We start from the raw sequence: 71249 nt of genomic DNA on the forward strand, positions 1-71249 counted from the left end.
TAAGTGAAAAAAAGAAAAGAAAAAGACAGCAGCCACAGCGCTGTAAACAACAGTAGACTGGTGGGTAATAAGCGAATGAATAATACAGAAAACAGAGATTGGAGACGGGAAACTGTTCTTGAAGTACAGAGAGAGAGAGAGAGAGAGCTAGCTGTGCATGGAGTGTGATTTTAATAGTCGTGGAAGCAAAACAGCAAAATTCATGACGACATTGATCAAATGTGAAGCGCAGTTTGCTGCTTCTTTTGCTGCTGGCTCAGTGAATTTTGGCTGGAGAGACAAAACCTGCAGCTCAGAATCAGCGCAAAAAGACGTAATCACAGCGCGGACCGGACGCATCAGGATCACTGAGCTCCGACAGCGTGTCCGTCTGCGGGCCGTCGGGTGAGAAAGCCGAGAAAGACAAAGTTGATTCTGATGCGTCGGGTCCGTTCTGTGTTTACGTCTTTGTGTGGAGTCCGTGTACCTGCTCTCATCTGCTGTTAGGTTGTTGTTGAAATGGTTTTGTGAGCTTTAATCTGAGAATCTGGCGTTTCTGGCAAAACACAGTTATATTTAAAAGTCGAGTCAGGATCTAATGAGTTGATATGGCTTTATTCAAGCTACTCACCGCCCACTTCCACCTGCACTTTCAACTGGACCACGGCCAATCAGAGAGGTCCCGCCCCTTACTATCTCTGATTGGTTTAGTCCACGATAGGGGCAAAATGTGTGTCTGTTGACCACAGGGAAGGTTACAGATTTTTTTTTTTTTTTTTTTTTTTTTTTTTTTGCTACCTGAACATTTGGTCGCACAGGTGCAACCAAATTTTTTTTTTTAGTCGCACCACTGAAAAATTTGGTCGCATTTGCGACCAAATTGGTCGCACTCTAGAGCCCTGCTAAGTAATTAATTACTTTTGAAAATAAGTAATCAGTAAAGTAACGGGATTACTTTTTTGGGGAAGTAATCAGTAATTAGTTACTGATTACTTTTTTCAAGTAACTTGACCAACACTGCTTATGCACTGCAGCAGTGCAGCACGTGACAATTAAAAGCTACAATTAACGCTGTTAATGGTGACTCACTCATTGTACTTGAATCCATCTATTTTCTTACCTTGTTAAGGTGACCTCGCGCTGTCTTGTCCTCACTGTCTTCTTGGGACTGCTGTCCATCCTCCTGCACTTCTCCATGGAGCCACTGCATCCCTAGCAGCTAACATTTCGGTTAAATTCACACATTTATTCTGCATTTATTTTCAGTTTTTTTTTCCTGTCATGGCTCTAAACTTCTTCAACAAGCTGCATGAGAGCAGAGCGAAGGTAGGGGAGGGGCCGTTGGCGTTAAGTGATTTGATTAGGTAATAGTGTCAGCGATGAAAATGAACATTTTTTTTGTGTAATCAATCTCTATCCGGCTTTAACTGTGGATCCCAGTTTCTGTGGTCAGCTTTTCTTCTGAGTAAATCTTCCTTGTTAAGTTGCTCCTTTTACCGTAATTAACCTGAGTGACCTTTGCACATGCCCATCGACAAGACATTTCTTTCACCCCGGACCAAAACTGTTTCCGCCCGGTTTCGAACCGGGGACCTTTCGCGTGTGAGGCGAACGTGATAACCACTACACTACGGAAACCATGTCGTGATGGCTTTCATCCCTGACCATTAGAAGACTCAGAAGTGCGAGAGTCGCTGTGTGCGATATTTTACAGTTATGAAGTGCATCTCTGAAGAAACAACGCACACAGTTTGAGTGGCACAGACCGTCTGATAAACTGGCACGGTAAGCTGCAGTTAAGTTTGACTGAATCCCCTCTGAACACAAACACATTACACTGAAATTGGCATAATTTAAATAAAATAATATCGCTGCATTCATGTGTTTGCAGGTTCAGCTGATGTTCATTATTTGTCTGTGAAGGTTCTCAGTCATCCAGGTCATCGTAGTCAAAGGAGCTTGCAAAGAAAAGCGTCTGGACTTCTTTAAGTTGCTTGAAGACGTTCATTAAGATGTTCATTATTATTGTGTCCAGTTTCTGCTGACGAAAATTCAGCAGAAACTGTTTTTTCTGTGGAGTGACTGTTACATATGTAGTATATAACACATATACAGTACATATTTTGATTGTGATTACGTAACTCATAGTACTTGCACGTCACATCTTGATGCATGCTCAGTGGTCCAGGTAAGTAAATCCCCAAAAGTTGATTCTGTTCATCTGGACGTAGCGTTTTCAGTGGGAGATACGTTTCGTCACTCATCAACGTTATTTCTTCAGTCTCAGCAGGTTTCCAAAATCTTATAAACAGTATATTTGCATAATGAGTGAAACTAGCACCACTGAAGGAACAATGGGCTGGGAGGTCAGTGCCTTGATCATTAATATGCAAATTCTCATGACCATTGATCAGTGGTCAGTCATTATGCAAAAGTACTGTTTATAAGATCGGGGAAAGATAAGAATGAAGAAGTCACTTGGATGAGTGAGGAAACGTGTCTACAAATGATACGCTACGTCCAGATGAACAGAATGAAATTTTGGGGACATTTTCACATAAGACTTTTGTATGTATTGGTATAACAATGAATATACTGAAATGTAATATAAATGTGTTTCCGCCCGGTTTCGAACCAGGGACCTTTCGCGTGTGAGGCGAACGTGATAACCACTACACTACGGAAACTACTCGAGCGATGTCAAAGGGTCCTTTCTCCAAAAACTGAACTATAGCTAGATCACTGAACTCAAAGACATCCTACAACGACAAGGACGAATGAGCGAAAGTAGTTTTCAGTAGTGATGGCCCGCTTGAAGCTGAAGCTCCGGTGCGTGTGTCAAAAAAATCAACACACTGCTTCAGAAGCACTGTATCGAAGCTTGATTCGTTTGGCCAGAGTCACGTGATCGGTGACGTCCGAAGCTTCATTTAGAACCTAACTGCTTCGGTATCTGATTCAATGGTTTATAAGGAAGCGAATCATTCACGGGATTTGTGGAGTGTTTTGATGGTGACAGATAGCGAACCACTGATCATTCCACTGAGAGATTTGGAGCCAGCGAGGAATAGAGGAGGTTCTGTTGTGTGGGAGAATTTTGAGTTGATTTTTGTCAATCGGGTGGGTTTTACAGCTTTGTGTTCTGGCCGTTTACTTTTGTTTTGTGCGTGTTTATTATATCTGAAAATGGGAAAAAGATAAAATGTCAAAAATCTGCCTCCATAATATAAATATCATTAAATAACTTTAGAAAAACTCCCACTTGACTCTTTACATGTAATGTTGTAAAAATATATATTTTATTGTTTAATTAATCTGAAAATGTTAGTCTGCCAAATGTGCAGCAATTGAATTTATTTATTCTCTTTAGCTGATAGTTTGTGGGGCCCAGGTAGACTGTAAAACTGCATCTCTACCAGTTTCTCTGCACTCCAGCCTCCTCTGGGCCATGTGAAGGGATTTTCCTTAAGGCAGGATAAATGATCTCCACCAAAAGGAACAGGTTCGGCCATCGCACATTAGAACAAATTCTCTTTTTAAATAAAAATGAAAAAGGGTTACCTTAAATGCATCATGTTTTTAATTTGCAATTTCATAAGCATTTTTCCTTTCCATTTCACAATCAATTCTACCCACAGGTCAAAAATATGTCTGGGAAAATTTCCCTAATATAATATTATTTATAAATACACCTGTCTAGCGATTAATTGCATAAGTACATGGAGGCAGGACCTCAGGGCAGAAGCATACTCCATAATGTGTTGTACATTATTATATGTATATATTATATTGTGGCGTGTTGGGGGAGCGGCTAGTTCTCTCCCATCATGCCTTGGGACGTGTGCTGCTGTTTGGATGTTCTTGTTTTGTTGTTTATGGTTACACTACTTTTAACTGTTATCCTGAATGTTGTGTTTGTACTGTGGTTCAAAGGCACTTACAGTTGTTGTTTTATAGAATGAATGAAACCATGGGTGAGTTCTGTTATGCTGTTGATGACCCTCGAAGCACAGTGTAGCATCAGTGTGTGTTGTAATAAAGAGCTCCCCCTACCAGCTTGGGGTTGAATAACAATCTCTCTCTGTGAGCTTCTTTGTAAAGTTTCATCTGCATGCCACAATATGTAACGTGGTATTTTTCAATTATTGTATTCACTAACATCAAGAAGTCACAAGCAAAGGAAGACCACACCATGGTGCATGTTTAAACAAGGACACCTACCCGCTTCAGGACACCTACACCAGGAGATGCCGGACTAGAGCAGCGCAGATACTGAAGGACCCGTCCCATCCTGGCAACAAACTGTTCCAACTTCTGCAATCTGGTAGAAGGTTCCGCATCTTCCGGGAAAGGACAGAGAGACTCAAGAGGAGCTTCTATCCCCAAGCCATCCGTGCCCTAAACACACACACCCGCCCTCTCACATCATCTATAATTGACTGAGTCAGGACTCTTCCAGACACTAAACCAAGGCACAATGTACATTTCAATTCCTTTAATTTTAAATATGTTTATATTGTCTATCCTGTAAAATAGTCAGATGTCTATTCATATTAATGTACAGAATTCACCTGCTTGCTGCTACTGCTGCACATTCACCCAATGTATAGTGGGTGAATATATATATATATAAAAACACCCAGCACGCCCCTGCGGGCGGTTTATCCTTCAAGCTCGGATCCTCTACCAGAGGCCTGGGAGCTTGAGGGTCCTGCGCAGTATCTTAGCTGTTCCCAGGACTGCGCTCTTCTGGACAGAGATCTCCAATGTTGTTCCTGGGATCTGCTGGAGCCACTCGCCTAGCTTGGGAGTCACCGCACCTAGTGCTCCGATTACCACGGGGACCACCGTTACCTTCACCCTCCACATCCTCTCGAGCTCTTCTCTGAGCCCTTGGTATTTCTCCAGCTTCTCGTGTTCCTTCTTCCTGATATTGCTGTCATTCGGAACCGCTACATCGATCACTACGGCCATCTTCTTCTGTTTGTCTACCACCACTATGTCCGGTTGGTTAGCCACCACCATTTTGTCCGTCTGTATCTGGAAGTCCCACAGGATCTTAGCTCGGTCATTCTCCACCACCCTTGGGGGCATCTCCCATTTTGACCTCGGGACTTCCAGGTTATACTCGGCACAGATGTTCCTGTACACTATGCCGGCCACTTGGTTATGGCGTTCCATGTATGCCTTGCCTGCTAGCATCTTGCACCCTGCTGTTATGTGCTGGATTGTCTCTGGGGCATCTTTACACAGCCTGCACCTGGGGTCTTGCCTGGTGTGATAGACCCCAGCCTCTATGGATCTTGTGCTCAGAGCTTGTTCTTGTGCTGCCATGATTAGTGCCTCTGTGCTGTCTTTCAGTCCAGCTTTGTCCAGCCACTGGTAGGATTTCTGGATATCAGCCACCTCCTCTATCTGCCGGTGGTACATACCGTGCAGGGGCCTGTCCTTCCATGATGGTTCCTCGTCTCCCTCCTCTTTCTTGGGTTTCTGCTGCCTGAGGTATTCACTGAGCACTCGGTCAGTTGGGGCCATCTTCCTAATGTATTCTTGGATGTTCGTTGTCTCATCCTGGACTGTGGTGCTGACACTCACCAGTCCCCGGCCCCCTTCCTTCCGCTTAGCGTACAGCCTCAGGGTGCTGGATTTGGGGTGAAACCCTCCATGCATGGTAAGGAGCTTTCTTGTCTTTATGTCAGTGGCTTCTATCTCCTCCTTTGGCCAGCCTATTACCCCAGCAGGGTACCTGATCACGGGCAGGGCGTACGTGTTGATGGCCCGGATCTTGTTCTTACCATTCAGCTGACTCCTCAGGACTTGCCTGACCCTCTGCAGGTACTTGGTGGTTGCAGCTTTTCTAGCGGCCTCTTCATGGTTCCCATTCGCCTGTGGGATCCCCAGGTACTTGTAACTGTCCTCTATGTCTGCAATGTTGCCTTCTGGTAGTTCAATCCCCTCAGTTCTGACTACCTTCCCTCTCTTTGTTACCATCCGACTACACTTCTCCAGTCCGAACGACATTCCAATGTCATTGCTGTATAGCCTGGTAGTGTGGATCAGTGAATCGATGTCTCGTTCACTCTTGGCATACAGCTTGATGTCATCCATGTACAGGAGGTGGCTGACAACTGCTCCGTTCTGTAGTCGGTATCCGTAGCCAGTCTTGTTAATGATCTCACTGAGGGGGTTCAGGCCTATGCAGAACAGCAGTGGGGACAGAGCATCTCCTTGGTAGATCCCGCACTTGATGGTGACTTGTGCTATGGGCTTGGAGTTGGCCTCTAGTGTTGTACGCCACATCCCCATTGAGTTCCTGATGAAGGCTCTTAGGGTCCCATTGATCTTGTACAATTCTAGGCATTCCAGTATCCAGCTGTGGGGCATTGAGTCATAGGCCTTCTTGTAATCAATCCAGGCAGTGCACAGGTTGGTCAGTCTGGTCTTGCAGTCTCGGCTGATTGTTCTGTCTACCAGTAGCTGGTGTTTTGCGCCTCTGGTATTCTTGCCAATTCCTTTCTGTGTCCCGCTCATGTATTGACCCATGTGCCTGTTCATCTTAGCCGATATGATGCCTGACAGGAGCTTCCATGTAGTACTGAGGCAGGTTATTGGTCGGTAGTTGGAGGGGACCGGTCCCTTCTTGGGGTCCTTGGGGATCAGGACCGTCCGGCCTTCAGTTAGCCATTCCGGGTGTCTCTCGTTAACTAGCAGCTGGTTCATTTGTGCTGCCAGACGCTCGTGGAGTGCAGTCAGCTTCTTCAGCCAGTAGGCGTGAACCATGTCGGGCCCTGGTGCTGTCCAACTCTTCATACTGGAGACCCTTTCTTGGATATCTGCCACTGTGATGGTTACTGGACCCTGTTCAGGGAGGTCGCTGTGGTCAGCCCTCAGATCCTCTAGCCACTGAGCATTGCCGTTATGGGTTGCATCCTTCTCCCATATGCTCTTCCAGTATTGCTCCGTCTCCAGCCTTGGTGGTGCTGTTCTCTTATTGTTCCCTTGCCACTGAGAGTACACCTTTGCTGGTTCTGTGGAGAACAGCTGGTTTATTCTCCTGCCTTCTATCTCTCTGGTGTACCTCCTCAAGCGGCTGGCCAAGGCTGTGAGTCTTTGCTTGGCAGTTTCCAAGGCCTCAGGTATGGACAGCTTGCTGTATTTCTTAGGCACCTTATTTGTCGCACCTTTCTGCAACTCCGTTAGTTGGCTAACCTCCCTCCGTGCTACTTTGATCTTGCCCTCTAGCCTCCTTCTCCATGGAGGGTACTGCCCCTTGTCGCTGTTCAACTTGTAGCCAAGCATCTCACTGATCACTGTTGCCGTATTGTAGATCAGCTTGTTAGTGTCGGTAATCGTGGTTGTAGGTATTGCCCGTAGTGCTGCGTTAACATCATCTAGCAGACCTTCTGAGGGAACTTCACGTAATCTTGGTAACCGGCTACGCGGGATCCAGGTTTCAAGCTTGGCCATGATCCTATTTTTCAGGTCAGTTCCTCTCGCACTCAACGATCCTTCTCCTATCGCACTTGGGGCTATGTACCCAATCTCGGGTGGGGGTGATGATATCTCCCCCCTGACCTGGCGTCCTGACTCCTCCTTGCCGTAGCATTTGTGTTGTACCTCGTCAATCTCTAGCTGTGAGAGCAGTCCCTTCTTTCGAATGTTGGAACACTGAGCTACTAGTTGTTTCGCCGTCATTGTGGATGTTGGGTATCGAAGAATCCATAGGTCCCTCATCCTATTCATGTAGCCCCTTCCGCCGGGGTTACTTGCATAGTAGCATTCCAACAACGCCCTGTTTTCGTCTCTTGCCCACCGATGCCTTCTTGTTCCAGTAGCCCACTTTTCGTCAGGGTGCCCTGGTTCCTCAACACCTGACGCGGACCTTGTTGATCCGGGCGACGTCCGAGCCGGCATGCCTTCATATTTATCTGTCTCGCTCATGTCTGCGGTAGGCTTGCTTAGCATAGGGGGTCTAGCCTTAGGACCCTTACTGGATACAGACGCCCCAGGCAGGAATCGAACTTGCGATCCTCTGTTCCAAAGGCGTGTAGTCTAACCACTACGATATATATATATATATATATATCACATGTCGTGTCAGGCTACATTTCATTGTGTGTTATACTTGTATAACTATGCATGTGACAAATAAAGAACCTTGAACCTTGAGAGTTTACTGGTCAAAACTATTTATTAAACAAATAAAACACATTTTTTTAACCACCAAAAAATACACGTTCAAAGCAACACAACAGCGGCCCAATATCAGACAAAACTCCACTCTGTAGAGTAGGCAATCGTAATGAAGCAGTTGGTTTTATTTTGTGGATTCAAGCTGCTCTTTGTATTTTTGGCCACCAGATGTCACCAAACAGGACTGTGTTGAAAAGCTTCGAGTAATGAACCGTTTTTCAATACAAGCTTCAGTGCTTCAGAAAGCTTCATTTGGCCATCACTAGTTTTCAGCATTGTCTTCTATTGTTATTCTATATGTAACAAGTGTCACCTGGCAGTTTGTTGCTCTCTGCCAGGTGATTGGCTGAAGAGCTGTGAAAAGGTGCCTTCCTCCTGCTGCAGAGTCGGGGCGGTCTGCCTCCCCCCACCGTAGGGAAAAGGGTAACACCACCTGGGTCTGGGTGCAGTTCCCCCCTCCAGGGGCAAGGGCACCTAGACCCGGTTTGTAGAGTACGCTTGGGGAGTGTGATCGTGTGTACAACGTCTCTTTATGTCTGTCTCCACGTTGGGTGAGTGTGGAGTAAGTGCATATGAGAGCATGAGGGTGGGAATGGATGTTTGTATCTGTGTGTGCCTGTATGTCTGTGTCTATATGTCAGGTTGGGTGTCAGGCGCCACCTCTCTGGGAACATCTCAGGCCCTCCAAGGTATGGAGGCCTATCTCCCCCTACCACCACTTCCCCTGCCAGTGGCGGTCCCCCTCGGACATCGGTGCGTTGGTGGCTCTTTGTGTCCGGGGGTGGGCGTCCAGGTACACACCGGCTCACTCCTTGGCGGCCGCTTATCGGGGCCTGGAGCCTGGGGCTCGCTCGGGCCACTTCGGAGGTGGGGTGCCCCCGGCCTCTCGGCCTGGGGCTCGGTCACTCAGGCGCGGCTGGCTGCCGGCGGAGCTCACGGGCGCGTCACTGCAACTCCCCCTGGCTTCTGCTCCGCGGCTGCTGGGTGAGCCCTCATCTGGGACTCTCCTCAGCTCTTTCTGGGACAGTGGCGCAGCTGCCCCTCTGTTGGTCTTCCTTGGTCTCTTGTGTTCTGGGGGCCTCTGGATGTCTGGAGTTTTGATCTCCTCCATACCTGCTTCATGCCCTGAAGGACGGGGCTGTGGCCCCCCCACACCCTCTAGCAGATTATTACATGAAGGAACCTTTTAAAAAACAAAAAACAAGCGCGTCCATGCTCACAGGTGAACACACGGGTGATCACACCCACAAACTACACCCTTTTTGGCTCCTACCTCAAAGCACACTGTGTTCTGTTGATCTTATGTGCTGCACAATAATGTTTAATATTTAGTATTTACTGTCATATTCCCATATATCATTGTGATGTTGTTTATTCTATTACTCTTGTTCTCTTCTGCTTGCTTTCTTTTTTCTTTCTCAGCAGGTGATCCAGGTGATTGATATATGCATTTTTTTTCTCTGCCCGTTCTGTTGGTTTTTGTCTTTTGCCCTTCTCCCCCGTCCCTCTTCTCAGCTGTTTCTCTTTCCCTCTTTCTTTCTCCCCTTCTTTCCCCCAGTCAAGTCTGTCCCGTATTCAGTAAGTGAAAATAAAATAAACAATAAAAGGTGAATCAAATGGACCATTACGGCAAGGCTGGGATGGTCAATTTGGTAAAGTAAATCCGTTGGGCATCTTTCTTTGCCTTTAGACAATAATTCTGATGGCAAAAGAGCCAAACGGGACAGGCAAAAAAAAAAAAAAAAAGCTGTGAAAAGGTAGTGGGTGTGTGGAAAAAAAAATCAGAGGCAATTAATTCACTCAGGTGCGAGTGGGTATACTGTCGGTAAGAGACTTTTGCCATTTTTGTTTGGATCGTTTGCTATTGCATGTGCCTATTTTTAATGTGTCATTGGACTTTTTTAGTGTGATCACGAATTTTAATAGAAGAATTGATCAAGCCCTAGATCGACTGCGCGCAGGGAAACTGATCAATATTGTAGGTATATTGAGTGTTTGTTTTAGCTTCATGATTTTGAATGGTTTCCTAAAATTGATATTTTATTGGGTAATATTTTAATTGATAAAGTTGTTTGTTTTTCAGCTGTGCTGTCTCTGCTGTCCTTTTTTCGTTCTTTTGATTGATTTGTAATTTTGTTTTGGTTAGTCTGTCCAGCCGTAAAGGCGGTTATTGATTGAGAGTAAGTTGTGTAAGGGCGGACTAACCTCCCTTTTGTTTGTTTTTTTGTTTAATTGTTTGTGCCACTTCCCTTTATTTCCCAATCGCAGGCCATGCATAGCACTGATTCCCAGCTGCGCTGAGACCCGAATTGTTTCAATCAATCAAAGCTTTATTCGTCACATGCAGGTTGCCCTGCAGTGAAATGGGACCCCTACCCACCCTTACACATATGGCACAAACATTACATGGGGATACAGGTCGGAGATTGGTAGAATCAGAGGGAAAAAAACATTGAAATGTACACTACAGTGGGGAAAGTACAAGAGGAAAAAAAGAGACCCCTACTCGTGCTGTGCTTCCATGGTAGGACAGCACGAGAACAGGAAACAAAAAACTCCTCTGCACAAAAAAGCACATAAATGTCCACAGCACAACATTGTGAAGACATGACAAGCCACAGGGGTGGGTGAGGAGTAATCCGAAGCGAACACAGCAGCCCATTCCAGCGCGGCACATGTTTGCAGTGTGTGCCACGATTGCAGTGTCGCTAAGCGGGGTGTGACGGGTTGCAGTGTTGTTATTTTCGCACAGTTTGTGTGGTAAGTCTCATGGACAGCTGGGATATCAGCAGGATGTGTTGTAAGTCCTGTCTGGAAATGACTGGGAATTTGTATGTCTAACTCATGTAATAAATAAATGATCAATTTATTTCTTTGCCCCGTTTACTCATCCCTTGTCCTCGGTTACATATACATTATACATTCTCACTCAGGAGAGTGCACTTTCTTTATATCGTGACTGTAATGCCTTTTTCTAAAGCTTAATGTGTTAAACACAGTCCGGTTTCAACTAAATCATGACCCGCACCGAGCCAGCAGAGCTACAGTACTCTGACAAACGAAGAATGTGGATGAAAACAGAACTGACTCTCAAAACACCCAACCCTTCAGATAGGGCTGTGCGATATAACCAAAATCTCATGTTAATTTATGAACACAATTCCCAGAAACGTCTAATTTTAAAGATAAAAGTGTTCTGCCAGTGGAGATGCTTTAATGTATCAGATTTTTGAAATTAAAGGTCTACTTTTTTTAAAAAAATTTAATTGAACCTCTGACAATAAAAGTATCAACTGCTGTCTCTATTCAGATTTGTTTGGCCAGCCTGTTTGCCTCCTCTTTTCAGCAGCAAGCCACAGATCAAGTGTGGCAGAAGCAACATTCCCACCGTAATTTCTGTGGAAATTGTGAAGTCTAATTTATTTAGCAATCTTGCAGCTTTAGAATAAATGGATTAAAATACAAAGCACATTCTTCACTGGCAGCTCTAAACAGCCCAAGAAAGTCCACCCCAAAATGAGTGCAAGCCATATTTGGCTCAGTTAGACTATAGTTGGCCAAGCTGTGTTCTCCAGAACAAGACAAGTCTGCTGACTGTGGTCCATTGATTGATTGACACATTGTTATTGCTTGTACATTCACTTGCTCTCTCTTGCATGTCAAACGTTAGAACCTGCTAGTCTTCCTGATGGGTGGTGACAAATAAAAAGCCAGCAACTTCTCTTTGTTTCACATTCTCTTATTTCTTTGCAGGCATACGGACGCTGACCTTCTCAGTCCCTTCTTCTACTGAAATGGCTCTGAGCGGTAAAACTGCAGTAGTGACTGGAGCTGCGATGGGAATAGGAAAAGCCATAACGGAGATTCTTCTAAAAAATGGTGCCAAGGTACGTGTGGCATTGTAGGCATTGACTGAAAAGGTAGACACATCATCATTTAACAGTGTAGGAAGAGATATTTATTATATATAAGATAACTAAAGATAACTAAGCAAGTTGCCTGGATTCAGATATTTTTACACTAAGTTACAGCTCATATGATCAGCTCAGGAAAAGGGCATTGGGGATCAATATTAGTTTTCTTCATAGATAAAGATATCATCTTATTAAACTAATCTCAACTGTACGTGAAGATGCTGCAGCTTTATTGGTGGTGTACGTTTCCACAGAAAACTTACCAACACCCTTTAGTTGGAAAAAACAACTAAGAAAGTTGTTGTTGACATCATGCCAAAAGCGAGGTGAAAAGTAAAAAAGTTGATTTAGTGGTTGTCAACCTGCGAGGGTGCGGGTGGGGGGTGGTGGAGTTGTGGTGCAGTTAAATTAAACTGAATGATTTTCCCAGAGAAAACAACCAAACAAGAGTTTGTTTTTTTTATGATATCATGCTAAAAGAAAGGCTAAAAGGCTGAATGTGATTCTTTACTTCTGAGATAAAAGAGGGACATGGCCTCAATCTAGTCTTTAAATCTTTATTTGCCTCAAGCAGTTCAAACAAAACAAATACATGGATTCTCCTTCAATCAGAAAACCAGTCAGTCTGCAAGCAGTTCACTGTAGCCAACTTCCTGAAAGATGAACCTACTTATTATTACACAGGATTATATATAGAACTGTGCTTCTTTCACGTAAGTCTAAAGTCTTATGTGAAAGTAAGAATTGATTCTGTTCATCTGGACGTAGCGTATCAGTGGGAGACACGTTTCGTCACTCATCCAAGTGACTTCTTCAGTCTGATCTTTTCCCAATCCTACAAACAGTACATTTGCATAGTGAAAGATCAATTGTCATGAAAATTGGCATATTAACTTACCTCCCAGCCCATAGTTCCCCATTTCTGTACCGGCCTCGCACTGGTCTGCACAAACAACTTCTAAATATACTCAGGCATAGCGTGGCCAAATATATGTGTGCAATAAGATTCAGAGATGTAGGTGTGAAATCTAACTATGTGTACGTGCAGAATTAAACTACGAGCAACAGTAACAGTGGCCTGCATGCCCAACCCGGGCTTCATCACAGCTCACCAAGCTACAGGCAAAATCACAAAAATAAAGTAAGATTTATAAAAAATGGTCGACCTCACAAGGCAGTGTCGGAACTTACCAACACCCTTTAATTACTGCAAGTCTGTCAAAGTAGTTCATATGTTTTCAAATAGCCTAGATGGGTACCTAACAAACTGACAGCATATCTGTCCTTTCTGTCAACAGGTTGTACTTCTGGATAAGAATAAAGCCGCAGGGGAGAGTTTGGTCGAAGCCCTGAGCAAAGAGTACGAACCAGATCGAATGCTGTTCAGGGAATGCAACATACAATCAGATGAGGAGTTCAAAGGTAAAACACATGACATTGGAAATCAGATTATAAATGTTGGAGGTACAAAGGTTAGCATAATTGTAAAGCACTGTTTTCTCCTCTCTCAGCTGCCTTTCAGAAAGCCGTAGAAACCTTTGGAGGAATCGACATCTTGTGCAACAATGCCGGCATGTTCGATGAGTCTGAGTGGGAGAATATGGTCTCCACAAACCTTGTGAGAAAGAGAAAGCACAACAATTAATTATATTTCTAATACCTCAAATTTATGAATTGCTGATTCATTCAGAAAGATGTTGTTCCTTTTATTAGTTAGTCTGAAATAAACAATTGGCAACCTGAGAAAGTCCAAATTTAGTAGCCTTGGGTTACATTATTCTTCCTGTTATTCATCACAATGTTTTGTATGCAGATGACTGTTTGAAGTGTTTACAGAGAGAAAACAGATTTTCACTGTATGAACTGATGCCAAAATGACGGGGGTTTTTTTTCCTGTAGGTGGGCTCTATTAGGGGAACTTATTTGGCTCTGGAGCACATGAACAAATTGAAGGGAGGTCAAGGAGGGGTCATCATCAATGTTTCATCCTTGGCAGGTAAATACTGTAAATTCAAATTGGAGACAAATTGGAGACATACCAGACTAGGATTGTAAATGTCATTACATTAATAACACTAAACTTAAACCCTGTACAATGATTGATATAACCCATCCTACAGGTCTTGGACCTTTGCTTACAGCTCCTGTCTACTCGGCTACTAAACACGGGCTGGTCGGATTCACTCGATCCATTGCAGTAAGAGATTCTCCCATGAGATTGTTTAAGAAGATTTTAAAAAAATCTATCAAATTTCTGCAGAAATTAATTGAAACTAGAGCAAATTTAATACTAATAAAATGTTTGCCTTACTTTTTCATTTTTAACTTTATTGTTTGGCATTTCCTGCACATTGACCTCACAGTTCAGTCTGAGGCAGCGCTCGCACATAACATCAAGTGAAAAAGAAAGCGTTCACAGGACTCTGCAGTGAAAAACACCACATTATTCAACAGCTTGTAGAGCCACCGTGTGGCAGCAATAATATCCAGTAACCATCCACGTATGACTCCCATTGTTGGGGAGAAATTTTAACTCACTCTTCTTTACAACATTTTTTCAGGTTTATGGAAGTTTGCAGGTATTTGTCTATGCACTGATCTCTTTGACTGCAAGTCCTTCATTACTTTCTGTTTGGGCCATTCTGTCGTAGATTTGTTGCTTGGGAGCATTGTCCCGTTCCATGAACACATTTTAAACAAACCTGTACTGGTTCTGGACAGACAGCCTGAAATTTGACTCTGGTTTTACGTCTACACTGGCAAACAGTTTGTGGTAGTTTGTTTAATTACTTTTGTCTGAAAATGTTCCTAAACGGTTACTACAATTCTTTGGATGGTTAAATTTGTAATCCAGTGTGGAGGTGTAAGAGGCAAAATTAGAAAAATGTGCAAACATTGTGCACGTGCACGATATGTGCAGAATCTTTCAGACTTCATCTTTAAATTTGGAATCTTTGGACACTGAACTTCAAAAATGCAAATGTTGAAACAAAGAGCACTTGTTGTTTATCCTCACACTACGCTTTCTATGTAGATGAAATGTAACTTAAAAAGCCTAACTATGTGTTGTTGTTTTTTCCAATAGGCTGCCTTTGCAGCATCAGACTATGGTATACGGGTCAATGCTATTTGCCCAGGTTTTGTTCAAACAAACCTGATCTCTGAAATGAAATCTCAAACGGGCCAATTTGCCCACCTGGTAGATGCAAGACTTCAGATGCGAGAGAATCTTGGGGTGTTAACGTAAGTCTTTGTTTGTAGTAACCCCTACAACATCAACATTTTGGGGGGTTTCCCCCTCTACAACTGGATTTAAAATCATCTTAAAATGCATATTGTATCTTTTTGACGCAGTGCAACCGAGGTAGCAGAGTGCATCCTTGAGCTGGTAAAAGATGAGACCAAAAATGGAGAGGCCCTCGTGGTCGTAAAGGACTCAAAATTTTATGTGACTTTCCCAACACTGGATAAGAGCAGTGACAAACCATAAAATCATCATGTCAGTATCTGATATCATTCTTTAAGTATACTTGAAGTTAAAACACACACACGCGCACCTCAGTACATGACCTCACTCAACAAAGACCTTTTAGAAGTATACTTCCTGACTCCGTTTGAGTCATCTGTTACCAGGCAAACTCCAATGCAGCAGGCTGCTGAATGCACCCACACAGGCCTTTATTCCATCTCTAGACAACATGTATAATATGTGGTAAATTGTACTGTAAACATGTAGGCAACCTTTCAATAGCTGTACTTGGCTCCATTGATCGGCCAGACATCGCGCTGCCCGTAGCTTCAAACCATTAATTAACTTGACCTAGCTTCAACTCTTTAATTAGCAATATGTGTATAACATGATTACAGTTGCACCTGCAATGAAAGATTATGTGCTTATGCTAACACCTGAAATACAGACTTTAATGTAACATCAACAGTTTCAATAAATGTGTCAATGAAATGATAATGATAAATCATAAGTGATGCAACAATAATAATAATGATTATGAATAGTAACAGTAAAATAATATTTCATCTCTACAACTGCTTAAAGTCCTCCGATTGGCCTCCCTGTTGCTGCGGAGCCTGGGATGGTCTGCTTGCCTCCACCCCGGGGGGAAGGGTAACATCTCTTGGGTCTGGGTTCTGTTTCCCCCTCTGGGGGCGAGGGTACCTGGACCCGGGGTATAGAGTATGTTTGGGGAGTGTGATTGTGTGTACATGTCCATTTATGTCAATCCTTACGTTGGGTGAGTGCTGAGTGTTTGTATATGTGTGCATGATGGTGGGAATGCATGTTTGTGTCTGTGTGTGCCTGTTTGTCTGTGTCTGTGTGTGCCTGTTTGTCTGTGTCTGTGTGTGCCTGTTTGTCTGTGTCTATATGTCAGGTCGAGTCTTAGACTCCACCTCTCTGGGAACTCCCAGGCCCTCCAAAGTGTGGAGGCCTATCTCCCCTCACCACACTCCCTGCCGGTGACTGATGCCCTCAGGGGTCGGTGCATTGGTGGTTCTTGGTGTCCGGGGCTGGGCGCTCAGGTATGTACCAGCTCACTCCCGGTGGCTACTTGGCGGGGCCTGGCGCCTGTTGCTCGGTCAGGCCTCCTCTGGGGTGCAGGGGGCCCTCAGGGCTCCGGCCTCTTGGCCTGCGGCTTGGCTCACTCTGGCACAGCTGGCTGCTGGCAGAGCCGGCGGGCACGCCGGTGCAGCCCCCTCTAGCTTCTGCTCGGTGGCTACTGGGTGACGCCTCGTCTGGGAATCCTCAGCCCTTCCCATGAAGGTGGCACGGATGCCCCTCCGGTGGTCCTCCTTGGGCTCTCGCACTCTGGGGCCTCTGGATGTCTGGGGCCTGGATCTCCTCCATGTCTGCTTCATGCCCTGGGGGACGGGGCTATGGCTCTCTACATCCTCTTGCAGACCATTACATGTGGAAACCATTTGAATACAAGCACGCTGATCCACACAGGTGTGCACACGCATGTTCACTTTTGTAGACTTAAATTACACCTTTCTTGGCTGCTACTTCAAAGCACATTGTGTGCTGTCTGTCCTGCGTGCTGCACAACAACATTGAATATTTAGTATTTATTGCTGTTTACACTTAGCTAGATTAATGCGATGGTGTTGTGTTTAGTATGTTGCTTTGGGTTTTTTTTGCTTGTTTTCTATTCTTTCTCTCTCAACAGGTGATCCAGGAGATTTTATTTTATTTTATCCCTTTCTCACTGTCCCTCTCCCCTTCTGTTTTTCCTTTCCTTCCTCTTTCTTTCTCCCTTTCCTATCCCTCACTCATGTCTGTCCCGTCTGTAACATCTGAAAATAAAATAAAATAAATAATAAAAACAAAGGTCGATCAAATGGACCAATACGGCAATGCCACGATGATCCATTTGGCAAAATAAATCCATTGGGTATCCTTGTTGGTCTTCAGACAACAATTCTGACGGCTAAAGAACCAAATGGGACAGGCAGAAAAAAAATCCTCTACTAATACACTATTAAGTATCATGGGAAAATAATGTAAGTTATACAAACAAACAGCCAAGACTAGATTCTTTTGACTCATTTTCAATAAAATATTATCTGTCATTGTTGGGAGAACATTTTTGCGACTTCTATTCTTATATTTTAGAACACATGACATTTTTAATGTTATCTAATCATTTTCTTCTTCGGATGCTGTCATAAATCATATTTATTTTAGAACATATGACAATTTTGCATATCATTAATATAATATAATATTGTACAATTAAAACATGCATCATATTCGCTTGTTTCTTTACATGTGCTGCATTTGTATTCCGATTGACCCTTTAGTGGCGCATGCGAAGTTTCCGTAGTGTAGTGGTTATCACGTTCGCCTAACACGCGAAAGGTCCCCGGTTCGAAACCGGGCGGAAACATGTTTTTTTTTTCTTTTTCTTTCTTCTTCTTCAAACATGGCTTCACATGTACAGCGAGAATGCAGTGTATAAATATTGTAAACTTTGTTTCAGTGTTGAGATTTACAAAAACCATTGTTGTTTTTTTTTATTCTGTTTAGGTTTTAATCTGATTTTACTCTCATCACCTGCAAGTCTGATACAGTGTACAACAGTGATAGACAGCAATACATACTTCTCCAAAAATTCTCTCTTTATCTAAGTTTTAGTGACAATGGGTATTAGTACTACAAAATAAATAGTGTGTAGAAAAACATATTAAATTCCCAAGCATCCTCCTGCAATTAGACACATTTTTTTGACATAAATAAACTCACCTGCTTCTTCAGATATCAGTGGGACTGGTTCAGTGTCTGGAGTGTGAGTATGGGGAGATGGGAGTGGGACAGCTAAGCCTCATGTCAATATCTGATATCATTATTTAGGTATTTGGCAGATGCTTGGAAAAAAAAAACAGCAACAAAAAACTCAAACAAATAAAACAAACAAAAAATTCCTCAAACCATGTTTTCTTTTGGTTTTGCCTTCTTTGCCAAAAAGGTTATGTTTTTGGTATTGTGTCTCATTATTCTGTATGTAAACACTTATAGAAAGTACCCCATAAAGATTTTTAATATCATGTCACATTTTACCTCTGACCCCTCTTTCAAGGTCAAATAAGGCCAAATTTTCATAAAATGTCTTTTATCTTCAAACTGTGCTTAAAGGACTGCTACAAAAACATTACAACATCAAAACCAGTCTAACTATAACCCATGTCTGTGGCAGAAACTGACCCCAGAGTGACACTCCACCAGTGTCTGTAGTGTGGTATCATGTTCGCCTTACAAGTCTGGTTAATTAATGCAGTTCTGAATGCAAGAGGAGGTTCAGGTAGCAGGGTGCAGATAAAAAAAAGTGTCCGGAGTGTAAATAGAAACCATCCTGTAATAAAGAATCTTGATGTATTACGTTACTCAGGCATAGAGTTGGATGTCTCGAGACCCGCCTTCTCGAGACCACTTTTACGTGGTCTTGGTCTCGTCTTGGTCTCGACGGACTTTGGTCTCGGTCTTGTCTTGGTCTCGCTGTCTCGGTCTTGCTGTCTCAGATCAACATAGTGGTCAGGAGATTTGGAGTCAACAGTATCCATGACACACAGCGTAACGTTCGATAATGCATCATGCGCAAAAGCTTTAGCTCTAAGAGCCGTGCTTAGAGAGTGCTTTGTAGTGAATCAGAATAGTCGACTCCCATTGAGCGAGAGCCGGCTCCTCACTTAATTTCCTTGCGCTGCTCAGCTGTCACGCAGCGACACACAGTGGCTCAGCCATGCTCAAATCCCTCCACATTGTGGATTATAATCTTCAGTTTGATGTTGCAATTTTATCTATATATAAAGTATAACTGAAACCAGTTACATATTTCCCATTCTTTAGACAGTTGTTGGAGGTGATCGCTGTTTTGTCAGATGACTTTGGGGCCAGTCAGTACCATCATGTCAGCCCTCAAAAGCACACAAAAGTTAGTCTTTTTTGTCCCGGTCTTGGTCTCGGTCTTGGTCTCGCCTCAACTTGGTCTTGGTCTTGGTCTCGGATTAGGCGGTCTTGACTACAAGTCTACTCAGGCATTACATCTGTGGGTGTTGGTATATTGTGTGCATGATCAAGTTTGAACATGTTGCTTGAGCTCTGGGAAACCCGCACCGTTTAATCCCAGCATGAAGAAAAGGAAAAGTGTGTTTCAACTTTGACCTTTAACATGTCAGGCAAGCATGAAAACCACTACTCTATTTATGCTCCATTTAATCTTCTTGTGGCTTCTGTTCTTGAATAGAGAGATCTAGAGAGGGAGAGGAAGACAGATCTCCCAATAAAAATACATTTTTAAAAAGCAGAATGGAGTTTTGCATCACAGAAAAAAAGAAAAACATTTTTTTTCTGTCAACCAGAAATGCAATTTTCAGCTTTTTGATTTATTACTTTTGAATCGCTCAGAATCAGAATCAGAAAAGGTTTTATTGCCAAATGTTGGGCAGGTTTACAACATTAGGAAATTGCTGCGGTACTTAGTGCAAAACATACTGTAAGACAAACACTTAAATAACTCATAAAAATAAAAATTAAAAGTGCTAAGCAGATTGATATATACATGTACGCAGGTAATGATCAGTGCAAAAATGGAACAGATGCAGAGAACACAGTATAGGGTTGTGTGCTTGTGGTGGGAAGAGTCATATGGTTATTGTTCATTAGTCCAACAGCAGAGGAGAAGAAACTGTTCTTATGGCAAGAGTTTCTGGTCCGAATGGACCAAACCTCCTGCCTGAAGGGAGCAGGTAAAACAGACTGTGTCCAGGGTGAGAAGGGTCAGCTGTGATCCGAGCTGCATGCCCCAGTGTCCTGGAGGTGTACAGGTCCTGCAGAAATGGGATTCTGCAGCCAATCACCTTCTCAGCAGAACACACAACACGCTGAAGTCTCTGTTTGTCCCTCCAGCGACCACATGGTGATGGAGAAGATGTCGATGGACTTGATGATTGTAGAGTAGAATTGCATCATCGTCCGTGTTGGCTTGTTGCATTTCTTCAGCTGTCTCAGGAAGTACATCCTCTGCTGGACCTTCTTTATGACGGAGGTGATGGTGGGCTCTCACTTAAGGTACTGGGTGATGGTGGTACCCAGGAAGCGGAATGAGTCCACAGTGGTGATGAGGGTGCCAGTCAGGATGATGGGGGAGAGTGGGGCTGTGTGCTTCCTAAAGTCCACAGTAATCTCCACTGTCTTCTGGGCATTCAGCACCAGGTTGTTGTGGCTGCACCAGGACACCAGACGTTTAACCTCCCTCCTGTAGACAGACTCATCCCCGTCCGAGATGAGTCCGATAACAGTGGTGTCATCTGAAAACTTAATGACAGACTGGTGGTTGGAGGTGCAGCAGTTGGTGTACAGGGAGAAGATCAGAGGAGAAAGAACACAGACCCGGGGGGAGCCAGTGCTGATGGTCCAGGAGTCCGAGACATTCTTCCTCAGCCTCACATGCTGCTTCCTGTCTGTCAGGAAGTCAATGATCCACCGGCAGATGGGATCAGACACATTCATCTGGGAAAGTTTGTCTTGGAGATGGTCTGGAAGCATGGTTTTGAAACAAATAGGCACAAACAGGCTCCTGGCGTAGGTTCCCGGGGAGTCCAGATGCTGCAGGATGAAGTGTAGAGTCATGTTGATAGCATCATCTACAGACTTGTTGGCTCTGTATGCAAACTGCAGGGGTCCAGGAGGGGGGCCGTGAGGGTCTTGAGGTCTTGATCTCTGAAGGGGTGAACGCTCTTCCTTCAGTGGAGAAGTCAAGCTGGGCCAGTTGTATTTTGCAGAAAGGATGGAAATTACTGTGGTGAACATGCCCTTTATGAAGAAGAAGGAACACAAGGTGACACAGAAGAGTGATTGAAGGTGTACACAGGAGGATATCTTATGCAGAAGGTGCAATGTGAAAGAGATGGGTGAGAATGTATGTAGGCAGCTGTAGGATGACTTTGGAAATTGAAAAGAGGAAGAGAATAAGAGGTGGAAGAAACTGGCCTGACTTCAGTGAGGGGTTGAGACAAGTTTTTGTTAGGAGAGTTACCAGATTGATACCTTAGGTTTCCAACAATCTTGTGAAAACTCTAAGCCTTATCTTAGGGGCTAATAACTATACAACATCTTAGGAGATTTACCATTTCACGTCATGGAATACTTATGAAGACTGAAACTTTACTGTAGTTCTTTCAAGTAAACCAAATAAATATGTTTCCGCCCGGTTTCGAACCGGGGACCTTTCGCGTGTTAGGCGAACGTGATAACCACTACACTACGGAAACCAGCTTAGCTCTCGTGAAGGGATATTTTGAGAAAATGAATAACGTTTAAAGAAAATTGATCAGTTGTATGTTATATAGTCATACCCTGTCTGCTGTATTCATTTTCCATTTTTCATCTCGTCTCACACACGGACTGCGCAGATTTGCCTTAGTTATCGCTCTGTTAATACACTGCATATCATAGTAGGAGGCCATAATAATCACCTCACTATAAAAACTCTGTATAGCCTCGTAAAGTTGCACTATGCTGCAGAAAATATTATGCAACAGAAACTTCCAAAAGCATTTCCATTATCCAGTATATTGCCGCAGCAACTCTCCTTCGGTCTCCGTTGAGTGTTTGGTTAATAGTTATTTGTCTCCACCTAGTGGCTTACTCAGATTCAGCAGAAACACGTGTGACTGCGAACTGTGATGTGCTGTGATAGCCTGAGTATCTGCGTTCCCATGACGTGAGAGGGAATACAATTCGTGTTAAAGATGGGGCATCTACTGTCTGGAACTGTTGTCCAGTTTTGTAAACGTCCCTTGCCATCCACCCCCAAAGGTTCTCAATTGGATTTAGATCAGGGGAACACGTAGGGTGGTCCAAAAGAGTGATGTTATTCACTTCAAAGAAGTTCCTTGTGTACTGTAGAATTGTCCTGTTTAAAAACCCAGTCGTTACCACACAGGCGAGGGCCCTCAGTCATGAGTGATGCTCTCTGCAACATCTGGACACAGCCAGCGGCCGTTTTACGCCCCTGCACCTCTTGAGGCTCTACTGAAGGAAAAAGCACTCAGACTATATGGTGTTCAACAACGTACGTTCAAAAAGGAAAGGTTTATTTGCCTTGCCATCAGAATGTCATGACAGTGTGACTACCTGAAAGAAAATGACAATGAATCCACATTTTTGAACAGATTTGACCTTTCAAATGCATGCGATCCTAAACTTTTGATCAGCTGTCAAACAACCCGTTTCATTTTAAGCGTCATTTTCAATAAATTGCATGCTCAAAAAATGTTTAGTCTCACTTCCACTTCTTCTTGTTGCATGTTGAAGCTCTACTTCGAACCTCGTTATGATCCAACCATGGGTTTCAAATGGTCTTGAACTTTTGTTCGGGACTGTATCCCTAAATTTAGAGTCCCTAATCGCACCTCACACTCCTGCCTTTCCTTCTTTCTTACCATCTCCTAGCATACCTTCCTCCTCTCCTCTTACCTATTTTTAACCAGCAGTATAGTTTCTACAACACCCTGTTAGCCAGCAATAGTGGCTATTGTTGTTCAAGATTGCATCTTTCTTTATGATTTGCATGTCTGATTTGGCTAAGATTTTTGGATATGATTTTTTGACACAACCCTTCCTATTTATGCAAGATTGGGGGTGTGCTTGGAGTATACTGGATTGTGCTGTATTGCATGTGTTTAAAGATTAATGTTTAGTTTCTCATAGCCAGGCGTTGGGTGCTATATTAATATCGAGGATATTTTAAAAGGCTTCCATGAGGGAATTGAATTCAGTAAATCCCCACTGGGTGACCGTGGGTCAAATATGGCTTGTTACTTCAGTTAATAACGTAATGTTTATGAAAAGTGTGACTCAGGGAAACCAAATAAATATGTTTCCGCCCGGTTTCGAACCGGGGACCTTTCGCGTGTTAGGCGAACGTGATAACCACTACACTACGGAAACCACTCGTAAACGCTCCAAGAGGTCACCGGGAACAGGTCAGTATAAAAATAAAAGCTCACAGTTAAAGTATTATCTACTAAACCTGTGTATTACATAGTCATACCCTGTCTGTAGCATTCATTCTTCATCTCGTCGGCACATACGGACTGCGCAAATTGACTTTATTTCTCGCAGAGTTAATACACTACTGTATACTGCTAAAACTCATATCACCGTAAAGCTGCACGATGCTGCAGAAATTATGCAACGGAAACTTCCAAATGCAGTTTCCATTAACCAGTATATTTCTACAGCAACTCTCCTTCCGTCTCCGCTGAGTTTTTTGTTAATAGTTATTTGTCTCCACCTAGTGACTGACTCAGATTCAACAGAAACACGTGTGACTGCGATCATTAAGAACAAATCGTATAAATGGTTGAATGTTGGAGAAAATCAGACAATAAGATATGATATAAACTGTGCTTACTGTGTAGTCTCAGTATTTGCTGTGACACAGATGGAAAGCATGGATCTGTCCTAGCAACAATTTAGGACCAGTGTGGACCCAATATCTGCGAGGTGTGTTTCCAGCAACTTGTTGATGTCATGAAGAACCAAGGGAGATCTGAAGGCAATATGTACCTAATAAATTGTCAGGTGGCTGTTTAGTATTTTTGTGTTTTCTTGATAATGTGAAGAATTATAAAGAAAAAGCAGTACTGTTTCCGCCCGGTTTCGAACCGGGGACCTTTCGCGTGTGAGGCGAACGTGATAACCACTACACTACGGAAACTCGCTATGATACGACTTTGTCATTTTACAATAATATATATACATGTCACGATCTAATATTGTCACACATGATTTGGCGACAAGCAAAAATACTCACTTTTATAAAGTTACAGGCCTGCTGTTGCGAAAATACAGTCCAAAAGACATGTTATATAGACATTTTCGAACCGGAAAGTCATTCAAGTCATACAAGTCGTTACAGAAGAGGATTAGGTCCACTGGAAAAAAAGGTGGGCACCTCTTTTTTCTTTTCCAGAATTCTGAGAAAAAAGCCAGAATCCTGAAGTTAGAACTTTAACTTTAATCTCAGAATTCAGACTTTTTTTTCGCAGAATTCTGAGGAAAAAAAGTCAGAATTCTCAAATTAAAGTCAGAACTGTCGGTTCACAGTCAAAATTCTGACTTTTGGTATTCTGAGAAAAATACTGAGAGAAATTCTGAGAAGAATACTGGGAGAAAAAGTCGGAATTCTGACTTTAATCTCAGAATTCTGGTAAGAAAAAAAAGACATTCCCACTCCTTCTTTTCCCTGGGGCCCTAATCCTCTTGCGTAGAAACGATACAACACACACACACAAAAAAAATAGACCTGACATGTTTCCGCCCGGTTTCGAACCGGGGACCTTTCGCGTGTTAGGCGAACGTGATAACCACTACACTACGGAAACCTCCACTACGTAGCCATTGAACAAACACACAAAAACGAATACTACATACGGAAAATTTGTTTTTTAATGGCCCGAAAAAGCATCGAATGCCTTGTCATTTGTAACAAATCATTCTCCATTGTGGAGACCACTGCCTGGTCTGTATGCTACCGGGGAAATATTCCCACATGAGATGTGAATAAAAGGTATTTCTACAAGTGGTACTCCAGTACGGATATACGCAAGTCTAAACTGAGTGTGACAGCTAAGAAACAGGCTCAAATGCACTGAAAACTGTCTGTGCTGGCTGCCTGTTAGAGAACAGACCACTTATGTGTCTTATGTAGTCTGGAAGATGAGTGGATGATGGGGTGGGTGAAGTTTTCTCTGTGGTGGGGTTGGGTGGACTGTCCCGGGCTATGTGGGGCCGGGCGGCGCTGCTGCACTGGGCCCCGGTCCGGATGGGCCTGGGCCCCCTTTCCCTGGCGGGTCGCGGAGTATGGGGATGCCTACTGGGGTCAGCGGGGGAGCTGGCCCCAGGGAGGGGTCACTTGCCCCTCCCTTCCTTCCTTCCCTCCCCATCTCCAGCTGCCTCCCTCTTCCTGCTCCACCACAACCATCCACACATGCAGGGCCTTGGAGTAGGGGTGTGTCACCAGGTTGAAGAGGAGGCAACCTTTCTTCGCCTTTAGACAATAATTCTGATGGTAAAAGAGCCAAACGGGACAGGCAAAAAAAAAAAAAAAAAAAAAAATAGAGAACAGACCACAGTGGGAAGTCCTTTTCCTCTGCCTGCGAGTTGCGCATGCGTAGTAGGACGCCGCTGGCTGTGAGTAGAATCTATGGCCGTCGCGATGCAGACCGACGATTTTCCTTACTTACCTTCGGGACCAGCAGAGAGTATGTGCTGTTTATTTAACAGTTTGACGTGTGTTTTAGAAGAAAAGGGCGCGGTTGCACTGTGTAAAAGCCCTCCCTGTTATAGCTTAAAATACCGGCGCTGTTGTTACCTTCGCAAAGCTAACGTTAGCCGGTACTTAAGCAATAAGCGCATCGAGTTGCTAAAATGTGCTATGCTAGCTGTAGCCGTTTCGGCTCCAAGGTCGACAAGAGCACGTCTGCATCCGATGTTGCTTTTCAGTGACTGTGAAACATTTCGCCTGAATGGTTACTAATATGGACAGAGGGAGGCATCTTTGGCTTGGCATCAACTGAAATGCGTCTTTCACGCCATGCGGATTGCACTTCTGCTGGTCTTGCTTGTGTGTTTAGTAATGCAAGCAAGATACATGTGAGATTTCAGCTCGGGACAGTGTCATAACCGCAAGTGTATGAATTATGTAAAAGTATTTGTTTTAAATTTATGCGTGTCAATATCCGATTCGATGTATTTCCAGATAGTTATCCAGGGTGTAGACCTTAGTGTACATACTCTTTATGTTAGTCTTGGAGAGTCTGTTTTGTTTGTTTCCCCCCCTCTACTTTGGAAAGGATGCCACGACCATCCAGTGTGTTTTCTTTGGTGGACATACAGATTTTTTTCTCCAGTATGTTCTTTCAGTCTCGGAATACATCAAATCGTTGATTGGGCGACTTATCTTCCCACTATACACTCTTTGCAGCCTAAATGGAAATTGTGACTGCGATCCAACCACAGATTCAATTGTCCATTTAATTTTGATGCCTCGAAAAAGACTGGTTTTGTAATTCCTAAAACCTTTCCACAGTTTGGTTATGAAATGATAATAAAAAAAAAACTGCATTTTTTCCCCTTCTGATCCTTTTTCCATTTTGGTTCCAAATTCCACATGAGCATTGCAGCGTCTTCTGTTGAGGTCCTGTCATGTTCAAAGCTGTGAGGAGTGTTTGCATAACAAGACGCCCAAGTCTGAATAACAAAAAGCTGTGACTTTAACAGGATTCCGAATCCTCTAATGTGACACATTCAGATTGTAAATGCTTAAAAATACACTGTGCTCCTACATGTGTAAAGACGACGTGACATGTCATGCCATCCTCCTACAGAGCTGTAACCAACCAATTCGGCTGCCTGTCACGATAATACACCACCTGTTTAAAAAAAATTATTTATACATATATATTTTACTTTTGAGATATCAATGTGAATTAGTGATCTGCTTGGTATGAGCCAAGAATGACTAAGACTAAAAATGTTGTTCACAGATGTTTGCACAGGCATTGCCATAAACCCATAGGCAAGATAATAGTTAATCCAGAAAATTGTTTGTATTTTCCATAACACTATTAAATAAAACCAACACAAAATAGTGCATTTAAGCTCCTACATCCTTGGTAAGTAAAAGGAGTAGCTCGAGCAGATATGTTGTTTGAACTGCTGCCACAAATAGTCTCTTCACGTTGTGTTATAATTGCATTTTCCCAGATGATGTAACCTGATTTGAAGTTTCTCTCTCTCCCTTTCCTCTCCTTTGCAGTAAATAAGATGATAAAGGAGCATGGCGACCTGTTTTCTGACTCCCAGTGTAAAGTCTGCAGTGCTGTCCTAATTTCTGAATCTCAGAAGTTGACTCATTATCAGGTCAGTGAGCCCACGGTCTGCTGCGAGAGAAAAAGTGCACACTTATCACTTTTTAAGGTGTTATTATTGAATAGACTTGGCACTACATTAAAAGTTTATTTAAGCTGTAATAGCACATCATCATAAGGCTGTCCAGTAAATCACAAATATAGCAAAAGAGGGCAGAAGGGCTGTCCAACCAGCTGAGAGTAAGTGGACCTTTGGCCACACTGTTGACCAGATGTTTACTGTGATGCACTTCTCTTTTTTTCCCTGCTGTAAAGTGGATGATGAAGAGGAGACAATTCTAAGTTATTCTAAATTTTGACAAACCTGCAGATGTAAACAGCTTTTCAAATACTAATATTTAGTTTAAGTAAAATGGTTGGACATTGTTTGATTTATACGTTCATTTGTGATTGCTGGCTCTCATTGCAAAGAACCAAACTGAAGAAAAGAAGGAAATACTTACATCTAAAACCGTGTAGTTGCAGTGTTTGGCATTTATTGTGTAGTAAATTAGCAGTAGTAGATTGATGTCGATCCATAAATGCAACACTGAAATGGTTATATTAAATACAGTTATATTTTAGTTGAAATATTGATATGTTAAAGTTTGGAGACATAAATGTGTTAGAAATGTGCAGTGAATGTTTGTGTCCACTGTGGAATAAACATTGTGCTTGTCCTTTCAGAGCAAGAAGCATGCCAACAAAGTGCGGCGCTATCTTTCCATCCAAAATGAAAAAGAGCCAGCACTCAAAAAGCTGAAGCCCTTAACGTCTGACAGCGTGAGTAAAAAGTAGAGAACTCAAACCAGCACGAAGAAAACTTTTTATGAGTCACTATTACCTCGCCAACGATAAATCTGAAACAAAGTACTTTTAGAGATATCTTTGATCTTGAGCAGTTGGCTCTCCCAGTGTGTCTTGCACTTTTTCAGCGGGAGGTTTGTGTATTTTAAGACCATCAGTGAATGTTCCAGTCATATCTGCCTGCTCTTCAGTTTATATAAAACCTGCTCACATCAGCTAGCTGGGGCTGTCAGGTTTTCAAAAATTGTGATGAAATTATTCAGATGAATTTAACACAGTCTAAATAGTTTATCCTGAAAAGCTCCCCAGCAGTCGTGGAACACACTGAGAATTATTTCATGATTGCTTCATTCACCATCAGGATGCCTAAACTAGGACTAGACTAGGATGTCCTCATGAACTGGGGGAATAGTTACAGCCATGTCCCACCGGTAGGAGGCCCAGGACAGGACACTCTATAGAGATTATGTCTCTCGGCTGGTTTGGGAATGCTCAGGTTGCTGGGGTACAGGATCTGAGTATCTCTGCCTAAATTGCTGCCTCTACAACCTGAATCTGTATAAGGGTTGATGGGTAGATAGGTGGATCTTTTATTCAGAGATCAATTATTAAGTCATACAAGTTGTGGAAATTAAACTTGCTGATAATCTACTGAAGGTTGAGGCTTTTTTTTTGCAGTAATATTTGATTGATTTATGTTCCTGTGCAGGACTGTAACAATGGAGACACAGACCGGTTTAAGGTGTGTCATGTATGTAACATGACCTTCTCTGCTCCAGTAGTGGCTGAGTCTCACTATCAGGGCAAAGTTCACGCCAAGAACCTGAGGTTGAAAGCAGTTGGACCTCAAGCTCTAGGTATTTAGCTTTTGGTTTTATTTCCTGTGTGTATCCTTTATGTTACCCTTTATGAAGTCTTTTTTTAAATTCTATGTCTTCTTCTGCAGTAAACTCCCAAATAGCGCCAACTCCTCAACTAAAGAAGAAACCTGCAGATGATTCAAGCGGCACTCCAGTGACAGGAAACAACAACAATCCAGACCGTTTCTGCTCCATATGTCAGGCCTCATTCAACAACCCGCTCATGGCCCAGCAGCACTATGTAGGCAAGAAGCATAGAAAACAGATGACAAAGCTTAAACTGATGGAGACGTACGGGCCATCCACAGCACCAGGTCCGATTGCAGAAGCATGAGTTTGTGCAGTTCTGTTTTGTTTTTTAAAAAAAAACAACAACTAAACTTTCAATATGCAATAAGAGCACATTGTTTGAAATTATTCCCTACTTTTCATTGATCTACAGCTTCCACAATAAATGGCTATCCATGCACCATCTGCAACATTGAACTGAACTCTGTGGAGCAGTATCAGTCGCATATCAGCGGAGCCAAGCATAAGAATCAGTAAGTACAACACTGGGGTTAGTTTTGTTTTGAAAACAGAACTTTTTGGCACCATGTGGTTACCACAAAGAGTCCACAGAGTCCTCAAATGAGCAAACAGAACATAACATAGCTACTTTTCTGTTGGCTGTGTACATGTTTGCTTCTCTCCTACTCTCTACTCTCACTCATTCTGCATTTTGATATAGTCGAATTCACAATAAATCTTTTATCACATACACATTTTCTGTTCCTGTTGTCAGAAAACAAGATGACAATGAAATGCTGATTGATTGATTTCTTTTATTTATTTATATTTTAGCACAGCCCAGAAACTACAGGGCGCCATAACACTGACTAGTCCACTTTGTTCTGCTGTGACATCAGACAAACCCTACACTCACATGTGTTAAAAACAAAGACTGATGAGAACTGGGCTGTATGTAAAATTAAAGTTATTGCTCAAAGAGAAAGTTAACACACCATGGAGCTGGAGCCATAGCAGTTAAGTGTGGCAGTATATACTAAAAGAGCTGAGTAGCTCCCGTTGGCTGCATCTCAGGGTTACAAACAGACCTGAAGGCAAGCAGCTGTTCCAGTTTGAGTTAAAGTTACAGACACTGAAACTGAGCCCGAAACCAGGCGTATAGAAACATATTATACAAAATGATATATATCGTTGTATTTTGCATTGGAATTTCAGATATAGAATCAGGGCACCGGTGAGACTAATATTAATATAGGAAACTAACTTGGCGCTGCAGCCTCACAGCAAGAATGTTTCTGGTTCGAACTTACCAGATCTGATATGTCTCTGTGTTAACCCTGAAATAGACTGACACCCTTTCAGGGTGTACCCTGCCTCTTGCCTAATAATAGCATCCATTCATTTTCTTCTTCTTATCTGGTTTGTGGGGTCCGAAGCCTAAGCAGAAGAGCCCAGACCTTCCTCTCCCCAGCCACCTCCTCCAGCTCTCGGCTGGCCTTGGTCTACCCCAGAGCCTCCCCCAGGAGGCATCCTTGTTAGATGCCCAATCCATCTCAGCTGGCTCCTTTCAAATTTACCAGTGTAACCCTCCCTGGGATAGGGTTACCAGCCCCCCACCCCACCCTTCAGCCAGGGGAGGGAGCAGCATCTGGTGGCCTGGCCCGTCCTTTTGAAGCCCCACCACCCACAGGGGGCGCTGTAGGGGTAGGGTGCAGTGTGTGTCAGGTGGCAGCCGAGGGTGGATGCCATAGCAGCCTGATCCAGCTGTTGAGGCTGGCCATCTGACCCTTTGAAACAATAGTAACAAAACTGAAACGAGTAAAGCCGGCACAGAAATTAAAAGTAAACTGAAAAATAAAAATAAATACAAAACCATCAAACCACAGATGGAAGACAGTGGACAGTCTCCATTCTTTACTTGACCACAAAGAAGTTCTTTACATATTGTGGACCCTGTCTTCTCTGTGGCAGGGACTAAGCTAAAGCACCAACACCCACATGAAGAAGTGCATTTTTGAGACCCAAGTTGATGGTGCACAGCTAAAACATGTAGACAACACATCCTCTGGAAAAAGAGAAATGTCCTAAAAATAATTTTCTTTTATTTCAAAGAGTGAAGAAATCGAGCCTGAAGATCACAGAGAACAAACACCCGGCAGATCAATCGTACAGCAGCGATAACCAGTATGCTGCCCCCGATGACCAGTACCCGCCCGAGGAGGAGCAGTTTGGCAGAGACGACAACTACGTAGGCGGAAATAACCAGTATGCTCCAGAGGACACGGCGTACACAGAGGAGTACCAGTACACTTGAGGCTGGACTGGGATGGACTAAAGAGGTTTCAGTCAGGACTTGGAATGACACACAACAACCAGCCCCTTTAACGTATTAACAAAAAATCAACCTCTATGAACCTTCAGCTCCTGTCAGTCTCTTCTGAGTAGGTGTTTCCCTGGAACAGAGTAATGTAGCTTTGGATACTGGAACAACATTTTGAGTTTCTCACCGAAAAGGTTTTTTTTTTTCTTTTTGTTTGTTTGTTTTTATTTATTTCTCTTTAAATGGAAAAAAAAAGAAGCTTTTCACTCGTGGAAAGTTATTTAACCCTTCAGTGCGTGATAAAGGAAGTGTAGTTCAACATCCGGGCTTAGTGTACAAACACCAAACACTAACAGGGGAAAGTCTGCTTTGAAATTTTTGTCTTAAGGGTTGGCAGCAGTCATCCCATGTTTATCCCTAAACTAACCCGTATTAACATCTCATACCTGAGCCACATGCAAGCAGTGAACTCTACAAAGCAAAGCAGCTTCATACTTCTCATGTCACCTCTTCGGTTTGGTTTGTAGGTCCTGTAAATGCATTTATTGAGACACGCGCCTTTTTCATGTCTCAAGACACAGTAACTTAGTCAAACTGAGGCTTTATGTCTGGATTTAACAGACTAAAGCTGATGTTTTAATGTCCTGGACAAAGCTGATATTATTGTTCAAGTGGCCCACAGTTTTTCTTTTTTATTCCCCTTGTCTTGGTAGCTGCAGTTTTTACTGTAAAAACACAAGAGTAGGTGAGCCTCAATTAGATAATTTTAGTACTTCAAATGGTATCCAAATGTATCAACAACAACAACCATTGTATTCAAAGTATTTGATTATTATTATTGTTTTATAAAACATTATCTCTCTAGACTTTAAGCATACAAATGTTATCATGCAAAGTTTGAACATCATCACTGACTTTTGAAACAAAGTATAATTTTCTTTTTTTGTACTGTTTAGTTAAAGTCTAATTTTCTTTAAGAGTGTGATGTTATTAATTATCCCAAGTGTCCAAACTCTGTAGAGACTGATAGATGCTTTCTGAGCTCTGTAACTACTGTCAGTAGCAGAGATCACAGTATTTACCACGGAGAAGAAAAGAGTGATGTCAAATTAGGAAGTGATGTCAACATAAGAATGACAATAACGTTTTATTAGTCTGCTTTTCCTCATAAAGAATTGGTTCAATATTTTAATAATGAATGTCTTCAACTTTTTGGCTAAAGGGAAAAAAAGATTTTGTTTGGATGTAATTTATACCAAGAGGGCTTGTGCATACTGTACAGTACATCCTGTATTTAGCAAAAAAGAAAACAACAAACGTGGGCTTTTTGTTTTTACCCTCATCGTTTGAGTGTTCTGTGTTTTTGTGATTAAGATTTGCTTTCGATAAGTTATGTATCGCTGAGGGTACAAAAAAATGCTGCAAAGGTGTGTATAAAGTAGAGACATGTTTTAAAAGAGCTCACAGTTTCATGAGTCTTTTCAAGAAGGAGGAACACAAAGGAGATTAATGTCGGGAAATAAAATGATTAAATGCATCTGCTTCTAAAAAGCAAAATCAGTGATGTGTGAGGGCACGGCTCAGTGGAGAAATGTGCATGTAGGTGTGAGGTGAGGTAGGGGAAAAACAAAATCACAAGGGAGACGAGTGTCTGGAGACCTCACAGACCGGCAGCATCAGTGTGGCTCGCACCCTGTTATCCACTCTAAAAGAAGGAAGGAGTTTAATTCAGGCTCAGTTTAATAGTTTATATCTATGAAGTAGAGCGGGAACATTAAAGGAAAAAGGTCTGTAATGTTTATATGCACCCACACGCTCAATCAGTTTATATGAATCTGTTTAACAGATGAATGTCAAAAGAAAGTCTTTATCTTATAAAGCACTTTTCAAATTCCATTGTACAAAGTGCTTTACAAGGGCAAGAGAATAAAGCAGTAGTAACAGGAAGCACTCCGAGATCGCGAACTTTTGCCAAGGCAGCTCACTCTGTGGCCAGTATTTACTTTAGGGTAGCATGACTTATGTTTATTTTGATTATATAAACATATGTAGGAGTAGGTAATGGATAATGGGTATTGGTTTGTAAATACTGACATGAATAAGTTATTATGTAATAGACTACAGTATATCTCTAACTAGGCAGCTCATGACAATCCTTTCTTTAAAGATGTCACACATTTTGTGGTCATCTTGAAAGAAAGGCACATCTGAACCGCAAAAGTGAAAACGGGAGAATTTTAGGTGCAGTTTTAAAGATAAAAATTTGACCTTCAGATCCCAGATCAAATGTGATATATGTTGACAATACACAACACACTTGTATGACTCAAAATTTGAAAGTATATTCTTTTTAAGTCAACTTTTAAGTCATTTTTTCCAAAAGTTACAGTTTTGAAATAGGAATCTGAAATTTTGACTCTAGGTTGGCACAAATTGTTTTGTTTGTTTTCAGTGGCAGAAACAAGGTTGAGTAGAAGCGAACAAGTCGACTGACCTGATTTCCACAGACGGGCTCTTCCCAAGCCTCTGAGCCCTGACTGCAAATGCTCCTTCCCCCTTTAGTTTTCAGCTGGGCCACTAAAACAGAAAAAAGACCACAAGCTTAAAAGAGGATAAAACCAACCGAAAACAGAATACATTACAGTTAATGACATACAGCAGTAACATGTCAACACAAGGGGAGTGGAAAGAGGTGAAGAAATCATCAGTCCATCATAGCTGTCCCCTAGTAGCCTGAGCCTATAAATTAAGGACTAGTTCAGGGTCACCTAAACCTGCCATAATTATACATAGAGATGGTGTTAAAGATCTTTTTGGGTTTCTACTGAACCAGTCTGAGAGAAAAGTACTTTAGTGGGTAATATAATATGATGCCTTTAAGATACGACAGGACCCAAACATGCAGGGCCTTGAGGAAAACATACTTTTAGGTGAAGTTTGTTCCAGGGGTTGATCATGTGCTTCATTCTCCTCTTTAGCATGGATAAAGTCCATGGTTTCATTTGGGGTGTGATGAAAGTCCACCCAGGCGATGAGAGGCCTTTCTCTTGTATATTTAGATAAAGTTTAAATTGTTTTTAGACGTTTAAAGGCCATCACTGTGAAAAATAAACTGGTTTCAGGAGACTGACATTACATCCTTTGTGTTACATTGAGGAGGTGGAACAGACTGGATGAAGATCATCTCCTATCTTTCTCAATGCATAGCTTTCCATAACTTACAATGAGACACCCGCTGAACTTTTATTGCTGATAATTTCCCAGTTTGATGTGAAAGAGCTTGACCGGTCTCCACAGAAACTGTGATCCAGAGCGGTTCGAGCAGTTTGACCTCTCTCACACTTGTGTGGTTGTTGAGACAGTAGATTTGTCTTTGGAAGGAGAAGTTTAGCTCTCACACATGGGTGGATTTATTTTAAGGATTATAATAAAAACAAAGAGAATAAAACTGAAACATTTAAGGTAAAAAACCAAAGGCCAAACAGAATCTGTGCTTCAAAACTGATCAAGTGTTTATAACTTGAGAAAATTGTGTCCCAACCTTTGTGAGCTTCCTACAAGATTATATGCAAGACTTCACCCACCTGGTGGCGCACTTGCTCTTCGCTAGTGCTGGGTCAGAATGAGATGAGACACTTTTCCATAAAAAAGAAGGAAAAATGCTAGTGGTTCCAGAAAAATACTTGAAATTAAAAACAAACATGAATGTTTTCCTTAATACACTGCAACTTGTTTTATTTCTTTTCAATTCTAATTTGACATCATCGCAGGATTTTTATGCAATTTCCTGGTTCTGCATAAGCACAAACTAACAAATTCTGATTATGCAGCCTGTAGATTTGCATATCGTTTGACAGAATCTATAAAACTATAACCAAACAACCCAAAATAATTATTTTATTTGGGTTTAAATCCAGATTTTTCACACTTCAACCCAGTCAAAAAAGGACAGGTTTGTACAGCTATGTCATGTGAGACCTGCCATGAATGTATCCCAAAGAAAGGACACTTCACTGACACATTTTGAACAAACACCTGCATGCTGTTTTATTTTTCACCTGGTCCTGATGCAAAGGAGGTCAGGTTGGCACGAATTTAAACATTTTCCTGCAGTAAAATAAATGTAAATTAATGCTTCTACAAAGACAAAAATCATGCACTGCATGTCTCCAAAGTCCTTTCAGACAGACATTTGAAATATAAAGGTTTGCACTCTGGAAGTTACAGAAAGCCTAAGGAAACTATACAACTATAACAAACAAACAAAGTTGCGAGTGGCCTAAGTTGATGAATATCACAAGTCTTACTAATCTTCTATTAATCACTTATTAATGTAATAAATATCAAATAATTTATTACATGCAATTCTGCTACTCAGCGTCTGAACAATGCAGAAACAAGAAGCATCACCTTCTCCCCTTTTGTGCATTTGTATCATTTTTACCAGCGTAAATGTGATGCTCAGAAAGGCATTCATAGTGCAGCAGTGCAGCTGTTTGTACAGTACGTATGAGTGTCTCGCATACAATATGTGGAGCACACAGGGTGACATCGGGATAATGTCTAAGAGCTGCCAGACAAGATGATTTGTCTTGGTCCGCTGCAGGCTGAATGGGTTTCACCAGCATTGTAATTCAATTAAAAGAGGAATGTCAGTTTAAAATGCTCCCAGTCTGGTTTGTATATGGCATCTGTATCTTTCTTTTTTTTTTTACAGCATCCGCCAACAGACAATGCTGAATAAATTGTGTTTTATTGTCAGTTAAATTTGTCTACTTGCCCTAAAAATGCTCTGGTTGCCAGATTGTGTTTGAGAGACACTTTAGCTGCCTTGGAGCTCTAAATTTCATCATTGTCTGTATGTAAACACAATGCGGGTTTCTACTGATTTGCATTTTAAGTGCAGCATATGTTGCATCCAGATGTTGCTTCTGCTTTAGAGAGAAACAGATGCATTGGATTAGGAGTTCAGCATCAGCAAGCTACAAATAGAGTGCTCATTGTATCATAAAACTGTCTTCTGTTTAGCGATGAGAATAAAAGAACAGAAATTCCCTGCATGTTGCTCCAGTTATCGAAGCGTCAGAGAAGAACAGTGCGGTGAATGCAATTAGAGCACCGTACAGCATGTCAAAGTAAGTCTGATAGGGGCGGACACAGCGCCCTTTGGTTTGTTTTTACATGACCCAGAAATGACTATTCTGATGCTGCTTCAGTATGTGATGACAGAGGGAATATAAAATATGACACTAGTAGTAGTTTTTGGCATATTAGTGGTGCGTGTACCTTTGGGTGGTTATCAAGACCAACTCACATTTGACATTTCATATCATCTCCAATCCAACAAACAAAAAAAATATATACAATATTTTCATAATTTGCCTGGTTGCAATAATATAGAGCCTGATTTTTCATGGTCAGGGTAACTATCAGTAGTGTGGTAGAGAAAAGTCATTGTGGAAGTCCTATTAATGTTTAATTGGAATTCTGTGTTTCCTTTATTTATTATACCAAAAACATTTACCTGTAAAGGTATATACTTAGACTCAAGATATGAGTTGGCTGAGCTTGTTGGTGATATTTAAAAACCTGCAGCATCAGTGGCTCCCCTCAACTCTGTGTTTATTAGCAGGTAAGTTAAATTAAAGATTGCGTAGTGGTCTTTTTGATCCCATTTAACTCTCAGCTGGTCTAACAGCGCAAAAGCATTTTACTCAGGAGAATTGGTAAAATTAGCGGTGACCCCTGCTGATGTTTTAAGTCACTTCTGCATTGATGTTCATCCATTTTTTTTATATACAGTCTCTGATTACACCTGACTAATGTAATTTGATTTTCAGGACATAAATTAGATTTCAAGTAGACTTTGGTGGATTTAATTGTCTAAAAACAAAACTTTACTGTTTCCTTCCTGTTTCCTGTATAATTTTTATTTTACATAAGATATTAAATTTTTGCAATATCCAGAATGGCAAAAGCTTGCTTGGCAAAAGTGGGCTAGTCTTTTAATCCAAACGATGATTTATCTCCAAACAAATGAATGTGACATCACTAAATAGATCTATTCTTCTGCAAATATGGTTGTGCGTCACTGAGAGAGGTGTCCAATCAGAAAAGGCTAATGTTTATCTATGTGGACTTTTTTGTATTTATTGCTTATTACTGCATTTAAGCAATAACTTTTTGATTACTGATAATTTCTTTTAAATAATGCAGTGAGAAGCAGCTCATGTCTCAGGGTTAAAATGGAGGGAGAAAGTACAGTATGTGGCTTTTTCCCCCCCAATCTGGTGTCTTGTTCCATTTCCTGCACTGTGTAAGCCGTGTCCTCAAAGGATCAAAAGAAAAATCAATCCGGCAAAGTTGCTGAAGGTTTTCTGCCATCGGATCTTTGCCTCTGTTTGCAGGATGGGGGTTTCTGATTTACATCTCAGATACAAAAGAAAACATCAGTGTCTGACTCTGTTTTATTTAATCACGCAGAACTACACACTCAGGAAGGAAGAGTATAAACCTCCAAAATCCTGATGTAACTCTAGATATTTAAAACAGACCCCTTTTCCCTCCCTCTGACACCGTGAAGCAGGAGATACTCTGCATGTTTAGCGTCACTGTAGAGCTTTTTAGGAAGGTCCAAGCACCATAACTAAAAAGATTTGCTTTTATTTATTTTTTTATTGTTCCCTTCATTAAAGTCCGTTTGTTCTATGACAGAAATGTTGTATTTCATGGCTTTACATGTCTTGTTGCATAGCTTGTTTGCGAGTTTTTGTGAGCATATTATGTTGTTGTAATCATTTTTCAAATTTTAAACACTAAACTTCTAAGAGCAGAATAGAGAAAATGATAAAAAAGAAGCACAAAGAGACCAAAAAGTGTCAAAGAGCAGAATGAGGCAGACTGCGGGCTTGCACTCTGTAACAGCTTTCGGAAGATTTTTTAAATGGAGCCATCCGCAGGCCGAATGCATCTCAATGAACAACGAACAAAAAAGAAAAAAAATCCTCTTTTTGAAGCACAGGTGCAGGAGCTGCACTGCACATAACGGGATTGCATTAGGGTGATGAATTCTTATTAGATAAGGTGGTAGATTGTACTTTTCCTCTATTACTGCCAAGGCTATAAAATAATTATCTCTGCAGTTGATGCTCCACTTGGTATTTAACATTCTAATCAATTCAAGCGTGAGGCTTTCAGCCTAGTCTTTATATCCATTAAGAAAATTGATTGAATTATCTCAACCAGGTGGCTGTGGCTCAGGAGGCAGAGCGGGTCATCTACCCAATATATGATCACTGGTTTGATCCTGGATCCCAATCTCTGCAGCTCGGGAAGTTTCTTTGGGCAAAATACTGAATCACGATGCATCTGTGTGTGTGAGTGAGTGTGTGTGAGTGTTAGGTAAAGGACTTGGAATGTGTGTGTCAATGTGCGAATGAGGCTTGTGGTAAGAAAACTGCTTTGAGTGCTCAAATTGAGTGGAGATGTGCTATATAAGTACCAGCCCCCTTTAACATATCTAATTTGCTAATGCACTAAAATGATACTCAATTATTTAACAATGAATGTAAAAGGAGTAGCTTGTAATGACAACTCCCCTCATAATTTTACCAGATCTGCTCAGCGCTTCAGAGAGCTTTACCACCCATGAACTAAATCTTGAAGTGTTATTTAAATTCTCACTAATCTTTTTCAGAACACTGCACGCTGATCAGCACCACACAGCAGCCAGGCAAAGTTAACATCCAGCTATTGTAGTTTGCGAGTGCGTAGGAGATAGCTTAGGATGTTTTACATGGAAAAATTATAAGCGCTCATTTATGGGATGTTAATAGGACTTCACTGAGTCAGCCCCCATGCCTGAAACCATCTTACTGAAATATAAAAACATAAAAATTCTTATGATCCATAAATGTTCCTTCAGGTATTCTTTCAGGGGATCCTGTTGGATTCAGTCATTAAGCCTCACCCAAACAATCAGCAGATTTTAGCACAATGTTGGCGTTTCATGGCAAAAACTAAACATCGTTACTATTCTCTCATAACAAGTCTGACCGATTGTTCGCATTTTGCAAAAGATAAAATAAAGGTTGAGGTTTTTGTCTTAAAGTGGGTTTAAATAGTTTAGTTTCAGACAATTTTGGTACCATGAAGTTAAACTGAACAGTCTCGCAACAACTGGCTCTGGTTGCTGTCATCAAACTCAAGCACCATGGGTGTTTTTCAGCTTCTTAACCAATGGGACTGTTATAAGTTTATATGGGATTAGAAGCCATAGTAAAAAAGTAATAGGTTACATATGCTTGACATTGAGACACTGTTTGTGTAGATGCACCTCTAGTTTATTACTAACTTTCTCTTATATTAAAGAAGCTGCTAGGACGGCCTCCCATGCAGTGGCTGGTAAACATAGTCAGACATTAGAAAATGAAGAGCCAGATTTTTCCTTTAGACGATTTCTCAAATCAAATGTTCATAAGAAAGAATAATGATCAAGCTTTAAATGGATATTTAAACTTAACCATCAACCAATCACCCAGTGGTTATTATCTATAACAGGTTTACAAGTTGACAGTATTTAAGAGTACACAACTCTTTCTGCCACTTCAGACACACTTTTGCATATTATATTTGTGCACAGTCATGTGGGACTCTTTTTTTGCCCCTGTATTGCTGCACTGTCGTTCGTGCACACTGCAGAAAGAAAACAGCCAATCAAAGGAGGTGGGTGGCTCAGGCTTTCAGCAGCTCATTCCCCAGCATGCACCAGGCATATTTCCCATCAGCCATCAGTCAGTGAGGCAATCTATTACTGACAGACGGGAAGCACCCACATCTAGGTCTTGGCCTTGAAGAAGAAGCTGTGGGACACAGGTGTAGTGTGTGAAGTTTTGTCTGCTCGGTAGTAATTTCAACACTTCATCCATGTGTCTAGGTGTGTATTTGTGTCTCTGTGTTGATGTTTTGTCTCTTTTACCAACTCTCTATGTGTGACTGTTTATGAATCCTTTACAAACACAGTGTGGTTTTCCAGATTTAAACCAGCTTTCACTGAATTTCTCAGTATCATTTAGTTGGAGTTATGCGTCTGTTCCAGCAACATACTCGACATAACCTGACATGCAAATGCACCTACACATCATGCTGCTGTGATTGGAAAACTTTCTTGTTCCTGTGCATTTCTGGCTGTTTTTCACAGCAGTTGAATATAAAATAAAAAAGTCACTGTCATAGGGAATAATAATCATAACATTGTGGAGGTATGTAAAGACGACAGGAGAGGTCTCAGTGTCTCACTCCAACTTTATTAACGGATTCACCAGAACTCCACATACAAAAAGTGCCAGAATCTCCAACCCAACACTTCCCTTAAACTTGGGTGTGAGTGGAGCCACCTGGTGGTCCGCCACAATGTCAATATAAGGACTCACAAATGTCAGCAAATTCCTGGGCGGGGGTAGATTGTTAGAACTATCCAAAGAAGAAAAGTTTGAGAGACAAACATGTTTGGCCCTGAAAAATGACACATTCACAACAAAGAGCGACGACCCAGAAGAGAAAGAGTCCCAGTTTTTATTTTTTCTATCAGCTGGCAACGAATATAATTGTTGGACTTTGTTTCTCATGGCAGGTTCATTTTAAGGACGTGACCAGTACCCACGATGTACAGAGTCCCCCTAATGTGAAAAAACCTCAATTATGTAACACTTCAACACCTGATACCTCATGACAGCTGCTCGTGCACAGATTATAGATTATAGATCATCTGCTGTGTTGTCAGGTTGTCACAGTTAATCTGAGTGTGACTGATAGAAGCGACGACGAGAAGTAACAGTGAAAAAGTAAAAGGTGTGAAATAATACGTTTGATATTTTATAAATAAAATATTTAAGCGTAAACACGATGTCATTGAACAATAAGACACCAAAAAGTGTGGCTAATTCATTCGCCAAAAAAAGAGCTAAAAAGAGGTCCTGCACACACACACACATGAATAATTTTTATAGCTATCCCAACAACACAGTTGCTGTTAATTCTGTTTAAAGCCACGATTGTGCATTAAAACCTAATACTGTGTCCCCCCCCCCACCCAAGGAGAGCAAAATAAAAACAGCTGTTCATCACGATTTCCTTTTTTCATATTCAGCTCATGCAGTAAGCAGATCCTTCTCATGCTCAGGCTGATACTGCAGGACTTAATAACTGTGACAGTGCAGCTGTAGAGTGCACATACTTGGACTACATGTTTCATGAATGGGCCAAAATGAACCAGGAAAGGCAAATTTTGAAATGAAAAGGGCAACACGAGCGTCTTGGCTGCTTTGAAAGGGTTGTTTGTTTATTCAGTTATTGTTTTCATTTAAAAAGTTAATATTAATTGATCACTTTGGCACCACTGCTGATGCAACTGCTGTGACTCCAGCTGCCATCTCGCGTCATCTGCTTGTAGCCTTTTCGATAAGCTGTCTGATTATTCTCTGCAGTTGTGGATTCTTTGGAAGGTTCTTCTATCCTCGCTGTGATCCCAGTGTGAGTTTGAAGCTGCCAATTTCTGTGCCGATAAAGCTTCAAGTGCCCCATATTCTGTACGTGTTGCTTAAATAACAGTTCAAAGTTTGTTTGTATACCAGTGGCAGATGGTCTGTGGAGGCTATTTATATAGTTCCAAATCACAACAACAGTCGTCTCAAGGCGCTTTATATTGTACAGTAGATTGTACAATATTAGCTACAGAGAAAAACCCAATAATCATATGACCCGCTATGAGCAAGCACTTTGGCGACAGTGGGAAGGAAAAACTCCCTTTTAACAGGAAGAAACCTCCAGCAGAACCAGGCTCAGGAAGGGGCGGGGCCATCTGCTGCAACCGGTTGGGGTGAAAGAAGGAAGACAGGATAAAGACATGCTATGGAAGAGAGCCAGAGATTGATAACAGATATGATTCAATGCAGAGAGGTCTATTAACACATAGTGAGTGAGAAAGGTGACTGGAAAGGAAAGACTCAATGCATCATGGGAATCCCCCGGCAGCCTACGCCTATTGCAGCATAACTAAGGGAGGATTCAGGATCACCTGGTCCAGCCCTAACTATATGCTTTAGCAAAAAGGAAAGTTTTAATCTAATCTTCAAAGTTGAGATAGTGTCTGTCTCCCGAATCCAAACTGGAAGCTGGTTCCACAGAAGAGGGGCCTGAAAACTGAAGGCTCTGCCTCACATTCTACTTTTAAATACTCTAGGAACAACAAGTAGGCCTGCAGAGCGAGAGCGAAGTGCTCTAATAGGGTGATATGGTACTACAAGGTCATTAAGATAAGATGGGGCCTGATTATTTAAGACCTTGTACGTGAGGAGCAGGATTTTGAATTCAATTCTTGATTTAACAGGAAGCCAATGAAGGGAAGCCAAAACAGGAGAAATATGCTCTCTCTTTCTCTAGTCCCTGTCAGCACTCTTGCTGCAGCATTTTGGATTAACTGAAGGCTTTTCAGGGAGTTTTTTGGACATCTTACATATTTGTTTAATATGTGCGTTGAAGGACATGTCCTGGTCAAAAACTACTCCAAGGTTCCTCACAGCGTTACTGGAGGCCAAGGTAATGCCATCCAGAGTAAGAATCTGGTTAGATACCATATTTCTAAGCTTTTCAGGGCAGAGTACAATAACCTCAGTTTTATCTGAATTAAGAAGCAGAAAGTTAGCGGCCATCCAGGTCTTTATGTCTTTAAGACATTCCTGCAGTTTAACTAATTGGTGTGTGTTATCTGGCTTCATGGACAGAGAGTTGGGTGTCATCTGCATAGCAGTGAAAATGTATGCTATGTCTTCTAATGATGCTGCCTAAGGGAAGCATGTATAGTGTAAACAGAATTGGTCCTAGCACCAAACCCTGTGGAACACCATAACTGACCTTAGTGTGTGAAGAGGACTCTCGATTTACATGAACATATTGGAGTCTTTTAGATAGACATGATTCAAACCACTGCAGTGCAGTACCTGTAATACCTACAGCATGTTCTAATTGGTCTAATAGAATATTATGGTCGACAGTATCGAGTCCACTGTCAGAGGCCATAAGAAGATCATTTGTAACCTTTATTAAAGCTGTTTCTGTGCTGTGATGAGCTCTGAAACCTGACTGAAACTCTTCAAATAAGCTGTTCCTCTTCAGATGATCAGTTAACTGTTTGACAACTACTCTTTCAAGAATTTTTGATATGAAAGGAAGGTTAAGGTTAAGGAAGGTGAAGAAGTTCATGAAGTCATTACTAGTTAACGTTAAAGGGATGGTTGGCTCAACAGTGCTCTGACTTTTTGTCAGCCTGGCTACAGTGCTGAAGAGAAACCTGGGGTTGTTCTTATTTTCTTCAATCAGTGATGAATAGTAAGATGGCTTTGCGGAGGGCTTTCTTATAAAGCATCACACTATTTCTCCAGGCAAAATGATGATCTTCTAAATTTGTGACACACCATTTCCTGTCCAGCTTACGAGTCATCTGCTTTAGGCTACGTGTTTGAGAATTATACCACGGAGTCAGGTACTTCTGATTTGAGGCCTTAGTTTTCACAGGAGCTACAGTATCCAGAGTCGTACGTAGTGAGGAGGTAAAATTATTAACAAGATAATCGACCTCTGTTGGAGTAGCGTTCAGATACCTGCTCTGCTCTGTGTTGGTACAGGGCATTGAAGATGATAACAGTGGGTGGATTATATTCTTAAACTTAGTTACAGCGCTTTCAGAAAGACATCTACTGTGATAAAGTCTACTCTCCACCGCTGTGTAATCAATTATTGTAAATGTAAGTGTTATCAGGAAATGATCAGACAGGAGAGGGTTTTCAGGAAACGCTGTTAAATGTTCAGTTTTTATGCCACATGTTAAAACAAGATCTATAGTGTGATTAAAGTGGTGGGTGGGTTCTTTTACATTTTGAGAGAAGCCAATTGAGTCTAATACCAGATTAAATGCCATGTTGAGGCTGTCATTTTTAGCATCTACATGAATGTTAAAATCACCCACAATAATTATTTTATCTGAGCTGAGCACTAAATCAGATAAAAAGTCTGAGAAATCAGACAGAGACTCTGTGTAAGGCCCAGGTGGACGATAGATGATAGCAAGTAAGACTGGTTTCTGAGTTTTACAGCTGGGGTGGACAAGGCTAAGCATCAGGCTTTCAAATGAATTAAAAGTCTGACTTGGTCTAGGCTTCACGGAAATTATACAGTGTCATCTCTCCTTCTGCTTTATTTAAAGGGGCAGTTCATCCAAATTACTCAAGCTGGCTGAGGTTTTGCAGACATGTGACTGCTTGCCATGTGACAATAACTTGTCCACATCATGGTGTATTCCCCAACCAGCTGGTAAGTGGTTGCTGGAGGTTGATAGAAGTTGCTGGGAAATCAATTTGCCTCTTCCTGCAGATGGTTACATTGTGGTTGAGTCATGACCACTTTGATTGTTCCTTGCACGAGTTTTGGTTGCTTGCAGACTGCTGCAGTCTCCTGTAGTTTGCATGGACAGGCCAACTTGTCAACAAACATTCCCCAGCTGCTCTCTAAGCATAGTGAAACTGTGCGTGACACAAAGGAGTTTGCCTTCAAAGTAAAAGCTACCCCTTTTTGAAATGTGTTGGCTTTTTTTTAAGGTAAATATTCTTTGTTTCCGGTTTCTGGCACATTTTTTTTCAGGTTTTACTACAGCTCGGCTGGTGGTTGGCAAGTGTTTGCAGACAAGTTGACGTCTTCCAGTCAAACTACAGGTGACTGTGGCAATCTTCCAGCGACCAAAGCAATAACAAGAAAGGTTTGTAGTGCAGCACCCTCTTTGTGACTTTATTTCACTCAGTGATAGCCAGAAACTTTCGGCAACCGCTCGCCAGCCAGCTGGAGAATACACATTTTCCCGTTGGTTGTATCCTGTCAAATATGGGAGGCAACTCTCAATGTGCGCATGACATCACGTGAGAAATCTCTATTTACAGTCAGGCCTCTTTTTCTTGAGATTTCTCAGCCATCTACTGCAGGTGGCTGGGTGGTCGCGTTACAACCCCCCTGACAGTACACACACTTTCTCTCTCTCAACCACACACACTCGCACACAAACAGAGTAGCTTTTCCTCCTTTCAGAGGACATTATGTAAATAATCAGTGATTGGTATTATGGGAACATTCTTTTTGTTCCAATATGGTGACTCAGTAAACAGATTCATATCTCCACAAGAAGACACATATATGCAAACACACACACACACCAACCCTCTCTCCCTCTATGGCATCAGAAAATTCCTGTGGATTAGATCTAATTCTTGTGACAGATGGACAAATGGTGGTGGTAGTTTGTGTGTGCATGAGAGAGCAGCTGGGAGCACGAGGTAAAACCTGCATCCAACAGGCTGCTGGGGCTGTCAGCAGACACCTGTTTGAACCCCGACCCCCTGCTCCTCCTCCTCCTCTTCGCCCAATTCTTCCCCCCCGGATACTTGATATGTGGGGTAGAGAGAGGGAGAAGGGTGTAAGACAGATGTAGATAGAGGAGGAGGAAGGGGAGCTAGGGAGAAAACAGCTGGATCAACTGAATGTTTCCGTTTTCTGTTTCCTGTCTCAGATTTGTCAGGACTGTTTCTAGGAGGGAGAGACGAGTTTTGCTAACTTCTGTCCACCACAGGATGGTTGATGATTAACACTGACATGCCGTGCTACATTCTACCAGATGTTGAGGTTTCTGACTTAGATTTAGAGCCTTTTATAGCCAGAATTGAAGTTATCTGCTGAATATGTACATGCCGAATATGTAAATTTTGAAATCTGAAGCAAAAATGTGTGTTTGAAAGTTTTAGCCTGCAGACTATAACTTTTCAAAAGATGTTTAGGTCCCAAAAATGATACTATGTTGCTAAAATAAGCATTTAATAGACATCTCTCAGCTTAAATCACCTATATTTGATTTAAAGGTTAAATAGGTACATTTTATTTGAACAAAATGACTAAACAGTGCAGCTCCTCTAACAGCCACTTGTGTCATGGTTGATGGTGTTAAAATGCCTCTGTATTAAAACATGTTTTGGAACTTGTGGTAAAGGAGAAAAATGCCATAGCAACCGTACATCATACAATAACTCACTGATTTGAATTTTGTTAAGACTTAAGTATGCTGACAAAAGCAGCAGTGGTTGGCAGCTGTCTGCTTCGTCTGACCTCGTCTAACTAAAATCACTGAACCACTACATTTGTGCTTTTGTTCCCTCATTGGGAATATCTGACAAATACGAAATAAAATAGGATTCTAGTCTAAGAAGCTTGTATTTTAGTTTTAGCGAGTAAAATTCTAACTAACCTTTAGTGACTTTGTTAGCAGTAATTAGCAAATATTTGTGTCAGTGCAATATTGTAATGTATCTGAATAACCAAGTTAGCGCGCATCAGTGGATATCTTTTTTTATTATCACTTTTTGCTACAAAACTTGGTAACAGCCAAAATGTTTTTTATTTGTAAAAAACATTATTTGAAATAGTAATCGCTTCAACTAATGTCAATTTAAAAGCAGTTTAAAAACATCAGTGTTTAACTGTAGTTGCTTTTATTTACACAATGTGTGTTTTAATCATTTTAATTTTCCACTAAATTGTTAATTAATTAAATAATTGACACCACTTTATGTACTAACTGACTGTGTATAGTTGGGGACTGTTTTTAATTATCTGCTTCTCTTTCTTCTTGTAGACATTAATAACATGATCTGCCTTCCCTAAGATACACTTTGCTCCACTTGTTCAGTCAGTTCAGTCCCTGTTTTCATGATTTATTCAGTGTCAAAACTGTTTGCCGGGAAACACGGGGCAGACAAAGTCAAGAGGAAACTGAGGCGCCCTCCTGACCGCAGAGAAACAGTGCCAAAGCCGCAGTCAGACAACAGGTGAGCGGTTACGCTCTCGGGCACGTCTCATTGATATTCTAACCTATTGCACTTTCCCAGAGAGAGGACTCCCCTGTGGAAACATATTACTGCCTTACAGCTCTCCCCCCCAACTGCAGGCTTTGATCTTCTCAATGTGAAGCAGATCCCAGGCGAGGCTGAACGGCAGTTAATATGACCAGTGAGGCTCTGAGGATAAATACGTGAAAATATATGTCCATTCCTGTGAGTGAGTGAGTGAGTGAGTGCATGAAGAGTGAAAAAGAGAACAGCATTAAAATGTGTTCACCAAAAAAACAAAAGACAAAGTATGCTTTCCAGCAGCATACCGATATTATTTCTGTACCCTAAGCAACTTCCCGGATTCCAGTAATTTACTTTAAAATCTTTTTACAGTATATATATATATATATATATATATATATATATATATATATATATATATATATATATATATATATATATATATATATATAAAAAACACCCAGCACGCCCCTGCGGGCGGTTTATCCTTCAAGCTCGGGTCCTCTACCAGAGGCCTGGGAGCTTGAGGGTCCTGCGCAGTATCTTAGCTGTTCCCAGGACTGCGCTCTTCTGGACAGAGATCTCCGATGTTATTCCCGGGATCTGCTGGAGCCACTCGCCTAGCTTGGGAGTCACCGCACCTAGTGCTCCGATTACCACGGGGACCACCGTTACCTTCACCCTCCACATCCTCTCGAGCTCTTCTCTGAGCCCTTGGTATTTCTCCAGCTTCTCGTGTTCCTTCTTCCTGATATTGCTGTCATTCGGAACCGCTACATCGATCACTACGGCCGTCTTCTTCTGTTTGTCTACCACCACTATGTCCGGTTGGTTAGCCACCACCATTTTGTCCGTCTGTATCTGGAAGTCCCACAGGATCTTAGCTCGGTCATTCTCCACCACCCTTGGGGGCATCTCCCATTTTGACCTCGGGACTTCTAGGTTATACTCGGCACAGATGTTCCTGTACACTATGCCGGCCACTTGGTTATGGCGTTCCATGTATGCCTTGCCTGCTAGCATCTTGCACCCTGCTTGTATAAAAGGCCCCAAAGTTCATATAATAGTTTTATTGGTGTTTATAAGTTTATATAAGTTCATGTAATGTTCCATCTTCTGTCAGTTTGGGCCAGCCCACCTTCTAGTGACATCATCCGGTTAGTAAGGTGGGCAGTTTAATGGCGGCTGAGCAGTGTTGGTCCGGAGGGGGTGCACTGATTCCTGGGGCATGTTAGGTGTGCGTAAATGACAAGTAAGTAGTGACCTGTGTCGTATTTTGCCTTTGTTGTGTCAGTACTGTAGTATGTTACCATTTAGGAGCTAATGTAGTCCATAGTTGGAGCGGTAGGCCACGCATGCAACGCGTGAGTTCACCCTCATTTCATATGCTAACTTATGTTGTTAGCTTGGCCCCGGTTTAGCTTTGTTGACGCATGTACGGTCGTTCGTATGTCCATAATGTCGTTCCTGTGTTATCAGACCTTCTCTGTATGTTGTATGTGATGCTTGTGATTGTTTACTTTGAAGTAGCGGAGTTTGTAGCGAACAATTAGGTATGTGGATTAATAAAATAGCGAACGTAGTTTGACCGGAAGTATAGCGTCCCGTTTGCCCTTCACAATAAGAGCATTATAGCGGATTATAACGGGGGATGCTTTTATTTTGTATAACTACCGGAAGTAGTTCCTGTGTACTGACGGTTGCTTAACCTCGCACTGATGCTATTTAGTTGCATAGTGTGAGCAGTTTGGAGTGTATTATATTTTTCTGATCTTTATATTTGATAATGTTAACTATGTTGTATTATGTTTATATTTGAGTATTTGACTTGTCTATTATCTTTATTGATTGTTATTTCCCTTGTTTATTTCCTTGTAGGAAACCACACACACACACACCCAGACATACACTTATGTACACTCGCTGTGTTACAGCCCCAGAAATTAAGCGGTGACAATAAAGTGCCTCAAACGGAACCTCAAGCTCTCTCCTTCTTTCGTGCTCTGGGCAATTTGGCCTTAAGTGGTGTTCTGGCCGACACACCGGGGTGACCGTAGTGCTCAAAGACTGAATCAGTGCCACAGCCGTGCCTATCTTTGATATCTCCACTACACTGCTGTTATGTGCTGGATTGTCTCTGGGGCATCTTTACACAGCCTGCACCTGGGGTCTTGCCTGGTGTGATAGACCCCAGCCTCTATGGATCTTGTACTCAGAGCTTGTTCTTGTGCTGCCATGATTAGTGCCTCTGTGCTGTCTTTCAGTCCAGCTTTGTCCAGCCACTGGTAGGATTTCTGGATATCAGCCACCTCCTCTATCTGCCGGTGGTACATACCGTGCAGGGGCCTGTCCTTCCATGATGGTTCCTCGTCTCCCTCCTCTTTCTTGGGTTTCTGCTGCCTGAGGTATTCACTGAGCACTCGGTCAGTTGGGGCCATCTTCCCAATGTATTCTTGGATGTTCCTTGTCTCATCCTGGACTGTGGTGCTGACACTCACCAGTCCCCGGCCCCCTTCCTTCCGCTTAGCGTACAGCCTCAGGGTGCTGGACTTGGGGTGAAACCCTCCATGCATGGTCAGGAGCTTTCTTGTCTTTATGTCAGTGGCTTCTATCTCCTCCTTTGGCCAGCCTATTACCCCAGCAGGGTACCTGATCACGGGCAGGGCGTATGTGTTGATGGCCCGGATCTTGTTCTTACCATTCAGCTGACTCCTCAGGACTTGCCTGACCCTCTGCAGGTACTTGGTGGTTGCAGCCTTTCTAGCGGCCTCTTCATGGTTCCCATTTGCCTGCGGGATCCCCAGGTACTTGTAACTGTCCTCTATGTCTGCAATGTTGCCTTCTGGTAGTTCAATCCCCTCAGTTCTGACTACCTTCCCTCTCTTTGTTACCATCCGACTACACTTCTCCAGTCCGAACGACATTCCAATGTCATTGCTGTATAGCCTGGTAGTGTGGATCAGTGAATCGATGTCTCGTTCACTCTTGGCATACAGCTTGATGTCATCCATGTACAGGAGGTGGCTGACAACTGCTCCGTTCCGTAGTCGGTATCCGTAGCCAGTCTTGTTAATGATCTCACTGAGGGGGTTCAGGCCTATGCAGAACAGCAGTGGGGACAGAGCATCTCCTTGGTAGATCCCGCACTTGATGGTAACTTGTGCTATGGGCTTGGAGTTGGCCTCTAGTGTTGTACGCCACATCCCCATTGAGTTCCTGATGAAGGCTCTTAGGGTCCCATTGATCTTGTACAATTCTAGGCATTCCAGTATCCAGCTGTGGGGCATTGAGTCATAGGCCTTCTTGTAATCAATCCAGGCAGTGCACAGGTTGGTCAGTCTGGTCTTGCAGTCTCGGCTGATTGTTCTGTCTACCAGTAGCTGGTGTTTTGCACCTCTGGTATTCTTGCCAATTCCTTTCTGTGTCCCGCTCATGTATTGACCCATGTGCCTGTTCATCTTAGCCGATATGATGCCTGACAGGAGCTTCCATGTAGTACTGAGGCAGGTTATTGGTCGGTAGTTGGAGGGGACCGGTCCCTTCTTGGGGTCCTTGGGGATCAGGACCGTCCGGCCTTCAGTTAGCCATTCCGGGTGTCTCTCGTTAACTAGCAGCTGGTTCATTTGTGCTGCCAGACGCTCGTGGAGTGCAGTCAGCTTCTTCAGCCAGTAGGCGTGAACCATGTCGGGCCCTGGTGCTGTCCAACTCTTCATACTGGAGACCCTTTCTTGGATATCTGCCACTGTGATGGTTACTGGACCCTGTTCAGGGAGGTCGCTGTGGTCTGCCCTCAGATCCACTAGCCACTGAGCATTGCCGTTATGGGTTGCATCCTTCTCCCATATGCTCTTCCAGTATTGCTCCGTCTCCAGCCTTGGTGGTGCTGTTCTCTTATTGTTCCCTTGCCACTGAGAGTACACCTTTGCTGGTTCTGTGGAGAACAGCTGGTTTATTCTCCTGCCTTCTATCTCTCTGGTGTACCTCCTCAAGCGGCTGGCCAAGGCTGTGAGTCTTTGCTTGGCAGTTTCCAAGGCCTCAGGTATGGACAGCTTGCTGTATTTCTTAGGCACCTTATTTGTCGCACCTTTCTGCAACTCTGTTAGTTGGCTAACCTCCCTCCGTGCTACTTTGATCTTGCCCTCTAGCCTCCTTCTCCATGGAGGGTACTGCCCCTTGTGGCTGTTCAACTTGTAACCAAGCATCTCACTGATCACTGCTGCCGTATTGTAGATCAGCTTGTTAGTGTCGGTAATTGTGGTTGTAGGTATTGCCCGTAGTGCTGCATTAACATCATCTAGCAGACCTTCTGAGGGTACTTCACGTAATCTTGGTAACCGGCTACGGGGGATCCAGGTTTCAAGCTTGGCCATGATCCTATTTTTCAGGTCAGTTCCTCTCGCACTCAACGATCCTTCTCCTATCGCACTTGGGGCTATGTACCCAATCTCGGGTGGGGGTGATGATATCTCCCCCCTGACCTGGCGTCCTGACTCCTCCTTGCCGTAGCATTTGTGTTGTACCTCGTCAATCTCTAGCTGTGAGAGCAGTCCCTTCTTTCGAATGTTGGAACACTGAGCTACTAGTTGTTTCGCCGTCATTGTGGATGTTGGGTATCGAAGAATCCATAGGTCCCTCATCCTATTCATGTAGCCCCTTCCGCCGGGGTTACTTGCGTAGTAGCATTCCAACAACGCCCTGTTTTCGTCCCTTGCCCACCGATGCCTTCTTGTTCCAGTAGCCCACTTTTCGTCAGGGTGCCCTGGTTCCTCAACACCTGACGCGGACCTTGTTGATCCGGGCGACGTCCGAGCCGGCATGCCTTCATATTTATCTGTCTCGCTCATGTCTGCGGTAGGCTTGCTTAGCATAGGGGGTCTAGCCTTAGGACCCTTACTGGATACAGACGCCCCAGGCAGGAATCGAACTATATATATATATATATATATATATATATATATATATATAATTGTACTTATAGTAAATTTACTGTAACTGGATTTTACAGTAATTTTGTTTTTTTTAACTTCACTTTACTTAGTTTGTAGATCAAACTTAAAATACAGACTCTTTTGTATTAAAGAAGGGTAATTTATATTACAGAGTTGTAACTTTGGGTTTTCAAAATCGGCATGTTTTATCATCCTACTGATTAGTACTAGATGAAAGTGAAAACAATCACAAGGAGAGGCAGGCAGGTTTCTCGAGTCATACAGTACAATGGCTTTCTTTCAGGAGGCAGCAGCTCAGAGTTTAGTCAAGCCCTAAACATGCTGTGGTGAAATGAAGCCTCACCTGAATACAACACCTTTGTTTTGTCTGACCTCTGCGTGTTTAAAGACCCATGGTTCACTTCCCTCCCCGCTTTCAGGTCGATGGTCTGCGGACATCCGCTCACTGCACAAGGCATCTTTGCCTCACCTGTGGGTGGAGATATTTTCCTGGAAGAGGGATTAAATGCCGGCGAAATACCTGGAGATGCCACTTATGAATCAAATCCTCAGTTCAACAAGACTTAGATTGTGGAAAGTAACATAAGCAGGTTGTTTTGTCTTGTAGAAGAAGTATTTAAACTGTTCAAATGAGAGAAAAAGACTCCTATCTAAATAAATAGGTTTTTTTTAGTGAAAGCAGGACTTCACAGTTTATAGCTAACACATGAAAATATAATTTAGAGATTTGGAACTTTTAAATATATGAAAAGGACTGCACAGTCCTTCATGTGTAGTCCTGTAAAATGATTTTAAAGTCATCTGGTGAATATGTCTAAAAAACAAACAAAGCAAGTTCTCCTTTGTGAAAAACTTTACAGATGCAGAGATTTCTGCAGGTTCTCAACTCAAGTTTGTGAAAACGTTTCCCGTCTCATTCAAGGGGCGTCTTCAGTTCTAAAAACAAAGGGTGGAGAATCCCAGGTATTTAACCCCTAGTGGGGGTCGTCCCCTTGGATGTCGTCCTGAGGGTTGTTGACCCAGTATTGATCATGTGCGTCATCACATGAGCCAAGTGTGAAAAAAGGCATGGGTCATTACCATCACCAGGGGTTAAGGGTGAAAGCACTGTGAGACATCGCCCCACTCCATCATATGGCCTCCTGAGGTCACTTGAGGCAAGGTATGAGTGGGGGGTTGAAGCACCTGGGAACTGATCACAAGACTGCATTGTAGGTGGCTGATAGGTGGTGTCATAAGCCGCCTCTTCTCTTCAACACAGTGGATGTAGATGGTCTCCTTTACTCCTCTTTCAAATCTGTTTTTCTTAGTGCATAATGTGAACATTCCCCTCCATAGAGTGACCCTTGTTCTTTAAATGCAGATGTTTTGCTTTTTTCCCCTTACATAAATGGATACCTATGATACCGCAGATATCGAATATCCCATATTAGAGATGAATGGATTCTTAGTGCAAGTAAACCTGCAGAGTCTTTTCAGGAACTCAAAAACACAGTTTGGAAAGAATGATGAAGGTAAACAGTCATTTTAAAGTCGCAGGAGTGTTTTTGAATTCTTGAAGTTGAGCTGTAATGATATGCTACAGGATGTTTAGTCCAGTGATTGAAAAGTGGCATGTCCAGGCTGTATCCCACCATTCGCCTCAAGACAGCTGGGATGCCTTCTATCCAACACCCCCCATGACCTTTAATTTAAGTGGTTAAAAAGATGGATGAATGGATGGAAACCCAGTGGTCCCGATCAGGTTATGTCTTCAACATATGTTGCCATGGTGAAGTAGGATGTGAAAAAAGAGCCACCTTCATGATACTGAAAACTGTGACTTTATGCTTAGTTTACCTTGTTAACCCATTAATCTGGCTTAGTAATAGAAAGAAAACAGGTCCACTCGATGCCTCAGCTTTCACTCTGGTTGGTTAGAGTCGGATTTTTCTCCGTCCTCCTGCCAGATTTGACTTTTTATATTGTCAGACCTGTTTGATCACCTGCAGACTCGATGATTAAACTACGTCTGAAAGAGTTTTCAAATCCCAGAACAACAAGCGAGTCAACTTGAATTCCTGCATTTATCTTTAACACTGAATTCCCGTTATCACTCAACAAAAAGTCTCTATGAAGGTAGGGGGGAAAAAGGAAAACACTCAACTGTACTTTGAGAAATTAAGAGCGAGAATAGGATTTTTTTTTTTCACAATATACCTCTCCACATCTCCAGCTCTCCCTCGGAGTCACACTCATGAGACGCTTTTGTGTTTCAAATCAGGAGGGATAAAAGAGCATGGTAGACTTCAGAGCCTTGTTTGAGGGTTTTAGGAATGAAGGGATCTTTTTGCCTTTGGTGCTGATAATCGGCGGCTTCTCTCGTTTCCCTTCAGCACAAAAACCTCCCCTGTCTGCCTCCTTATTCTCAGAGGAGAGTTTTCACCTCCCCGGGGTGAGACTGAGCCACCTGTAAGCTTGGATTTATACTCTAGGAGGAAGAAGCTGCTCTGGTCTTTTCAGCTTTTACCAGTGCCGGTCAGCTGTCATGTGGTTCAGCAGTTCTTTGGTTACTCACTCCTTCCTTTATCTGCAACATTATTTTAAAAAAGTGGGGAAAAAAAACAGTATCAGGTTTTGGAGGAAAGAACTTTGGATTTCTTTATAGTTTAGACACGAGAAAAGAGAAAATCCTCCAGACTTTTGGCAGATTTGTTGTTTCCTTCTCAGACACAAACTTTTTTTTTTAAAGCAGTATGTTGTAAACAGTTTGTGGGCCACTCAAATTCCCTAAACCCCCTCAATAAGAGGCTTATCTTCCCCTGCAAAGACAAGAAGGAAGTAAAGGATAAGGGGCTGGAGAGAGAGAGAATGAGAGGGCAGGAAGGATGAGGGAATCCCAATGTCATGCTCATCAGGAGATCACAGGACTTTACAGGAAAAGAAAGGTGATTGCAGCAGTGAGTATAAGTTTTGTCAGAGGAAAATATGTAGTTGGAAGCACCTGAAGAGGAAGGCAATCAGCGCATTTTTACAATCGTGTCATCCTTAAAATGACCATCAACTAATCTTACAGACTGACCGGATTCTAAAGTTAGTGGGGGGTGACCCATCTACGGCTAAAATCGGGCTTAATCGGCAAAGTGTCTGCGCAGCTTAAGTCTTGATCAAATGCTCAAAAAAGGCTTGTAATCTTACTAGTGCAATGAAGTGCAAATGCAAATGACCTCATAGTAAATTCTTCAAATGCCAAACCCAGTCATACAGATGTGCTAGTACGGTTTTAAGATTTTAAGATGACATTGCTGGCTAATGTGCTCTAATCTGTTCTGGGACAAACTGATAATCTATGCTTGGTCCCTTCCCCTCATCCCCGCTCCAGCCTCCCTCATGCTGACATTTGCGCTCCAGAAACTTCAGGGACAAGATGCGTGCACAGAAAACTGGTACCAGACAGTCAGACGGCTGGGACGGCTGGGACGGCAGACAGACTGGCGGTGGGTGTCCCTCCATTAACGAGGCCTGACAGCTTCCATGCAGGCTCATGCGACAGTGAAAGCGAGGATCGGGTCAGACTCAAAGCGTTTGATGTTGGGGTGGCGCTTGAGTTTGAAGTCACCGCTCATTTCAGCTCTGTTTGGATTTTTTAAGCCCTGTTGTGTCAGACGGCCCTATCTGACCGGCGCTGGGGCAGGCAAACCGATCCAGTAACTCACAGTGACAGTCAAAAACAAACTACCTACGATATCTGCCCCGCTAACTGCCCATTTAAACCCCCCAAGCAGATAGGAACACCACTTCCCTGGATTGTGGGGATTACCCAACATGCTCGTTTTTCTGGTACATACAAGAGTTTCATTCTTTTTTTTTCTGCAGCCGGAAAAGTCTGATTTTTTTTGTGGTTTAAGCCAGGAAATCCTGGGCTGGCGTGCTGGCCTGGACGCGGTGTCCATTGTCTGGCTGCTCACTCACTGCACCCATTGATACTCTTCATCCAGCTGTAAAATCTGGTGTGGTGGTTAAGTGTGCATGTTTGTGTGTGTGTGTCTATGAGCGGTGTGGGTGTTATGAGGGCGGATGCAATTCACTCTGAAAACAAGATGTAACCCCCCCTCGGATGGGTCAGAGTGGGTAAGAGTATAGAAGCATTGGCACTGAAGGGATAAAAACACGCCGCGTTTGCTTCCTGTGTGCTTCCAGTGCTCTGTGTCCTCTCCCCCCCCCCTCTCTCTCTCTGTGGGCCGCAGCTGTAGGTTTTCATAGTGCATTTCCCCTCTTCCATAGGAGACGTTCTGCAGTGTTTAACAAGGGGGTCAGATTAGCATAACAGCCTCCACAGGAACCCTGTCAGCATTAAAACACACTTCCTCTGGAAGTGGTTTTCTGCATAATCTGGTCCTCCCACCATCACCACCACCACCTTCAACCCTTCACCCTCCCCAGTTCCAGTAAAAAAAAAATAGAAACAGCAATCCCTCTGCTCGCTGTCCCTCATTATCTACCCCTCTTTGTCTGAAAGCCCTGCAATATCTTTCTTTACACATAAACCTTTCTTCAAAAATAGAGCTTATATAGCTGTAACTGGAAATCACAGTTAGCAGCTGTGTGGCGTTTGCATGTTCTCCCCTTTGTTTGTGTGGGTTCTCTCCGGCTACTCCAATTTCCTCCCACATACCAAAGACATGCAGTTAGTGGGGTTAATTGGTGATTCTAAATTGCCCATAGGTGTGAATCCAAATGGTTCTGCAAATTGTCCAGGCCATGACCCTGATAAGGATGGATGTTTTGATGGATAACTGTGCAGCTTTGGACATATAATATCTTACAGTATTTTTACATTTAATTGCAGCTGATGATGACATTCCTAACAGCCCCTCATCGCACTCCAATATCAAAAGTTACATCCCAAAAAATTGAATATTTCATAGAAAGTTTATGTAGAACCTTTTATTATAATCATTTTTGCCTTTTCTCTGCATTGTTTGATACATTTTTGTTATAGACTTATTTGTTCTTCAGAAACTGGTAATTTATGAGGTCTACTTTATGTCCTCGAAACAGGAAGCCCAAAACTGCATTTGACAGCAAAACACACAAGAAAATACAAGCCAACAAAAACACAAAAAGCGAGCACACGCTTTGTTCTGGGATATTAGAGGCATAGCAAGTCTTTTCATAATTTCAGCTCTGCTGCATTCCACCACAAAACCCATCCGGAGAATAATAAGAGAGACTCCACACATTAAAAAAACTGAACTTGTTTTCCTTGCAGAGTCATCCATATTCTCACGTTCCCACATCCGGATCAGGAAGCAGCTCTGTGCACGAGGAACAGGTGGAAGGCCTGGGAAGGCCTTTGCAGAGGGCTGTGATTTATTCTTTACTCCACTAACTTCTTAGTTTTTCTGCTCTGATATACTTGTCTCTAACCAGCTCTACTCAGTTATAGTCATTGCTTCTTCTTCTTCGTTGCTTTTGGTGTACTCCAGTCTTCACCCAAGATAATAATAATTATTCTATAATAAAAAAAAACTACATATATACTGGATGTATTACTATTGGATGCATTACTGTGCCTTGCACACTGAACTGCTCTAGTCTGTAAAAGGAAACACTGCAGAACATAAACCTCTGTCTGACAAAGAAGTCTGTCTTTTATCAAATGACTAGGAAGAGGAAAGTACAAAGTAAACTGTCACTCTCTATTGCTGCCTGTTGAATCTGCGGCCAACGGGGACAATTCAAAGTCCCCAATAAGAGACTGCAGATTTTTATCGAAGATGATTAAAACTACCTTAATGAAGAGGAAATGCGTGTTCGCTTAAGACTGAGAAACTACTTCTAAATGAGTGAAAACAGCAACTTGTTCTAATGTAAAAGAAAAATGGAAACTGGTTAGAGAAATGGAATGCATGCATGTGAGCTGAGCGTAAGGCTATAGAAGAAACTTTAAGAAACTTTGGAGGAGGGTTGGACAGAGACACAGACAGATAGTTGTTGATAGTTGTAACCTTTATATTTTGTGTCTATTAAACCAAGACATATTAAAATTTGAGTCCACCTTTAAGCATTAGTATAGTTCCAAAGTTCTCTCTGATAAACTCTTTCACGTTCAATATAAATTAGTTTATTGGGAACTGATTAACATATTCATGGCTAACAAAGTACAACACAGTAGTATTTTTCCACAGTACACATGAATAAAACTCTGTACTTATAAACCAACCCCCCCAAATAGTCCCCATACGCTCACAATAACAGATACGTGTGTATAGTATTCTTGCACATACACACTTGCAGTGGGAATTAAGTGCAGCATGCCAGAAGCCGAGAGGGAACAGACTGAAGAAACAGTCCGAGTGCATATTTTGGACTTGAGATTAAGTTTCAGCCTCTCGGCCCGCAGCACCGGATAGATTTGATTACGGCAACAACCAGAGGCTAAATCTAATTAGCACCATTATTCATAGCAGGATGTCAGCCTTGAGTTTCAGTACAAGCCACAGTATCGGTCATCGGGGAAAAAACTGATGGTCTCTTGGCATCACGCGTCAGAGTGTTTGTATTGTCTTGGATGATTCTAAAGTCTGTAACAAAAACCAGAAGGACACAGTACTGAAATCTAAACAACTTCAATTTATTTTGAAAGTAAACACAATAACATTTTGAGAAAACCGGAGGTACGTCACATTTATTTTAGTCTAAAGTCTAAAGTTGTTTTACAGTAAGAGCTTTGAATTCAAATTCCCTCATAATATAACTGAATTTCTCCTGCAGGAATTATAATCTGAAATTCCCAGTCACATTCTGACAGCTACATTACTCCACTGCTAGCAGCTTGGTAGGATATTTGTGTGTTATTCAGCTAACGTAGCACAGTAGTACAGAAGTCTGGTGAGACATTTTTCACACTGTTAGCCTGAACACTTCTGGAATATCCAGATTGATATAAGAGACAATACAAAGCAAAACAAAAACCAAAAACGAGGAAACCAGATGTACGGCTGGAGAAATCAAAACAGACTAACACAGAAACATTAGTGTTAGTTGTTCTTAAGGCTACGTTCACACTGCAAGCGAAAGCGCATCAAATCCGATTTTTTTTACCCTATGCGACCCATATCCGATCATGCTATGACAGTGTGAACGGCGCAAATCCGATATTTTCAAATCCGATCTGGGTCACTTTCGTATGTGGTACTGAATCCGATACATATCCGATGTATTAGAAAGCGACTGCTGTTTGAACGGTCAAGTCGCATTAAATCCGCCTTTTACGTCACCGACACAAGACTGAAGCCAATTATCAGCGCCAGAGAAGCGCCCGAGAAGACATCGCGAACGCTTCCTGGCCATCCAGTGTAGATGTAAGTGAAACTGTTGGGAAGACAACGTAAACATTTTATTTGTACTGTATAATCTGCAGATTCTGACAGAAATCTGCAGCTATCCTTTGAAGCACCGCTCCTCTAAAACAGCAATAAGGATCATTATTAGGTTATTTACACTATTATGTAAATAACAAAATAACTTAAAGCAAAAATTGGGAAACGTGAAGTCCGAAGTCTTTATATTAAGGGCCATCAGTCAAACAATACTGTTGCTCTGGGTCTAAACAGAGCGCGTTGTGTGTGACATCTTCTTTTGCGCATGCGGGCCGCTTTGAGCGTTCACACTAGAGCGCGTTTGCTGTCGCATTTTATTTGTAGTGTGAACGAGCAGACAAAAAAATCGGATTTGATCAAAAAATCGGAATTGAGTATTAAGACCTGCAGTGTGAACGTAGCCTTAGTTGCAGCAGCTAATGCAGTGGAGTTGTAGATGTTTAACTTGTCTGTACAACAGTTAATAGTTGTCTGAGTGTTGCTTGTGGAATGACTAAACTTTGTAATAAATGAAGCCAAAATATGTCAGTGGTGGCGCCACCAGGTGCAAGTCTGTGCACCTGAGACTGGAATTGTGGCATCAGTACCATGTCTATTCTTCCATGACATCAGTCTAAGACGTCAAGGCAATTAAGCCTATTAGGAATTACCCTACAGTCATAAAACATACAGGGGGGTGTGGGTACAGCCAGGACAGGCTTGTCTCTCTGACAGACAAGCATTTACACTCAAATTAGCAAATTTAGAATTACCGTTTAATTTAACATGCAGGAAACCAGAATACCTGGAGTTACTCACACAGGCACAAGGAGCACAAACACCCCAGCCGACCCTTTTGCTGTCAGATGATGGTGCACTACAGGAAACAAGTTAAATTAGCCAGCAGGTTTCTCTGCAGAAAGGTTTCCTGAAAAATGCGTCTCCTCCTGCGGGATATTCATTTTGTAAATACACCAGATAGAGGCTTTCTGACAACTACATGATGGCATATATCTATCTGAATGCAAAACCATGGCAACTACAAAAAGCTGAACTGCTCAGTGTGTTATCAGTTCTGCTTACCTCCATCTGCTGCGACCTTACACATCAGGGTGTCATTTTGTCGCAGCATCCGCTTTAAAGCCTCGTGACTCAGTTGGCCTATTTAACTGGTTGTATTGGTCAGCTAATCTTATAACACTAGTGTCATAAAGGTTAAGCTGAAATCTACAACCTTCTTTAAATTAGCTGCAGCCTCTTTATGTAGCTAAATGAGCTCAGAGTGCATTTATAACAGCTACTTTCAGCACATGTCGAAGATTGTTCAAGCAATCGATCAATTTCTTCCATTCAACCTTCAACCGAGACCATTTGCAACAAACTTGGTGACAAGGTGACAACTGTTGGTGCAGCATGCCAACAGTTATGGAAGAAAATGACCATCAATCGGCCTCACTCTGGAGCTCAAAGCAAAATCTTCCCTCATGGTGTGAAGATGATCGTGAGAAAGGTGGTGGATGTGCCCAAAACTACACAGGAGAAGCTTAATTCTAAATAAACAGCTCTTATTTATTGCTGTCATGATAGAAATAATAGAATGATCGAAATAAACAATGGCAACATCCAGTGCTTTGTTTTTGTTTTGTTTTTGTGTGCAGCGTTAGCTCTGGTGAACTTTAGCGCTCTCCATGTGATCCTGTCTTTCTTGAAGTATAGATTAAAGCCCGAGCTGCACTGATGATGAGGTCATTCTGTCAGACAAAGGGAGCTAAGCCTTGACCTTTAACCCCGTCTTAGCCTAGAAGTCACATGCATTTATATGCTAAGGTCTTCTGACAAACATTTCTTTGTCTGGTGATATCTGCATTAAAAAAAGGAATTTATATTCATTTTGAAAATGTCAAAGTGTGACTGGACCAACAGAAGACAAAATAATTTTGACTTTGCCTGTTTATTTAAAAGGGAAATCAGAGGCAATTAAACATAATCAATCGAATGCCTGGGTGGTCCAATAACCAGTGGAAGGAAGTGACGAGAAAAAGTTCAATTCAAGCTGTTAAGTCAAGCCACGGGGCCCAGAGTGAACAATGAACAAAAAGAAATCCCTCCCAGATCCCCATAATGTTTTGATTCTGTCATGCCTTTTTCCTAGCAGTCTTTGCGTCAGGATATGGCCAAGCCAAGCAGCAAAGCCATACCACTGTGCTCAGTGACTTAAGTCTAAGCCCCATTCAGAACTCTCAGGCTGTGGTCATTATAGTGAAGGCTTCTGGGTCGTGTGTTGGAAGCTTCCTCTTTCATTGCATCTATGTAATGGCCGAATTAAAGGGGACCTAGTACGCTCATTTCCAGCTCCACGTTTTCACTCGTGGACTCTGGCTTTCTGTCATATACTGTCCCTTGGTGCAGCATCTCAGTTCAATCCTCCATCATTTCAGATTCTCACCATTTAAGGCCACTATTTGTCTTTCTGAGTTGTCATAGCTTACCTGATATCCATCCATCCAGCCATCCTCCATCCATCTCACCAGCCAGCCAACCAAAGCAGAGAAGCCGCGATGTCCCTCTCCTCTTTCAGCTCATCTGGGGGGACACGGAGACATCAAAGTGCAGATGCTCCACCGCCTAAAATTCTGCCTATAAAAATTATAAACAGAATCGTGACAAACACCCACTGGGGATGAGTCAGACTTTTCACCAGTTTATCTGTTAGGTTATGACAAATACTCAAATACTCAATGTGTCACAGTCACAGTTTTCAAGATATGCCAGTGTTACATTAAAATCATGCCTCTGCTGTTCTGAACTTACCACTAATTTTAGGCAGATGTATTTGGTCAAGTACATAAAATGTTCAAATAGTGAGGAAGACATTTTTTCAGTCTGGATGGAAACTTTTCTTAATGTTTTGTTTCTTAGTTCTTATAATTCTGCCTTTTAAAGTGCTGTAAGCTCAGGACTTTCAGTTACAATGCCATATCTTGGGTCTCAATAGCAACTGTGACCTCTCCAAAGAAGAAGAAAGCATCGAGCAGAGGCCGGATGGATGGGAAAATTGGGACCATGTCAAACTAAAATGCTATTAAGGGGAAACACATTATTGTTCTGTTCACCTTTGGGGTTAGACCTCCAAGGAATAACTTTCACAAAAGTTCTGTACTCTTACTGTTTTTTGACATGGAGACCTTCCAGCTGCTATATGTTGATTTGGGCCTCCAAATAGCTTCAAGGGACATGTGACCCTAGGTTCAAAGTTCAATGTTCAGACAGGCCAGGCTCACCTTTTCTACCCTGATGCTGAGGACAAAGCTCACATTGAGAGTCAGAAAGTGCCTTTTCAGGCTATAGTGATTTTCTGTTGGGACAATTCACCTTTAGCTTAAAAAAACATCACTACAGAAAAAATAGGACTATATGCAATCCTGAAAAACACTAAGTACAAATTCAAAAGGTCAGACTGTGCAATGCTCAGAAAAACTGTACAGAGACCTAAATACTACATCTCAGACTCCACAGGCCTCAATTAGCATGTTAAATGTTAAAGTTAATGACAGTACAATTAGACAAAGACTGAGCAAGTATGGCTTGGCAGACGGAATTCTCCGCTCTCTAAAAAGAGCAGAGTGGTTTAGGTTTGCTAAGCTGCAGCGGAATAAACCATAAAACTTCTGGAACAATGTTCTTTGAAATGACGATATTAAAGTGGACCAAGTGTTTAGAGAAAATCAGACATGACATATCAGCACAAACATCTCAAAGCAACTGTCAGCACAGTATTGGAGGGGTAATGGTTTGGGTTTGTTTTGCAACCACAGGATATGACCATGTTGCTGTCATTAAATCGACTATGAACTCCTCTGTATATCAAAGTATTGTCATGTAACGTGGTGGACTACTATCTCCTGTACACCAACACGTCTTCCTTTCTCCTGAGAGAAATTGGCGCATATTTGTTGTGTAGTGGTTTGTATGTGTGTTTCACAGTTGAGTTGATTGAAGGCAGTTGTATTTGATTGTAGTTACAGTCTAGTCTTGTTAGTTATACACTGTAAACACTGCTCCTTTTTCAGTGCTTCCCTACCTCCCTGCCTTTCAAACTGTTAAGGTAGCAGCATATGATGTAAAAGCTGTCCAGAAAACAGCAGGTATCAGCAGCATTATCTCTGGGACGGAGGAGGGTTGCAATGTGGCTTGCAGATATACAGTAACTGTATACTGTAACCTTAAATAGTATGGAGTATGTGAACATTGCCAATTGGAAGTACAGAACAATATCATCTAAGCCATAAGCAGATGTTGGAAGCTAATCAGAGGGTTTGCAGCTGAATTTCACCTTCTGGCATACCTGCACTAATGCTATGCTTGATTAATGGTAGTATATTTAATAAAATGCTTTCTAAATTGCTTTCTAAAAAAAAACAAAAAACCCAAACCTTAAAACATGCACCACCTGAATCACAACATACCTTTAGTCCCTTTTTAGAATGTGTAAAACACCCTCAAAAGAAAATCAGAATAATCAGAATGCAATATAAATTAAAAAAACAAAAAACAACAACAACATCAACAACAAGTAATCTTTTAGAATGACTCATGCACTTTCTGTTCCGCTTACAATGGCTGCTTATATCCAGGCTGATGACTGTAGAGGTCCTGCCCAGGTCCTGACCTACAGACCTTCTACTCACAGCCTTCAAAACAACAGCTGGCATGGAGGAAGCGTGGGAGATAAGGGAGGGCAGGACGGAAGGAGAGAGAGGGACTGTGAAGAAGTGAAGAAGAGATGTAGATAGGAGAGTAGGAAAGGTTCGGGAATGGAAAGTGGGAAGGGGGGATTATGCAACTATGAATTGTGAAAGAGTGGATGACAGAGATTTTTCTGACCAGCTGAAGTGTTCCCCTATAGACATGTTTTAAAGACATACAATGTACATTCTTAAAGATCACATTTACTCAGTCTTCCTAATTCAAAGACTTTTATCCATTTTCTTCAGCTTATCTGATTTCAGGTTCCGGGCTAAGGAGGGTATTCCAGACATCTGTCTCACTGCCAGCTCTCCTAGGGGAGGTATTCTCAGGCCAGATGAGATACATAATTGTTCCAGCAGCTTCTTGGTCTACTCCAAGGTCTCCTCCCAACTGGACATGCTGTAAACCCTCCAAAGAAAGGCACCCTGGAGATTTCCAAGTCATATACATGAACCAGCTATGTTGGTTGCTTTCAAAACAAAGAAATAGCAGCTCTACTACAAGCTTCCCATGAATATCTGAGCTCTTCACGGTATATGATCCATGTGTTTGCTACATCATACCATCGGTTCTACACATGATCCTGACATTGCTTATGACGCCAACTTTCTGTTTCACACTTGGATGCAGAATGCTCCCACTGTGTGCTCAGGGTCACATTACATATTGACTTTGAGTCAGCTGCATTGAGTTTGTTGAGTGAAAAAATATAAATACACATATTTTAATGTATTCTTTGTCTCCACAGGACAAATTCTACTGTTGTTTACTTCCTCTGAACAACTGCTTTAGTTTTACCCTCAATAGATAAACGTCTTGAATTAGTCACGGAATTTACTACTTATATTTATAGTAATCCCATGACATTAAAGCCTTTCCATATGGCAACTTTGTGAGCTTTCCTATTGGATCACTGTGAAGCTAACAGATCAGGTTGCACAGAAGATACTTTTTTGAATTTGACAGGTTAATTGTCATAAAAATTTGCTATCTCTCTCTCTTTTGTTAATTGGTTGCATATTTGTCTAAGACTTCAGAAAGTTGCATTTCCTAAATTAAAATCAGGAGTGCTGCCAACGCACGCTCCAAGTGCAACACTGAAATCAGTGCAGGTTCAAGACTTCCACACACCCCCACACACACTCACAAACAGACCAAACTCTCAGCTTAGCCCAGCTTAAAGATGTTTTCAGCTGTTGCTGCATGCTGTATAAGTGCCTCTTTGTTCCCTAAGAGTTTTTGAGCTTTTCGTCCTTCCCCTTTTCCTCCCCTATTACCTCCCTCTACCATCTCTCTATCTCCATTTTTAACAACCCCCGCCTATGCCCTAACCAGTGTACCTAACCCTTCCAAACACCACCCCTCCTGCTTGATGATGTCGAAATTTTTTTAGATTGAAAATTTATTAACTTGAAAATTCCACACCAAATGCTAAAGTTGCAAAATGAAAAATATCTGTGTTTACGATACAAGAACAAATGAATCCTCTGTTACTTTTCGTGACACTGAAATGTCAGTAAAAGTGAAACGAAATCTCCTACCTGTTTATAATTTTTTTACTTATCCATTTCAGGGTTGCAGGGAGGCTAGTGCCTACCTTAGCTGCCATAGTTTGGTACTGGGCTGTGAGAGTTGAGACTCGGATGTGAAATTTATGATTTTGAGGGGTTTTATCGGTTTTTCTCGTTATTTTTTAAATTGTTTTTATCATTAACTCTGTTTCCTTGGGTCTTTTCCCGTGTGTTCTGAATAAATCTCCTTTTTTTTTTGATACCGGTACTGGTTTTATTTTGTTGTATTTAGCCACGACACCTTAAACGCTGGTCCGTGAAAATATTGTCGGACATAAACCGGTCCATGGCACAAAAAAGGTTGGGGACCGCTGCTATAGGCTATTAGCTACTTATCATCTATCCACTGCATCAGCAGTGAATGCTGCATCCCATGTATTCCCTTCGCTGCAAGAGTGGATGACTGAAGGTAGAAAAACAGTAGCAATCCTTAGATCACTGGTTTGACTCCAGATTACTCAGATTATAAATCAGGAACAAAACTGCAGCAATGTGGTGTAAGGTGCCAACAGCAAGGTCTTCAAAGCATAAATTAAATGGATAATCTTGATCATCATCCATCACTTCCTCCGGTAGCTGTTTCTTCTTTTTTTGTACATTTTAATTTTGTCCGCAAAAAAAGAAAGAAAAAAATATCAAAACTAGCTTTGGCTGTAGATCTCGTTCCCAGTAATCCTAAGAATAAAAAACAATATAGCTTTATCCAAACAAAGGCAAAATTTCTTCCCACAAAATGACTCTAAGTACTGAACTTAGATTTTAAAAAGATTATGTTTTGGGTTATTCATTGTGATCATAAGGTTTTGACCAACATAGCAACAATAAATAAACATACAGTTTGGGTTATGTAATGGTCATGGTTAAAAGAAACAGCGATCGTCTATTGGTTTGAAACAGTAAATATCTCCCATGTTAAAATCCTGTATTTTTCCAAACCCACATATCCACTCCACCCTCCTCCCTCCATGAAGTCTTAGGGGCCTGGCTTACTTCTTTTGGTCTATGAACACTAGAGGGCGATGTCACTTTAATGTAAAGTTTTGGGCCTCTGCTAGACGTCATTTAAAAAAAAGTTACGTTTTTTAAAACTAAGCTGCTTGCGAAAATGCATTGTGGATTATTTTTCACAAAATCATGGGGTGAAAACAATAGTTAGTCATCATCACGTTAGCGTACGATTAACCACAAGCTAAAATGGTTTACAGCGTATCTGTTAACTTATTTCACAGAAACTGAATCAGACATATATATAGGGTGCTGTGCAAAAGTTTAGAACCACTCCTGATTTCTTTATATTTTGCTAAGAACATGGGAAATGCCTGTTTTGACATCCACTCGTGCACTGAGACCATTTCTGGTTACGCTTCAGTGAACAGTAGATGGATCGGCTGAAGGGCCAGAACCATCCCTCTGGTGCTGTGTCAGGTCCTTGCTGGATTTTTTTTCCCGTATTTGTTGAGGACATGGCTTTCATATACAGAACATACATCTTGCTGTGATATTCCAAGATTGTGGCTAATACTAGCTCTTTGGGAATCCCCATCATGGTGAAAAGCAGTTTGTACCTATCAAACCATCATATCATTTTTTATAGATTCAACTAAAGAAATTGCAACAGATCTTTCATTTTTCAACAGGCAAGTCCCTACATTTACAATTTAAAATGGTAAAACATATGTATTATTATTATGCATATATTTTTTTAAAGTACAAAATAAAAAAACAACAACGTGTTAAATTGTGTCCCAACATTTCAGAAATATAAGCGCTATTTTAACATAAGTCAGAATTTAGCCCTTCATCCTCCTAGTTTTAATTTGGAAAATTATCAAGCCACACTTCCTTATAAATGTGAATATGAATGCTTTCTGTGAGGCGACGTTCCAGCAGTCATATTTAAAGAAACCTCTGGTGTACTCACACATTGGAATAACTCCAAATCTTTTGTATAGCTGTCCATGTTTCACTCCAAGCCTCCACCGCAGCCTGAGCCAAGTAGGAGGTTTGAGGCTGTGCAATCAGATCCTTGGATCCCTCCTGGCGTTTGTTCGCCGGGCTTGTTTTCACTGTCAACACACCACTTGAGAGAATTAAGGGAAGCCAAGTACCTGGAGCTCAGGAGGTAATAAAACAGTCAAAGCACAATTAAACTTTCAGAAACAAGTTTGGTCAAGATTTCATTCCAATTTGCAAAACAGACATTCAGTTATAATGGATGAATGTGTGCACTTATAAAGCTATCTGATTAAAAGCAGTTATGTTTTCAAGCTCATTAACTTTGCTAGAATGTGATTAGTTGGTTTAATGTCTACAATGAAGGGGCTGTGTTGCAGAGGGGTCTTATTCATTATGCATTTTGCTTATGTTTAAATTTTTTGGCTTTTTTTTTTCTCATCTTGCTTTCCTAAAGTGTTTTATTCTTTTACAGATACACACCAACTTTTGCAAGTCATGCAGGTTAATGTACCATTGATTTATTTGCTGACGTCCGTCCGAGAGCCAAAGTGATGCCCTAAATTTTGCAATGCTCCATCAAATTCTCACATGTCAGAGGCAAAAACAAACACGTCATAGCTAGTTTGTGTAGGCACTGTGTTGTAGGGCTTATTTAACTCAATCCCTCCTGAGTGATATTTTTCATTCGATGTTAAACCTCACACTGCGACTTTCACAGTCCTGTTAAATTCCTAAAAGGCTGAGTGTATCTGGGTGGGATCAGTTTACACCACCCGACGATTTACCATGAATGACGGTTTTGTGTATGCAATTGTGTGTAGATGTGTGTTTGTCTGCATGCAAAAGGAGCTGAAGGCCACACATAGAATATATAACTTGTGAAAAAAGGTCAAATTAAATTTCATATGTTTAGATTAAAATGACATTTTCATTATCCAGGATACAGGAAACAGTCAAAGTTTTAACCATTAACAAGTTTAAATAGGAACAAAATCAACACTCCTATGTTACCAGATGGTCTTCAGTACCGGTATATTAAATAAAAAACAACTATTAAGAGCTGATTATCATGTGGCCAATTTGGATTTTTGTAAATATTCTGAGGTGAGATTTTGATACCTGGTTGAAATTGCATTTAAGTCCTCATTATTAGATGACAAATAAAGCAGATAAAAGCTGATAGTAAAAATGTTAGAAGTGACCAAATAAAAAATCTGGTACATTCTTTAAAATGCACCGCCCAACTCAGCAACATCAAAAGGCCTAAAAGACTACTGAAGGCATATGACCAAAGTGGATGATGACAGAATTGTTTCCATGGTGAAGAAAACCGCTTTCTAAACATCCTGGTAAATCAAGAATGCTCTAATGTCTAAAGAAGAAAATTGCTGTAATTCCAAAATAGTTCATGTGAAAATTTTGTTAAAGCCCTTTGATTAAAGCTGATTACATTTCAACCACATCTCGACTGGTTGATTTAAAACGTATTGTGGTGTACAGAGGCAAAATGACAAAACAACATGTCATTGTGCAAAACCTTATTAACCTAACTGTATGCTTTTTTTGTGTGTAAAGGCTAGCATTTTAGTTTGTGGGAATTTGTGGGAAGCCTCAAGAGGTCAATAGATGAAGATAGATAGTTTTTCTTTTCAAGCCACAAGGCTTCCACTTGTTTTTTAGTGCTGTCAAAAGAATAATAAAAAAAACCTAATTAATTGCACATGTTTCTGTAATTAATCGCAATTAACTGATCAAAAGCCTGGTTGCAATTGCAGTTTTTCAACTTTGTATTTAAGCTTGTAACTGAGATTTATGCAATATAATGAAGTAAATGCAGAATAAACACAAAGAATGTGTGCTTAAATTCAAAGAGCATTTGAATAGTTTTCTTCCATCTTTTAGCACAGGTTCTCTCCTGTGAAATACAAGTTTTTATAAAACCTATATACTAATAGGTACATATACACTAATATATAATATATATTAGTGCTGTCAAACAATTAAAATGTTTAATCAGATTTATTGTTCAGTCTTGTTATTTTTTTAATACTCAAATTTCCCATCGAGAGGACCAATGTGCATTTATCATCTTCCATATTGAGTGGATTGGTTCAGCTCCCTGTCGCTACCAGATCAACTGCCCATTTGCGCAAGTGCGAAGGTAACTACTTGGACAAACTGCCCGAAATGAGTTGACGGAAAAATTTCAGGGATTTTGAGTCATTCTGCTCCAGATGCATTAATAGCATTAAAAATTTTAATTGCGTTGACCGTGATGGTGGATTAATTTGTGCTAACGTGTTAATTTTGACAGCACTAGTTTTTTTGTTTTTAAAGTAAAACATATAGTCATCCTAGTGTCTTAATGGAAACTAACCAAAGCTGTCACTGTAATATCTGTTTCATGGCATGTGGCTATTTAGATAGATTAGACAGTATTCAGTGTAGAAATTGTGCATTGTTATTGTTTTTTGATATAAATTTACTGTAGATAGTCATTAAAATGACTATCTACAGTAAATTTACAAGGCCAAAATTGAACATATGGAGTTCAGGGTATCTAGAAATATCTTCAGTAATAGCTAAAATTTAAGACTGCTCTAAATCTGGTTTCTGGTAGTTTTTTCTACTCTTGGGTTTGATTTACAAAAACTGGCAGTGGTTTCTTTATATAGTCACACAGCTATAACTGTGGGGCCACCTGCTCCTTCAGATTCAAATGTCTCCACAGCTATCCATAAGTGTGGTCTGCAGAATTTTAGAGGTTGCTAAAAAAAAGAAGCTAGCTAGCCAAAAAAAGTTTTTGGGGGGGGGGGGGGGGGGGGGGGGGGGGGGGTTGTGAAGAAAAAGTTAAAACTGGTTTCCTAAAGACAACAGCACAAAATACAAACAACAGTAGATCAAATTTCTTTCTTTTCTAAAGTGTTTGTTTGTTCATGCAGCTCATAGAGAACGTTTTTTGATGAAAGCCCAATATAAGGCTGTATTTTTGGCTAGGCTAATGCTAAAAGATAAAGCTTGTAAAGTCAGAAACACATGTGTTTTAGATTACATTGTTCCAATTATTTTTGCCTAGTATTAAAAATGGGACCAAATAACCTTTGAGCAGAGTTTAGGTGAAGAAAGTTATCCTCATACAGTATTTTTGCATTTAGTTATTGCCAAAGTAGGCAAATGAGGCCATGTTAGTTTCCTTAATGACTGCATTTTATGCGACTATATATGTAAA

The 71249-nt window shown here is 41.7% G+C and overlaps 2 protein-coding genes, 7 non-coding genes and 1 pseudogene across 9 annotated transcripts; 4 read left to right on the forward strand and 6 right to left on the reverse strand.

The window, feature by feature from the left end:
* Window positions 1-1544: 1544 nt before the first annotated feature.
* Window positions 1545-1617, reverse strand: trnav-cac (transfer RNA valine (anticodon CAC)). The gene has a single exon. It is a non-coding gene; the product is annotated as a tRNA-Val (tRNA).
* A 976-nt stretch (window positions 1618-2593) lies between these two features.
* On the reverse strand, window positions 2594-2666 carry trnav-cac (transfer RNA valine (anticodon CAC)). The gene has a single exon. It is a non-coding gene; the product is annotated as a tRNA-Val (tRNA).
* Window positions 2667-11960: 9294 nt separating this feature from the next.
* On the forward strand, window positions 11961-15576 carry LOC146624573 (15-hydroxyprostaglandin dehydrogenase [NAD(+)]-like). Its single transcript, XM_085364017.1, has 7 exons — window positions 11961-12059; window positions 13385-13508; window positions 13598-13704; window positions 13986-14082; window positions 14207-14283; window positions 15172-15329; window positions 15441-15576. The coding sequence occupies exons 1-7, from the start codon at window positions 11967-11969 to the stop codon at window positions 15574-15576; spliced, it is 792 nt and encodes a 263-aa protein (XP_085220143.1). The 5' UTR covers window positions 11961-11966.
* Window positions 15577-17916: 2340 nt separating this feature from the next.
* trnav-aac (transfer RNA valine (anticodon AAC)) lies at window positions 17917-17989 on the forward strand. Its single transcript has one exon. It is a non-coding gene; the product is annotated as a tRNA-Val (tRNA).
* Window positions 17990-20396: 2407 nt separating this feature from the next.
* Window positions 20397-21315, forward strand: LOC146624575 (uncharacterized; annotated as a pseudogene).
* Window positions 21316-21796: 481 nt separating this feature from the next.
* On the reverse strand, window positions 21797-21869 carry trnav-aac (transfer RNA valine (anticodon AAC)). Its single transcript has one exon. It is a non-coding gene; the product is annotated as a tRNA-Val (tRNA).
* Window positions 21870-23477: 1608 nt separating this feature from the next.
* On the reverse strand, window positions 23478-23550 carry trnav-aac (transfer RNA valine (anticodon AAC)). The gene has a single exon. It is a non-coding gene; the product is annotated as a tRNA-Val (tRNA).
* Window positions 23551-24249: 699 nt separating this feature from the next.
* trnav-cac (transfer RNA valine (anticodon CAC)) lies at window positions 24250-24322 on the reverse strand. The gene has a single exon. It is a non-coding gene; the product is annotated as a tRNA-Val (tRNA).
* A 594-nt stretch (window positions 24323-24916) lies between these two features.
* trnav-aac (transfer RNA valine (anticodon AAC)) lies at window positions 24917-24989 on the reverse strand. Its single transcript has one exon. It is a non-coding gene; the product is annotated as a tRNA-Val (tRNA).
* Window positions 24990-25773: 784 nt separating this feature from the next.
* On the forward strand, window positions 25774-32854 carry znf346 (zinc finger protein 346). Its single transcript, XM_085364018.1, has 7 exons — window positions 25774-25868; window positions 27425-27528; window positions 28203-28298; window positions 29032-29179; window positions 29269-29496; window positions 29625-29724; window positions 31304-32854. The coding sequence occupies exons 1-7, from the start codon at window positions 25811-25813 to the stop codon at window positions 31503-31505; spliced, it is 936 nt and encodes a 311-aa protein (XP_085220144.1). The 5' UTR covers window positions 25774-25810; the 3' UTR covers window positions 31506-32854.
* The last annotated feature ends 38395 nt before the right edge of the window (window positions 32855-71249 follow it).

Source organism: Diplotaxodon limnothrissa, linkage group LG10 (assembly GCF_057381915.1).
Source record: "Diplotaxodon limnothrissa isolate DT_005_m linkage group LG10, D_limnothrissa_male_GT1.1, whole genome shotgun sequence".
Taxonomy (NCBI): Eukaryota; Metazoa; Chordata; class Actinopteri; order Cichliformes; family Cichlidae; genus Diplotaxodon; species Diplotaxodon limnothrissa.

Coding starts and splice junctions, on each gene's coding strand:
- LOC146624573 (XM_085364017.1), top strand. CDS start 11,967: ATGGCTCTGAGCGGTAAAACTGCAGTAGTGACTGGAGCTGCGATGGGA. Junction 12,060..13,384: donor TTCTAAAAAATGGTGCCAAG/GTACGTGTGGCA, acceptor TTCTGTCAACAG/GTTGTACTTCTGGATAAGAA. Junction 14,284..15,171: donor GATTCACTCGATCCATTGCA/GTAAGAGATTCT, acceptor TTTTTCCAATAG/GCTGCCTTTGCAGCATCAGA.
- znf346 (XM_085364018.1), top strand. CDS start 25,811: ATGGCCGTCGCGATGCAGACCGACGATTTTCCTTACTTACCTTCGGGA. Junction 27,529..28,202: donor AGAAGTTGACTCATTATCAG/GTCAGTGAGCCC, acceptor TTGTCCTTTCAG/AGCAAGAAGCATGCCAACAA. Junction 29,180..29,268: donor AGTTGGACCTCAAGCTCTAG/GTATTTAGCTTT, acceptor CTTCTTCTGCAG/TAAACTCCCAAATAGCGCCA.